Source organism: Camarhynchus parvulus, chromosome 23, assembly GCF_901933205.1.
Source record: "Camarhynchus parvulus chromosome 23, STF_HiC, whole genome shotgun sequence".
NCBI lineage: Eukaryota > Metazoa > Chordata > Aves > Passeriformes > Thraupidae > Camarhynchus > Camarhynchus parvulus.
The window spans coordinates 3,715,432-3,784,511 of record NC_044593.1 but is presented as its reverse complement, the minus strand read 5'-3'; the positions used below and the strand labels follow the sequence as shown (position 1 = coordinate 3,784,511).

Sequence of the window (69,080 nt, the reverse complement as noted above, 5' to 3'; positions counted from 1 at the left end):
CATCTCAGTCAATACTCAATTACTTCCCTGCCCTCTGAAGGCTCAAGCTTCCCTGCAGTGACATCACCAGTGCTCTGACGTGCCCCTGGTCCAGCAGGGTGCTCCATCACCAGTGCTCTGACGTGCCCTGGTTCCAGTGCCAGGAACAGAGAACAGTCTCCTGTTGTGGCAGTACCAGCTGTGGGTTTCTCTGAGTCTGGATTGAAGGCACTTCAGTCAGTAGTTCATGTTCACACTCAGGTGTTTATTATTTCTGATCAGTAAAACAGTCTCACTGCTGTGAGTTCTGCAGCTTCTCATTAGAAGGCACAAAATGGCCAACAATCTCTGGTTACAAAGTCTTTTAAGACTAAACTGTCCAATTAAGAACTGACACCTGGATTATTTTCCCTTTTAACCCAATAACTGATCCCAAAGAGCCCCCAAAGGGGGGTTTTCTGCCCAATTACAAAATGCCACCCAAACCCATGGAGAAGAAGGAAGAAGAAGCTTGAAGAAGGAAGAAGAAGCATGAAGAAGAAACTCAGGATGACACCCTGTGCCCTCCATCTTGCTGCCATCCACAACACACTAAAAATCCCAAAACCTCAATTTCTCACCAAGTGACACACCTACACTGCTCTCTATAATCCATTTCACAATTTTGTGGATTCCAGTCTGTTCTGGAGTTTAGGGAACTTTCTCCATGAATGAGGGTCAAAGTCAGTGCTGCCCTGGGGGTCAGGGCACCCCAGAGCAGACAGAGAAATATTCCCAGTGCCCTGGGTTTCCACATCCTGAGGCTGCTGTGCCCTGGCAGCCAGTTCTTAGCTCGTGTCTCCCTGCCAGCTGTGCCCTGTGCCATGCCCTGGTGGCCCTGCCATGCCCAGCTCCTTGCTGTGGCCTCTGCACAGCCCTGGGCTCCAGCTCTGGAGCTTGCTGCCTCCCAGCCCAGCAGAGCTCCTGGGCTTTCTGTTCTGCAGGGAGGCAGAGGTGTTCCACGGTGTGAGCTGCTGGCAGAGCCTCTGCCCTGCTGAGACCCCTGCTCCTCCAGCACACCTTGGCTGAGCAGCATTCCTGGCACTGCACAGCCCTTCCAGGAACACAGAAGAGAAATTCATTTAGTGAGGCTTAAGGTCAGATTCTGAGAGTCAGCAGTTGTGAGGTCAGGAGCAGAGAGTTACAGGAGGAAACAAAGCACACAGCAGGCCCTGGAGTGAGTGCAGGGCACAGGCTGCCTCCCCAGCTCTGCCTGTGCTGCTGCAGGCTCCATGTGGCCCTCCTGGTCATGTTTGTGGCCAGCAGAAACACAGGCAATGCTCCTCATGGCTTCCCATCAGATGGGAATGGATGGGAAACCATCCCAGAGCAGCTGCCACGTTCCCTTCTGGGGATGTCTGGGGAAGCAAACCCTTCTGCAGGGTGGGGAGCTGTCAGCCCTGAGCACAGCCACGCTGGCCCTGCTGCAGTGGCCTGACAGCTGATCTGAGCTTCATAACTGCATGAGGCTGTCCTGACTGGCAGGGGAACTGGAACTTGACACCAAACCAGAGCTGTCTGGCTGCAAAACTCTGGTGTCATCATCATAGTTTCTGGAAAAATCCCCTTGCCCAGGATTTCTCTCCTGGGAAGCTGAGAAGCCTCAAAGAAAAAGGAAAGCAGTATTATCTCATTTGCTTTTCCTGTGTTTTGCTGCGTTGGAATGTGGTTGGAGATTGTTCATCCAACAGGTGATTGTTTGATTGGTTCCATGTGAATTGTTTTGACTTAATGACCAATCACTGTCCAGCTGTGTCAGACTCTGAGGAGAGAGTCATGAGTTTTATTTTATTATCTTTTAGCCTTCTGTCTGTATCCTTTCTCTATTCTTTAGTATAGTTTAGTATAGTATTCTTTAATATAATATAGTAACATAAAATACTAAATTAGCCCTCCAAGAACATGGAGTCAGATTCATTCCTTCCAACAACAGGGAACCCTGAAAACACCACACTGGCTTGTCTAGGAAAGGTCACTGTGATGCTGCAGCACTTAAATTTTTGGATTATGAACAGCTCCAAAAACCCAGCAGTAAATGGAAAGTGGGATAAGATGTCCCGGGGTTCCTCAGCAGGTGATCCAGGCAGGCCAGCACTGAGAGAGGGCGGGCAGGACCCAAACTGCACAGAGCAGGCAGAGGTGACACAGGCTGCTGGCCAAACCCAGTGAGCTGAGCTCAGAGTGAGGAAGGGCTGGGTGAGGATGGCAGCTCAAGGGCCTTGGGGCTTGGTCCTGTCCCTGGCATGGCCATGGCTGGGAGGGATTGTGGCAGCAGAGCCCCTCCAGCTGCTGAGGGCCAGGTCCTGCTGGTTCCCATCCTGCAGCAGGAGGCAGCACTGCCTCCTCCCCTTCAAAGGCAAGATGCTGATTTCGAGTTACAAATTGTACATCAGCCCCTTTGTGTGTGTGCTCCATGCAGCACCTCTGCAGAGGGTTTGAACAGGGATGGAAACCCCCTGGTAAGAAGAGAGGCTGCTGAAATACCTGAGGGTGGTGCTGGCTGGCAGCTGCTCCAGGCCTGTGGTGAGTATCTCAAAGCTGGGGCTGCCATTGAGGGTCCCCAGCCATCTGCAAGGGAAGAGCTTCTTTAGGATTACTAACAGTGGCATCCTGTGTCCTCTTTGGTCCAAGCTGATGTTTGCTGAAGGATATTGGAAGAATTAGTAGAGCTATTTCTCTTCAATCCTGTCCCAAGTGACAGCAAAATCAAACGAAAAGGCAGGAGATCGTGTGCTGTTGTTTTAGGCAAGAGCCCAGTGGTGTTAACAAAGGTTTTATCTTTATGTGGGCTGTTTGATTTAGAGAATAAAATAACCCAAGGTAACAAAGCTGGATGAATTAAAAGCTTTACAGCATGAAAAGGTATTCTAGCCCCATAGATTCTTCAGGGAACTTGTCTGGGCTGTTCCACTCCTCCTTGAGACCAGTGACACTGCCAGCCAGCACTGGGGCTGTCCATACTTGGTTGCTGGATTTACCCTTTCTAGGAAAGAGGTTTTAGGGCAGGCAGGTGGTGGCTTTTGGCAGGGATGCAGCATTGTGTGGCTGCTGGGGCGTTCAAAGAGCCAGGATACCAATTCTCACTGCCTGTGGTTTGACTTTTATTTGATGAGTCAAGGGATATGAATAAATGGGCTGTGTTTGCAAGGGTGATGCTTCTGCATCCCTGACTGCCATGAACAAGGGTTGGGGTGAGGGGGGGAATAGTGGGCAGGGATGTTTCTGAGAATCTTCTTCAGTCTTTGCTCTCCTTTCCTGGCAATATCAGCAAGCACTCCAGCACTGCTGCTCTCTAATCTAATCAGAGCCAGGAAAACAGGATTTGTCTGACCACTTAGATACCCACCAGCAGAGCAAATACCAGACATGTTCTGTGAGAATGGCCAAAAGCCATTCCAGCCCCTTCCAGTGCAGAGACAAGACCTCTGGAACCTGCACTTCTACCTGCTTTGGGCTGCTGCTCCAAATTCCACCACTGCTGGCCTTGAGCAAGACTCTGCAGGTGGGTTCATCAACAGAGAGCAGGATCTGCACATGGGGAACTCAGACCAGGGGGTGTGCAGCCCCTTCCTTCTCATGAGCATTTATGAGTGTCTTCCAAAGTGTTTTCCTTTATCATTCTTGATTCGTAGATAAAAGACCATTTCTTCTTTTAATGGAGTCTCTGATGTTAAATGGTCTCCCTCCAATCAGATTAAGGTGTTTTGGCCCATTTTACTCTAATGGAGGATGACTGAGAAATATCTGGTTCACAGCTGGCTCCTTGCACTCTCACTGTGCCGAGCTGCTGCCACTGAGACCCTGCTGGGAAATAAAAAACCAAAAAAGGCTGGAGGAGTTCAGCCCCTCCCTTCACAGGGGCTCCAGCACTCCCTCCTACCAACCCCTTCTGGGCTGTGGGCACATCCTGGGACCATCCCAAGAAGGGAGAGTAGGGGAAGGCTGTGCTGGGGCTGTGCTCACCCCACTGAGCTCCTGGGGCAGCTGATGCTGCAGCCACTGCCCTGTCCTCACGCAGTGGGAGCTGTGCTGCCCTCCCTGCCTGGTCCTGCCCTGCCTGGTCCTGCCCTGCCTGGTCCTGCCCTCCCTGGTCCTCCCTGCCTGGTCCTGCCCTCCCTGCCTGGTCCTGCCCTCCTTGCCTCGTCCTCCCTGCCTCCCTGGTCCTCCCTGCCAGCCTCTGCCCTGTGCCATGGACAAGGGCAAAGCAAAGCTCTGGAGGCTGCTGGATAATCAGAGCTATTAGGTGCACTCGTGTGTGCAAGAGGGTGTGAAATGCAGATGGCTGGAGGGCCCTGGGGAGCAGGAGAGAACAAGTGGGGACGTGCCCATGGCTCTGCTGAGGCCAGGATGGAGCTGTGGTTTCTGGCCTGGGGGTCCTGGGGTCCTGAGCCCATCTGAGTTGCACAGAGCAGCTCCCCAGGCTGTGGTTGGTCCCATTGTGTTAACAAGGCACCACTTCTGCATTTTAAGTGTGTGCTCCTTGATGTCGTCCTGCCTCTAAATGATCCTGGAAATGCATTGTCTCCTTAACTACTTTTTAATTAAAAGTCAGGGATATTAGAAAAGAGAAATCAATTCTTGTCACAATTAAGACTTGGTTTGAACAATTGCAGCGTGTTTCAGTGAAGGATCCTCTCTGGGCTTATTGATCTGTATTGTCATAATGTCTAGGTTATTGCCATGGCTCAGACAGACTTAAATGAATATTTCAGCTGAATTATGTATGTTATCTGGCAGGCAGAGGAGGCTGCCTGCTGCCACTCAGAGCCTGCAGGGCTCCCCTGGCCCCCACCCCTGCTGACTGAGGCCTGGGCTGGGATGAGCACCTTGTCTCCTCTGTGAGCCTGGTGATTGTGCCCAGGGCCTGGTGACTGGTTGGGCAAGTCAGGTAATGTCGGGTTTGCAGCCCCAGGAAATTCTCAAAGCTTGGAGGCAGCCACAGGGCAGCCAGTGGCACCAGCTGAGCAGGAGCTGCACCTGCAATGCTGCATCTCCCTGCCACCAGGAGCTGCAGGAGGGCAGCTGAGCACAGGGGCTGAGCCTTCCCCACAGCCGGCTGTGCCTCCCCCAGCCACGGAAGTCTCTGTCTTCCTTTGTCTTCCCCTCCTTCTCCCTTTCCCTCTCTTTCTCTCCCTCCCTCTCCCTCTGCAGAGAGGGGCTGGTGGGAGGTCTCCAGCACTCTCCACTGTGAAAGTGACAGGAGAGTAGGAGGCTGATTAATCAAAATCTAATATGATGAAGGACCTTTTTAAAGGTAAAAGATGTCCCAGTTATGGTTTGTCTGCCCTTTAAAAGTTCTTGAAAACTAGGGGGTCTTGGAGGAAAGAAAATTGATTTCTCATGGTTCCTCTTGTACCTTGGGGCAGAAAGCAAATTCAAAGGGGCCCTGCCATGAAAGGTTGGAGTCTGCTGCTGGGGCTGATAATGAGATCTCTTACAGATAAATCAAAACACCTGGACTCCACCACGGAGCAGCTACTGGTTTAACCCAAGACCTGGAATCGGGAAGAAGAGAGGGCACATGCTAAACCTGGCCTGCTGTGGAAGCAGAGGTGGCAGCAGCAATGCTGGAGCTCCAGTTATGTTGGTGCCAGAGCTGTTCCCTCCTGCCTGGTGGTGCCTGGCACATCCAGCACCTCCCCACAGTTTGTGCAAAGCCTCTGGCCCCCACCAATGTACTTTTCACAACATCACTGCTCCCTTCCATGCAGTGGCACATCAGCAGCTGTGCTCCCTTCTCCCTGTCCTGTGAGCTGCATCCTCCAGACTTGGGGGCTGGGGAAGGAAAACCCTGATGGCCTTGAGTTAACCCTGGTTAACTCCTTGTTAACCAATGGCCATGCCTTCCAGGGCTGCAGCCCTCTAGATCCCATTTGCTTTGTGATAAGTAGGATTCACATAATAACTTCTGGCTCGTATTAATGCTTTTAATCTGCAGACCTCAGAAAGAGATGAGCCAGAGAAAACTGGGAGAGAGATGCTCAGGAAAAAAAAAAAAAAAGAAAAGAAGCAGAGAAAAGTGAGTAGGATGAACTCTTTACCTCTCTATCCCATTAGCATGTTCACCATGGATTGCAAATCCTGTTAGGCACAGGCAGCCTGCAGATCTCGAGGCAGAGCAGAGCCTGCAGTGTTAGTGGTGGCTTTGGCTCTGCAGCAGTGCCAGGGCTCTCCTCACTGCTGGCTGCCCTCGGGGTGCTGGGAGGGCTCCAGCACAGCCTGCCCCTGCACTGGGACTCCCCAGCTCTGAGATTTGTTACTCTTTGTTTTGGGTTCAGTGACCCTCAGGCTCTGTGTTCGTGCCTTTGCTGTTTGACTAACTGGAGAAGTGTCTAATCCTCTTCTCCACCGATGTCACTGTCATGCAGCCTGTGATTAAACATGCTGTCAGCTGCTGCTGTTTACAGATAACAATGCTGCTTTCTCTCATTCCTACACTATCAGGCTCATTAGGAAGGTTTATGGATAAATTAGTCAGTCTGGGATTGAATAATGTCTGAAATGTCCTCAGTTCCACTGAGGAACTGCATCTTCCTGCTCTGGATAGCCAAATGTGACAGTGTGACAGTGACCTGAACCATTGCACAGGGCACAGGCCCAGCCCCACACCAGGGTGAGCCCCAGATCTGGAGCCTGATTGCTGTCCCATGTGAGCTCTCCTCTAGGAGACTCTTCCAGGGGTGAGCCCCCATTTCTGGTACCAGGCTGGAGACAGCAGTCAGTGTCTGGTTGAGAAAATCCTCTTTGATGCTTCATTACAGCAGATTCTGCAATACACATAAAAAGAGGCTCTTTCCCCACTCTTACTGCATGAAACACACATTTCCAGAGAGGGTTCCTGGTAGGCTTGGTGTCTGGCTGTTCAATACAGCAGGAACAAACTGCAGCTGCAGATGGGAACAGGTTGTTTCTGCCATTTGTTATTTTTTCCCTAATTATGATGCAGATTGGATGCTCTCTCCAGCATTCCCTCTCTTTCTGTTTATTCAAGCAGGATTTTTGTGAACCTATACACCAATTTCTCCCTGGGCCTGCAGTGCCCCATTAGAATGGAGCAGAATTTATTGCTCCCCTGAGCTGCAGCTCTTTCCCCACTCCCCTTCCACCACTGGCCAGCCTTGAGCTGGGATGGGAGCAGGCTGGGATGTGAGCATCCCCTCTCCATCCTCAGCACAGAGCTGGCAGGACCCCCATGCAGGTATCCTGGGGAATGGTGTGGCTGGCAGCTGGCAGTCTCTCTGTCTCTCTCCAGGGCTGCATCTCACCCTGGCAGGGTGGCAGCAGGAGCAGAGGCACCTGCAGGCATGGAAAGCTGTCCTGCTCTCTGCTGAGCACTGAGCAATCTGTAATTACTGGAGAGATTTCAGGGAGCTGGACACACCATGCTGGTGCCTTATTTAGAGTCTGCCCAAGTGCTGAGTCCTGGAGTGCAAAATGCAGCTATGAATTAGCCACAGCTGGATTAAATTGCTAATTATAATTTGCAAAGTGTGTTCCCTTCTTCTGTCACGGACAAATGAAAAAGACTCACTCTGCATGACCTCCCCATCGCCCTCACCCTGTGACTGGGGGGATAATTGGTGAATGTCTTGTGGTGATTGAGTTACCAAGCGAGTCCTGAAGTGTCTTTCCTCATCAGAGTGTCACACAAGGTGCATTTCTGATTTGCCTGGTGAGTAAGAGCAGAGCAGAATCACTCCAGGGAAATCCACAGCAGTTCAGTGCCCTCGGTGTTAAGGGGCATTTACTGCCACGTTATTGAGGGGCCAGGAAAGTTAGAAATCTTGGTAATGCATTTTAAATGGTGATCAGCACAGAGATAGGAGCATGAAAAAGCTCTTAATAAATAGAGGAAACACCATGAAACTGGAGAATCCAGGCCTAAGGTGCATTGGCACTTTGGGGACCCCCTTTGGGGTGCACAGGGGTGCTCTCCTCAGGAGCAGTGTGAAGCAGACTGGCACACTTTAGTCTTCAAATTAACCAAGGTTTGGGCTGTAGGTTCAGTGCAGTGTAGCTTGGAGCTGCTGAGGGAGGTCTGGGAAGCATCAGGCTGTGGAGGGAGCCTGGTACCAGGGCAGGCACTGGCCCTTGCTGTGGCCACTCTGGAGCTTCTTCCCTGGCACTCACCTCAGAACCACACAGCCAGCAGGACCAGCCTGTCTAAAACACCTCTGACAGTGAGTGATGGCCACATGCTACAGATCTCTCTGTGAAACATAACCAGCCTGCTGTAAGACCATTTCTGATGTGACTGAAAACAAAAATCCTGATGACAGCACTTCAAACAGAACTGCTGCAAATCTCTGTAAGTGGTTTTAATGAAACCAGCCAGGAAGAGAAGGAGAGCAAATCAAAGGTAGGACGACTTCTTTGTTCAAATTACTGTAATTGGTACCAGAATTATGTTGGTGGTTGTCTGCACCATTATACTTGAGGTACATCCTCATTTCTCCCTCAGTTCTCAGAGGTTCACCCACTCTGCACCTCTGCCTTTCAAGCAGAGCAAATGAAGCCACAGCAGAGGGGCAGGTTGAGGGCAAGAAGCCTGTGGGGTGCTGGCATCCTGCCCTGTGCCCAGGGCAAAGCATCTCTGAGGGGCAGCACCTCCCTGTTGGGAAGAATGAAAGTTTGACAAGAAAGTCTCACAGATATGTATGCTTGGCAGAAAGATTTTTAAATGTAGAATCTGAAGAAGGAATAGAAATGAAATCAAGTTTTGATATAGAAGAATAGAACTGCTGAGCCAGTCTTACTGGATAACCAAGGAGGCAAAGGGTGTGTTAGTTAGAAGGGGGGTTTTATGACAGAGCAAAGTATAAACCCATCCCAAACAAGAAGATGCTTTTACCAAGCAGAAAGAGAGCACAGGCAAACAAGCCTGCCAATGTTGCAAGTAGAAAAAAGGTCTCAGAATTTTCGATTGCAAGAAAACTGAAAACCAACTTCTAGCTTAAACTGTAATGTACTGACTTTGAGTGATTGGAGAACAGTAACATGAATATGGTAATTATAGTAGTTATGATAGGCTAGAGATAAAAGTTAAGGTATAGATTGGTTCTGCTATATTAAGATGCTCAGCAAAGTATAGAATGTATTGTAACCAAAAGAAAAGTATATAATGCAATGTAACCAAAACCAAAGGGTCTCCAGTCCTGCCTGCAGCTGGAGCTGACAGCTGTAGGCACAGCTCTGCCACCCATGACCCTGGACTGCTGCAACCTTTTGGATACAATAAACTGCATTTTGGAGAGCAGCCTGGAGTCCCACATCTCTCATTCAGGCTCTCACACCTGCCTCCTCCATGAGCCTTCCCAGTGCTCCCAGGGGAGCAGATCCCACACACAGCTCCTGAGCTCAGGGCCCCCGTGTGCCCTTCAGGCTCTGTCACCAGGCTGTGACACCTGGATCCCTCCTGTCTGGCTCTAATTAGCAGCATGTGGTAATTTGTCTCTGGTTGAGTTGGAATTTAACACCGGGTGCATCTGTGGCCCAGCCAAAGGCAGGGTTCAGACTGATGATGACAGAACAGGGTATGACTTACATAAGTGTAATTATGTTATGCTGCCTGGAGCTCTGGATTTTCTCAGTATATGATGAATGTGAAGCATTTAAAAAAATTAGACACTCTATTTTACATTATTTTCTAGAACGTGGATATCTGGGGGCTGTCTGGAAATCCATTAGCAAGAAATGTAAAGATCCTTAAAGGCATTTACCCAGATTAGCTGTGTTTATGCAGTCAAGGGTCTTTTATGTGATTACCTTAAAAGCTAAAGAACTGCTGCAAAACATTTCTGGTGCAGACATTGTGAGGCAAAGAGTACAGATCTGACAGCAAGACAGAGCTGTTGAAAAACAAGTGCACAGCTCCGGTAGCTTTGTATTTGCAGACAAACAACCCAGAAGGTAGAAGGGTTTTCCCTTTGCAGCCCAGAGGCTGGGCTGTGCAGCATGAGATTTATGGGGAAGTGTGGTGGTGTTCACAGGGGTCTCAGGACGAGGGAAGAGATGAGAATCTTGACTTTATGTTTCAGAAGGCTTGATTTATTATTTTATGATATATATTATATGAAAAGCAAATGATATATTAAAACTACACTAAAGAATAGAAGAAAATGATTTCCTCAGAAGGATAGGAAGGAATAGAAAGGAATGATAATAAAATCTTGTGACTGGCCAGAGAGTCTGAGACAGCTGGACTGTGATTGGCCATTAATTAAAAACAACCACATGAGACCAATCGAAGATGCACCTGTTGCATTCCACAGCAGCAGATAACCATTGTTTACATTTTGTTTCCGAGGCTTCTCAGCTTCTCAGGAGAAAAATCTTGTCAAAAGGATTTTTCATAAAATATGTCTGTGACAGGGAAGCTTTACATTCACTTCCATTTTCACTGTGATTTCTGCCCGTTAGCAGGAGGGGATGAGCAGGGCTGGGCCAGCACTGGCTGTGATGGAATGCTGTGCCCCAGGGAAGCAGTGTCTGAGCTCTGGGGGTGGCACAATGGTGAGGTGCCACTGGGACCTGATTGTCTGAGCCACTTTCCTTTGTGGGATATTCCAGGGAATGATGCCAGGCACACTTGTGCTGTATTGCTGCTGCTTCCTCTGCTCTGGCTCTGCCCTTGTCACAGCAGAAGTCCTGGAGTGTGTTTGTGTGACATGCCAAAACCACTACAAAAGTGCAGAAATCCTTTGTTTTTATTGTATAATAATACTTGCAAGTGTGGAAGAGAAAGGAGAAGTGCAAAAGCTTCCATGCAAAGCTTTTCTGTCTGCCCCATCTTTTGTCAAGGATTGCTCCTTCAGTGGTACATTGGGGCTGCATCCTCATGGCTCCTTTGTCCTTTAGCATAAAAAGTAATTTGTCAGCAAAAGAAGTAAAGTTTTGTTTTTCAGTACAGATCTGGCTGTCCTCCCACTGAGACTTTCAACTCTCTTTATCTCAGGAATTGATGGTCTTGGTTTCTGATTCTCTTTCCTTGGTGTTTGTATTGATTTTCTTTTTTTCCAGGAGGGTTATTTTCACCGTGGTGTCAAAACTATCTTTCTGTCTCCACTTACAGCAGGTAATAGCTCAGCTTGGCCAATTACATATTTTCTGGGCTAGCCCTGCTCTTTGCACAAGTTCCCCTGAAAATCTGGAGCCTGGCTGACCCGATGCCTTTGCTTTCCCTTTGCTCTTGTCTCTGCAGGCTCCAGGCAGGAGTGGGGAAGGGCAGCAGCCCCAGAGCTGGATGTGAGCAGCAGAGATTGTGGTGTTTGTCAGGGTCCCCAGGACGAGGTGAGAGATGAGAATCTGACTCCATGTTCTCAGAAGGCTGATTATTATATTAATCATATCATATCATATCATATCATATCATATCATATCATATCATGCTATACTAAAACTATACTAAAGAAAGATAAAGGATACATCAGAAGGTTTAGCAAGAATGAATAATAAAAACTCATGACTGACTCAGAGAGTCTGACACAGCTGGCTGTGATTGGCCATTAAGTTAAAACAATTCACATGCTGGATAAACAATCTTCAAATCGCATTCCAAAGCAGCAAAACAGGGAGAAGCTGAAGTTTCCCAGCTTCCCAGGAGAAGAAATCCTGGCAAAGGGATTTTTCAGAAAATATCATGGTGACAGAGATGACCAGACAACCTGGGGTTCCTCTTCCTTCACCTGTAGATACTGGCCCCTTGTTGTGCCCCTCAAGGAGCTGGTGGGCTGTGCCATCCCAGGGACAGCATCCCTCTGTCCTGTCCCTGGTGTGGCTTTGTGAAGAAATCCAGTAGAATCCATTAAAGGCTGCTCTGTTTCTCTGTTTTCTTCACACCAGCAATGGCTTTGTCATCTGCTGCTGCTGAAGCAAAATTCATGAGAGCATTTTCCCAAAGCATGATGCTTAAAATCTTAATTAAAATACCTCTGGCTGTTCCACTACCAAGATTTTATAAGTGTTTGGAATAATATTTCAGATAAATGGATAAGCTGTGTGCTTTTAACACGACAGACCCTTCTTCTAGTAAAACATATCTAACATAAAATCTTCCAAAATCCTCTTCCCTGCTTGGCTCCTCAGTGACAGGAAAGTGTGCATGCCTGTGGAGCTTGGTGGTGAATGGAGCTGTCCCAGGGGTCTGGATTGATTTGCTTCATGACATTGATACCTTCCACTGTCCCAGCAGCAAGACCCAGTGTGTGAATACTGAAAAGAAGCTGCTGTGCCTGGAGGCAGGCAAGCCAGATCCTGTATATTACACTGTGAGAGTTGTGTGTCATATTAGAGCAATCTGCCTTTAAAGGGCATCTTTCAAGCACAAACTAGCTTTTTCCCACACTTGAGTGATCACACAAATAACTGTGATTAAAGGTCAAGTGCCTGGGTTTTTCTATTTTACTCCTTAAAAATTTATATGCGAAAGAAAACCTAGAAGTTAACATAGCATGAAATTGTTATGCAGTTCTGAGCCTTTAACGACAACTAAATATCACTTTTCTTCCTGGGTGGCTTGAGAAATCTTCAGTAATAACGGGTCACTTCTTTTGGTTTCCACTTGAGGAAGATTATAAATAAACCCTGTCTTTTGCTTCCCTGCTCTGTAACATGAAGGAGGGAGGGTTTTGATGGTATGAACACGTGTCCCCAGCCTGCATGGCTGTTCCTGCTCTCACCAGGAGCTCCTGGGCTGCAGGTGCACGGCAGGAGGGGCTCCAGGGCTGGTGCAGCAGCACACCAAGCACTGATCCACGCTGAGCTGTCCTAGATGGGAAGAACATTGATAAATGGATTTCCTCACCAGTGAAGTTAACACAGAGAGGAAAGGTAATGACCACATTGAGAAATGGAGAGCTGGAAATATCCTCTGGCTCCAAATGTCCAGCTGGGCTTGGCCTGAGGTCCGAGCACCAGCTCCTGTGAGCAGGGCTTGGCATGGGCTACCAGAGCCTGGCCAGGCTGTGCTGGGTGGAGGCTCAATGTTTTTAATTTATACTGCAATATTTTACATCTGACACATAATCACAGCAAAAGGAACATCCCACAGGAATAAATGTTTGCTTTGGTATCACAGTATCCGCCATCAGGGGAAAACTGGCAGGCATTCAGCCTGACTCAACTCTGCAAGAACCTGCAAGACCTACAATTAGTAATAATCAAACCTCGTTGAGTTCCTTCCCCGATGCAGGAGGCTGCTGGAAAATACCTTGGCTTTTACACTACTAAAACAAAAAAGGGATTTTACACTACTAAAACAAGCCAATAAACACTGGATCGTTAAGGCTTTGGGCTGTACTTTTCACACCAGCACCAGCACCAAGGGTCAGTCAAGCCCTTAGAATCGCAGGGCTGGGGAGGTCACTGGGAGCTGTGCCATGTCATGTTTGCTTCATCAGCCCCTGGCTTTGCTGCTGGAGTTGGTCTAAAGCCACTTTCAGTGAGCTTGGAGTTGTGCTCCTGGCAGCCAAGAACTGAAGAATTGCCTCTCCAGCCCGGGCAGCCGCAGCATTGTGCTGGGTGTGGGTCAGGCAGGACTCGCCCTGCCCGGGCTGCCTTTCCTGGCGTTTCTCTCTGGGCATTTTTTGCTTTCACAGCAGCTGCTGGGCTTGGAGGACCTCGCCATGAAGCCGGTAATAAAATTTCAAGACAGAAAGGCAGGACAGAGGGCTCGACAAAACCGACATTCCCGGGCAGGGATGAGACTGCCCCGCTGCTCTCCCGGGCCCTGAGGGCATGAGGGGGCAAAGCGCTGCTGATTGCGGCCGCAGCATCTGCCATCAGTGAGGGGAGCAGCTCCAGCAGCACAAAGCTCTGCACGGCCGCGCGTTCCCTCAGGAGCCCGCCCGGTGACCGAGCCCAAGCCCGGCGACCGAGCCGAGCCCTCACGGCGACCGCCCTCCCTCAGCCGGCTCGGGAGTCACCGCCCGCCCGTTCTGGCCCCGCCCCTTTTCGCCCCTCCCCTGCCGCCCATTGGCTGCGCGGGCCGAGGCCCCGCCCCGGCGGCGGCGGTTGGCGCGCAGCGGCGGCGCGGGGCGCGGAGTCTCGCCGCCATGGAGACGGCGCTGCCGCTGCCGCTGCTGCCGGTGCTGCCGCTGCTGCTGCCGCTGCTGCTGCCGCCGGTGCTGCTGCCGCTCTGCCGGTGCTGCCCCGCGCCGCCGCCGAGCAGGGTGAGCCGGGTGTGGCGGCAGCGCCTCCCGGTGCTCCGGCGCCTCCCGGTTCTCCCGCGCCGTGTCCCCGCTGCTCCGTCACCGCCGTGTCCCCTCGGCGCATCGGCCCCGGCTTTGGTTGCCCGCGGAGGGTCGCGCTGCGTGTTGCGGTACCGGGAGCGGCCGGCTCGGCTCGGCGCTGGGGCCGCTCCGGGGATGGCCGGACGGGTTGTGGGGCGGGTGTGCCGCCGCTCTCCGGGGCGCGGGATCTGCCGGAGGAGCGGGAGAGGACGGACGGTCCTCGTGGAGTGACCGGGTCAGCCCGGGGTGTCCCGGTCCCCGCGATCACCGGAGGCACGAGGCAGCGCGCTGCCAGTGCCGTGACACGGTTCGAGCCCTGGGGTCCGTGTTCGCGGGGACTGCGCTGCCGCGGACGGAGCCCGCTGGTCCTGGAGGCGAGAAGAGCCTCCCGGAGCGTCCCGGAGCGGTGTCAGGGATGTGCCCGCCGGGGATGCGCCGCCGCGCCCCTCGTTCCCGGTGTCTGAGCCTGAGGCTCAACCCGCCGCTCCGGGGCTGTGGCTGTTTGCTGGCTGTGGAAGGATCGTGAAGCTGTGAACTGAGGGAGATAGCTCTTCCTGTCAAAGACAGAATTGGCTGTTTTGTGGGAGAAGGGCGTCGTTTGCCAGGGAAATCCCTCTTTCAAAGCAGCTGCTGGTGCCTTTCGGGTCCAGCATCCGCACACTGTGGGCATGGTACAGTGGCAGTGCTGTCTGAGGTGATGGTACAGTGGCAGTGCTGTCCCTCGTGTCCCTGGGGTTGCACAGTCCTTAGGGCATTGATCAGGCACCTGCGAGCTTGTTCTGGCTGTGCAGTGACAGCTTCGTGCTCACACGGTGATGCCATGGCTGCTGGAGACCTGGCATAGCATGGCACTGAGCTTCCCAATGCATGGACACGGTGGGTTTTACCAGCATTTTTTTAACCAGCATTTCCTGTGTCGGTGGTTTTCCTAACGCTCTGTCTTGCCTGCAGTTGTCCTGCTGGACTCCAAGGAATCGCAGGCGGAGCTGGGCTGGACCTCACACCCATCGAACGGGGTAAGCACGGGGGTGGGGCTGTCCCTCTGCACCCCTGGAGAGGGTGGAAGGCTCTGCCAGCTTCTTGGTGCTCAGCAGCACTTGAAGTCCTGCCTGTGGGAGCTTTGCTTGCATGGAGCTGGGGTGGGGCTGGCAGCCACGGGACCTCCTCAGTCAAGGTCGATGGGTAGCTGGGCATGATCACTGCCAGGAGCCCCTGGGAGCAGAGCAAGGAGTGAGGTCCCTCCTCAAAAGGGATTTTACACTACTAAAACAAGCCAAAAACCAGTAAACATCGGGGGGAAAACCTGCAGGCATTCAGCCTGACTCAACTTTGCAAGAACCTGCAAGACCTACAATTAGTAATAATCAAACCTCGTTGAGTTCCTTCCCCGATGCAGGAGGCTGCTGGAAAATACCTTGGCTTTTACACTACTAAAACAAAAAAGGGATTTTACACTACTAAAACAAGCCAATAAACACAGGCTTTGTGCGAGCACCAAGGGTCAGTCCAGCCCTTAGAATCGCAGGGCTGTGGCTGTGGAGGTCACTTGGAGCTGTTTCATCAGCCCCTGGCTTTGCTGCTGGAGTTGGTCTAAAGCCACTTTTAGTGAGCTTGGAGTTGTGCTCCTTGCAGATTTGGGTTCATTTTCCTAAATGGAAGTAAAACGTTCAGAGGGAAGAGCGGTAGGTCTGGAGTCACCTGTGTGGCACAGCTGTTTGTTTGTAGAAGAAACTCTGTTCTGGATATGTTTTGACTGTTTTGCATAAATTTACTCCCAGAAAGAATTGCTTTGGGAAATTGCCAGGTTGTCATTCAGGCTGTGAGGGTTGAATCATCATTTCACTGATCAGAATCTCTGCTGATAGCTTTGGGGAAGCCCTGTTTCACTTGCAGGATTGGAGGATTTGTCCTGTTGCAGCTAAAACTTCTCCTGGCAGAGAAGCTGCTGCTGTTTGTGAAGGTGTTTAACATCCTTATGTGCTGGTGTGACTGGTGTCCTTAGAGACAGATTAGAGATGGATTTCTTGGAAATCTTGGATATCTCTGGGTGGCCCAACCCCATCCAGCATTACACTGTGTGGATGCACCTTCCCAGGGGTGGAAAATCTGAGGAGTGTGTGGGAGATGAAGGCTCTGGCTCCTGAGCAGATGATGTGTCCAGAATCAAGCTTTGTTTTCCAAGATCTGCTGCCTTTCTGGTTGCATTTTCACATTTGCACCTCTGTGGAGAGCTCAGGTGTTGGGTGGTCCAAGAGCAGCTGATGGGTTTGGTGGGCTAAGGACTTCCAGTGCCTACAGCGCCTTCCCAGGGATAGAAAATCTGAGGAGTGTGTGGGAGATGAAGGCTCTGGCTCCTCAGCAGAGGATGTGTCCAGAATCAAGCTTTGTTTTCCAAGATCTGCTGCCAGTGCTGCCTTTCTGGTTCCATCTTCACATTTGCGCCTCTGTGGAGAGCTCAGGTGTTGGGTGGTCCAGGAGCAGGGTTACTGCAGCTGGTGGGTTTGGTGCCTACGGCATAATGGTGGGGAGGGTTGGCAGTGACATTTATGCTGGTTGGTGTGTCTCTGCTGGGCCAGCTGCCAAGCTTTGTGTTCTGTCCCCAGTGGGAAGAGATCAGCGGCGTGGATGAGACCTACAAGCCCATCCGCACGTACCAGGTGTGCAACGTGATGGAGCCCAACCAGAACAACTGGCTGCAGACGGGCTGGATCGCCCGGCGTGACGGCCAGAGGATCTTCATCGAGCTCAAGTTCACCCTGAGGGACTGCAACAGCATCCCTGGCGTGACGAGCACCTGCAAGGAGACTTTCAACCTGTACTACGTGGAATCTGACTCCGACCTGGGCTGGAGTGTCCATGAGGGCAAGCACACCAAGATCGACACCATCGCTGCCGACGAGAGCTTCACGCAGGGAGACCTGGGCGAGCGCAAGATGAAGCTCAACACTGAGCTCAGGGAGATTGGGCACCTGAGCAAGAGAGGCTTCCACCTGGGCTTCCAGGACGTGGGGGCCTGCGTGGCGCTGGTCTCCGTGCGGGTCTACTACAAGAAGTGTCTGAGCACGGTGCAGAACTTGGCTCTGTTCCCCGACACGGTGGCAGAGACGGCCTTTGTGACGCTGGTGGAGGTGCAGGGCACGTGTGTGGCCCATGCTGAAGTGGATGTGGATAACCCCCCTCGGATGCACTGCAGCGCAGAGGGCGAGTGGCTGGTGCCCATAGGGAAATGCATGTGCAGCCCTGGCTTCGAGGAGAAGGACGGGACATGCAGAGGTAAAAGTGGCCATTGGTGTCCTGGCAGCTTTTGTCTGTGTCAGTCCATGCTGCTGCCGGAGCTCTCTGGTGCCTGAGCACAGTTTGGACAGGTGGAATTGTCTTTTGCAGCAATATGTTTGTTTGGGTGATGGCAACTCCCCAGTGTAGCACCAGCGGTTTGTTTGGAGGGCATGGGGCTGCTCTGCAGACGTGTCAGAGAGGGTTTGGTGGGCTGAGGACTGCTGCCAGAGCTCTCTGGTGCCTGAGCACAGTTTGGATAAGCGGATATTAGATATTTGGATAAGTGGAATTGTCTTTTTCAGCAATATGTTTGTTTGGGTGATGGCAGCTCCCCTGTGAACCACCAGAGCTTTGTTTGGAGGGTGGCAGTTGGAGGGCATGGGGCTGCTCTGCAGATGTGTCAGGGCAGGTTTGGTGGGCTGAGGACTGCTGCCAGAGCTCTCTGGTGCCTGAGCACAGTTTGGATAAATGGATATTGGATATTGGATATTTGGATAAGTGGAATTGTCTTTTGTCAGCATTATGTTTGTTTGGGTGATGGCAGCTCCCCAGTGAAGCACCAGAGGTTTGTTTGGAGGGCATGGGGCTGCTCTGCAGCATGGTGCTGCTTGGGCAGACGTGTCAGTGCTCTGGATGCTGTCGGGCATTTCCCACAGCTTTGTCTGTAATGTTAAAATTACTCTAGAACATTAATATCCCTATTGATACGCTTTGGACACGGTTTCATGATTTGGTGACTTTACAGCTCGCAAGGTTGTGTTTAAGGGCAGCTGCAAAAATGGATGCACCCTCTGCCTTAACAAGGCATCCCACTAATGAACCTGGGGCTGTGACCACTTCCACCTCTCTTTCAAAGGCAAGTGAGAGCCAGGTGTGGGATGCTGGCTGCCATACTCTTCCTCAGGGTGTGCAGCCTCTGAGTGGAGAGAGTTGCTGGGCTAGTGCCACCCCTGGGCACCTTCTTGCCAGCTGGGACCTGGGAGAGGAGGTGAATTCTTCAGTAAAACACATCTGAAAAGACCCTTTGCTGTCCAGATGATACTTTGGATGTCTCCCTTTTCACCTCAAAAAGAGACTGAGAGGAAAACAGCTAAATAAGCCCCAGGCAGGTGGAGTTCCCCACACTGGAGGCAGGAGGTGCAGTAGGAGATTGAGCTTTGTGCCCTTCAGGAGCACCTCCAGGCTTCTCATTGTGCTGGAGCTTCTGCCTCCCTCCAGGTGGTGGGATGCCCTTCCCAGAGCTCTGGGCAGTGGCTTCTCCTTAAGAAGACCTTATTAAAGCTATCAAATTGAAATCTCAGTGCTGTTGATTGCTTCAGTGGCTGCATGGCAGCTTGCCATGCTTTCCACATCTGTTTGGAGTGGGGATTTACATAGTGAGTCCCAGAAGGCTTTTGCTAATGTTTCAGGTTTCTCTGTGTTGAGTTTAAATAATTCATATTCTCTGAGGAAAAATATTTGAAGTAATTTAATGGACATAATTAAGTTTCTCTCCCCTCTCACAGAAAGCAGGTCATTAGTCATTCTCTGTGGAGCAGCGTCTGATGTCTGGTCAAATATCAGAAAATAGTTGTTAAGGGTTGAAAGTTTTGGGTTTGTTTGCAGCCCTGCATTAGCATAGTGCTAAGTGAATAGCTTTAAAAGATTCCTGATGAAAGCTGCCAGGGCTGTGGAAATTCTTCAATGAGGACAAAAGCCCTTGAGCTGGAGGCAGGTGGATGCTTTGGGACTTTGGGGGTGCTAAACCAGCCAGGTGATGGCAAAACACACCTGGCTCCACCACTGTGATCCTGTGCAGGCTTTGGAGGGCTCAGAGGGTGTGAATCCTGCTGGCCTGTGAAACTTCTTGGCCACAGTCTCTGTTGCAGCTTTTGTGGGTCTGAGAGGTCTGGGTGGTGGAGTGGGGGTGGTGGGGGCTTTGCTGGTGCCTGTGGGGTGGCATGGGGGCCAAGGTGGTGGCAGCAGGACCGTGGTGGTGGCAGCAGGACCGTGGTGGTGGCAGCAGTGGAGGAAGCAGGAGATGAACTGGTGCAGGTGTTTAACCTTGGTGGCAGAGCTGGTGTCCCTGTAACCCTGATTGAATTACTGAAAGCATCCTGTACCAAGAGAAGGTTTGTGTCCTCACTCTGAAATTAGGAGAGATGACAAAAAGGACAATAGGATTTCTGACTGCTAATTCTGGCTGCAGGAAAGCTGAGTCTTTCCATGTCCATCCATCCTGTCCTGCAGCACTGCTCCAGCACTCCTGACAAGTTTGCATGTTTCTGATGAATTGTTTTTCTGTTTGGTGGAGTGCAGCCATCTCTGGGGTGGCACTGCACAACTTTAGTGTCTGTTTAACATCTACCCACGAAGAAGAGGAGAGTTTGTCACTGAAAATGCACTCAGACTTGTCTTGTCTGATGTATCTCTGTAGCCAGTGCTGCCCTGTGCTTCCTCTGAGCATAAAACCCATTCCCAGAAGATGCACAGCAGGCAACTGGGCAGCCCTGTGCTCTGTGGGTGATCCCTTGCCCACCCCTGTTTTGTTTTCACTTGCCTCCTCAGCTTTGATGTCTTTCTGCCATTAATTTTGTCAGGTGTGAGCTGTAGCCCCTTTGTGCTGGTTGTTTTGTGGTGTGTAGCAATAGTTTTTGTGTAAATGAAACCCTGATGTGGGGGATCTGCCTGACATTTTCATTCAAATTTGTCTCCTTCTGCTTCCTCTCTTCTATCCAATCCCTAGTAATATCTGCAAGGAGAATTTCAACAAAGCTCAAGGTTAATATTTACCAGCCAGCTTTGCTGCAAATAAGACAACTTAAAACCAGACATTGCATTAATATGATGGAGCCCAGTTACCAAAAATAGCTGCCAGCCACTCTTCTTTGACAGAAACAGTAAATTTGTGCTCTGGCAAAGTTTCCTCCTCAATTCATTTTCCTCCATTTCTGACAGCCCTGGCAGGAGCCAGCTCTGCCCTGCTGCTGTGTCCCATGCTCTGCTGCCCTCACCAGCACCTGGAGCCCTGCTTGGTCTGGTCAAAGATGGTCTAATTAGTGTCCCTGTCCCTTGGCTACATGGGAATGACATCACTGGAAACAGTTTTAGAGTTGGAATAGTTTCTAGTGCTTTGTCAGGATTTTTAAGTGACCTTTTTAAAGAGATGAGGGTTGCTCATCTCTTTAAAACCTCACACAGGAGGTGGCTTCAGGGACAGCCTTGTCCACAGGTGCTGTTTGAAATGGAGAATAACAGAAATTCCCCTTCCTTGTCTGCATCACTGGGTGGATTTTTGAGCAGCATGTTGAATTCAGCCTGCTATGGACAAGACACAAAGAAGATTTATTTGTATTTCTCTTAGGGAGAAAGGAGAGGTTTAGGGTAGGAGTGGGATGTGGGGTGAATCAGATGCTCTTCTGTCCATTGGATATGTCCCACCACAGCATTGTGTCACTGGAGTGTCCTTAAGTGGAAAAGAAATAATTCAATTGAAAGTTAGAGAAATTTAAAACAATAAATGACAATATTTTGTCATTTGCTGCAAAGATACCTCCTGAAGCCTGAGGTCTGCTTTTCTGTTTAAATAGAAAAAAGATGGATCCAAATGTACAGCACTTGGAGCTTTTGATTTGTTTCATCTTTTATACATTAGCTTACAAACCTGTAAGTGCTCCTGGAGTGTTCTTTATCTGCTGACTGATGCTGGAGGATTATGCATACATTTATTTTTCCTCCTGGGGCTCTGCAAGTTGCACAGAGCACCAGGTTTTGCTTTCATCACAGATGCAGCCACAGGCATCCCACAGTCAGGCCCTGTGCTTGCAGCTGTGTGGAACTGGAGGAAATTCCAGAGGAAATTCCAGAGGAATTCTGGAGCTGGGCACATTGAGGGGAGGTTATGAGGTGAGATCAGCTGGGTGTTGGGTGCTGCTGCCCACCAGCCACGCACATGGAGCAGCAAAATGAGTCTCGCTGCAGTAATGTCCAGCTTTGGAGGTGCTCATCATTTGGGATTGCACGTTCCCTTGCTGCTCACAGTGTGTCTGAAATAATTCTGCCTTTGGAAGTCGTGACAGATCCACACACAAATCGCTCCATGACATTTAATTTCGGAGCAAGCTGCTCTGACAATTACAAGCATCACAAGTTGTTTGCAGGATTCCTGTGAGGTTAAGGTCATGGATATCTGGCTGCTGGATGAACGTGTTGGATGGGCTGTTGAAATCCAGAGGGGACGTGTCTTGCCCACAGCTGAGGGGGTTTGTGTGAGCTGAAGGGCTCAGCAGGGTGCTGCAGAGGCTGTCCTTCTGTCTGTCTGACTGGTCAGCCAGTCCTTCACCAGGAGCTGCTTGGTGCCTGCATTAGGGAGCTGAGAACACAGCAGTGAATTGCACTTGGCTCAGCGGATGTGCCTGCTTCAGTGTGTCCTTGAGGAACATTCTGGCATAAATAGCAATGAGGTTCTGTCAGTCCTGGCTGGATTCATCAATTGCACTCTGGTAGATATTTCCAGACTGTCTTTCTTCTGGGCTAAATCACTAAATTTAATTTCTGCTGTTAAGAGTTCGTAGTTGGGGATGCACAAGGATCTTGCCCTTGGACTCGGGTTTTCGTTTTAGTACTCCACAAATTATTTAAGAAGGACAAAAATTACAGAGTAGCATTGTCTAGAGGTGTCAGAATTGCTGGCAATGTGTTGGACCATAGGCTGCTTGTTTAAAACCAGTTATTAAAAACCTCCAAACTGTGTGGAAGGCAAGGTGCTCTTGGATTCTCTGGGGTGGTACAGCCCAACATTCCCATCCTGGCAGACATGGAAGCAAGGTGAGAAGAGCCTGACTCAGTGCTTGCATTGATTGCTCCTCATGCTGACTTTGTCCCTCTCACAGAGGCACAGAGACTGGACATGAGTGCTGTCCTTCCTCTCTGCCTGCAGTATTGATCACAGCTGGTTCAGCAAGGCAGGATGAGACCTCAAACTCAGCGTGGAGGGGCAGGAGCCTCTCTGCCACCCAAGGATGTTTTCAGCAAGGCTCTTTGGCCACCTCAGTGCAGCACTGAAGCTCTGTTCTGTCAATGATTTGGTGCCCTGGCTGGTTTGGGCAGGGTGTCCTTGTCCATGGGCACTGCTGGCAGCATCTGTCCCTCCCTGGGGCTGCTGTCCCCTCCTTCCCACTCTGCTGGCCTGAGGCACTTTGCCTCTGAAGCACTGATGAAACGTTTGGAACATAATAAACAGTGACTTGGTAATGGGATTTAGATAGATGGAGTAGGGCTGTGCCAGCCTGGCCCGGTGAGGGGTCAGCAGGAGCTGCTGGGAGAGATGCATTGGGAATTTGGGTGACAGAGGTGGGATTGCAGGTTTGAGTGCTGCTCAGGAAGGGCTGGAGGGACCCAGTGCTCCCAGTCTGCCCCTTGCTGGGAGGGACTGGGGCTGTCAAGCTGCCTGTGGTGCTGTCCTGGTTTTTGCTGTGGCACCCCCAGTGCTGGCTGCCCGTTTCCCCAGCTGTGGCTTTCCTAAAGAGCATTTTTATGAATGTCTGCTTCAACAGAGAAAATGAACACACATTAAAGCAGATGAACTTTGTCAAATACAATCCCACGACCAAAACTGGAAAGGAATTGATTTTGGAAGACAACCGAGTTGTAGTGTTAATTATAAATGCCTGTATAGGCATTTTGAGTGAGGCTGCAGCTGTTATTAATTCATGCTGGCACACACAGCACTGCTGCTGGTAGGACTTCACTGGGAAGGGAAATGGAAAGCTGTCCTGTGCCACTGGAGTAGGAAACCTTGCATTTTCTAGGTCTGCATCCTCAGTTACCCCTGCTTTCCCCATGGCACAGGCTGGCAATGAGAGAGGATGCTGCTCTCTCCAAAAACACCCGCTCCTGCCTGAGGAGCTGTGTCAGATGAGGTGCTAAGAGAAGCCTTTCCTAAGGTTGCTTCATGCTGGGTAATTAGCCAAGCTGCCTCACAAATGAGTGCTGCTGGTTTGGCAGTGTGCAGGCAGTGTTACAGAGGGGAATGTGCTCTCCCTGGCAGTGACAGGATCATAAGTGTGATCCTCCCTGCTTGAGGAGCTCCTGTGGTCAGCAGTGGTGGAGCTGGAGAGAGGCAGCTGATCCATCTGACCCATCTGACTGCTTCTCTTTGGCTCTGGGACAATGAATTATTGAATTTTATTGTTTAATAATTTAGTTGTGGTAGCACCAGAGGACCAGGAATAGGATAGAAAGCAGTGTACAAAAAAAGAGAATTTCATTCTATAAATTGATGACCTGATCCCCTCAAGAGCTGTCACATACCCACTGCAGAAATAAGCACTGTGAAATGACAGGGACACCTAAACCAGCTGGAGACCAAGAAAAACACTCGTAGGATGAGGTGGAAGAGGGTGGGAGTTTGTCTGAAAAAAGAAACAGAGACACACACATGATGCATCACATGTGCTGGGCACTTTTGTTCTTTTCAAGGGCAAGTTTTGGACAGCCAAGGAAAAAAAATTAGCAAGTAAAGCCCATGGCTCCTCGTGGGACGCACTCACATGGGGTTGTGGTGCCTGCTCCTGGGACATGCAAATTGGGGCATTTTGTGGCATTATTAATGTCAGGCACTTCTGTAAACTTACTTCTGGCTGTTAGAAAACAGGGTGGACTATTCTGAAAGACACTTCTAATTGGAAATGTTCAGTTTCCTGCCATGAGATGTCAGATTTGTGTGACAGGCACATCTGAGGGATGGGGTCTGGGTTTAGTGCTTGGATCCCATCATGTTTGTAAACAGGATTGATTTTCCTGTCTGATGCAGTGATGTTTCTGCCCTCTGTGGTGGTCAGTGCTGCCTAACTAAAGGAAAAAGCACACTGTGTCTCCATTCTATGAATACACCACAAGTTTTGATTTGGTTTCTCAACTCTAAAGAGGGAACTGGAAATTTTGGGAGTAATTTTAACATTTGCTATTTTTTCCTGGTTTATCCAGCACCCTAGATAGGGAATGACATTTACTGTGAAAGTCAGTGCAGAGCTACACAACCCAAATGGGTAAAACCCAGGGACATCTTTCTTTCTTGGTGCCAGGATCACGCAGGTGCTCAGGGAGAGCAGCTTAGAGGGTGGTGTCTGCTGGCCAGGGGCAGCAAAGGAGGCTCCAGGAAACAGGGAAATGCAGTCAGCAGACATGTCCCAATTTGTGTGGCTGTCCCCTTAACAGCCTCTCTCTCTTTCAGCTTGCCTTCCAGGGTTTTACAAGCTCTCCCTCCGTCTCCCTCTGTGTTCTCCATGCCCTGAGCACAGCTTCACACATGAGGAAGCCTCCACCTTCTGTTTGTGCCAGACAAATTACTCCAGGTCTCCTTCAGACCCACCATCTGCCTCCTGCACACGTACGTCTCTGTCTGTCTGCCCAGGCACTCTGTCTGTCTGTCTGTCTGCCCAGGCACCCTGTCTGTCCTGCAGTGCCCAGGGCTGGGCCTGCCTGCTCTGTGTGCTCACCCCGGGGTCTGTGCTGGGGTGACGCAGCACTGGGGAGGGGATGCAGGGGATGGAGGGGATGGAGGGGCTGTCCCTACAACCCAGACTGGTGAGGCAGATGTGCAGTCAGGCTCACAGACTCCCTGATAAACTGGGGCACTGTCATTTAGTCACTTTAATTCACAGGTTTTAATTAAATGGCCTCCAGTTAATTGGCCTGGACTCCAGCTGCTCTGGTGATGGATGCTGTCCAGCTGGCAGCACAGGGATGAGGAACCCTCCATGTCTGCTGAGCATGGCTGGGCAGTGTCTGACCAGGAGTGGGCTCCCAGGGCTGGTGCTGCTCAGGGAGGTGCTGGGACCAGACAGGTGTCCCTCATTGTGAGCTGTGGCTGGTGGTGCACACACATCCCTGCAGCTGGCATCCTCTGTCCCACATGCCACCAATACCTCCTGTCCCCTCGTGCTACCCCTGACTGTGGCTGTCCAGGACATCTGTGTCCCCTTGTGCCACCCCTGCCTGTGGCTGTCCAGGACTGTGCCCCTGTGCTCTGCCCCCAGTGCCTGCTCTGCTGCTCCCAGAGAGAACCTACAGGTTTGTGATTGTTTGAGCCAGGTCTTATGAGCTCTCAGAGAAACCCATCCCACCTGAGACAGCTCAGCTACCCTGAATGGCATAAAATTAGGAGGATGGCTTCTGAGGCAGTGTTGGAAACAGAAAAAGGTTTAATAAAAAGCAAGATAATAAAGCTCTTACAGAGAAAAAATGAGCCAGGAGTCAGAGGTTCTTGCTCCTGCTAAAACACCCCACAAAAGCAATTATTTCCTTTGTTCTTTTCATTTTCTAGTGAATTAACTAAGTGGGAGCTCTTGGCCTCTGCCCAGTTGGACAGCCCCAGGTCTGAGGTGAAGTCCCAAAGGTCCAAACTGCGAGAGAAACTTCTGGACTTTTCCCTTTTTTAAGCAAAGAATAATTTAATCACTCCACCAGCAGGGAGCACATCCCTCCACGTTTACCCCAACACCTGTGCACTGACCCTCTTTTCCTTGCAGGCCCCCCCTCAGCCCCCAGGAACCTGGTGTACAGCCTGCGCCAGTCCTCCCTGGTGCTGCACTGGAGCGCCCCGGCCGACGCGGGCGGCCGCAGCGACCTCACCTACAGCCTGTGGTGTGCCCGCTGCCCCACGGGGCCGCCAGGGCACTGCCAGCAGTGTGGCACCAGCGTGGGCTTCGTGCCGCAGCAGACGGGGCTGGTGGAGCGCACGGCCACCCTGCTGAACCTGCTGCCCCACGTCACCTACACCATCCGAGTGCTGGCGCTAAACGGCGTCTCGGCCGTCAGCCCGCTGGGAGGCCAGCAGTATGCTGAGGTCAACGTGTCCACGGGGCACACAGGTAGGTGACACACGTGGGGACAGCTCCCTGCTTTGTCCCCCCTGGGGCTGCTTTGCTGTGGCGTGTCGTGTCTGACACTTCTCTGGGAGGCACGGTGTTGTTGGGGAAGATGAAACAGGAAAGCCTTATAAATGTGATTGCCTGGCAAAAGATTTTGAGAATATGGAAACTCTAAGTGAGATTGAAGTGAAAGCAAGCTTTGAGATCCCTCAGTTACTGAACAACTGGAAAACAATGGCATGGCCAGCTGAAGGTGATCCCCTTTTGATGGAACAACACCCTCTGCTTGCAGACAGGCCCAAGGCTCAGAGCAGACCCTGCTGGCTTGGCAGAAGGGGCCCAAAGAGGAGTTTTTAGGGTTTAAAATGTAACCCAGTGTGGGAATGTAATGATTCTTATAGGCTGTATGTAAATGCTGTAGGATTTGTATCTTGGACTAGATTGGTTAGTGAGAATCAGAATATTCAGCACAGAAGAAGATTTATGGTATTGTAATGGCAACCTCACTCTCTCATCCTCTCTCCCCCTCTCCTCTCTCAGCCTGCTCTGAGCTGTGGCTGGCAGCTCCCAGCAGGGCCCTGCACCCAGGCCCTTTGCAATGAACCACAAGTTCCCAGCCCTGGCTGCAGAGATGTCTGGTCTCTGTCCATCCCCACTGTCCTACCCCCCAAAGCTCCTACACAAGGAGTGAGCCTGGTGACAGCCTGAGCTGTGAAGGGACAAGTCTGCTCTGAGATCTGGCTGCAGTTTGAATTTATAAATCATAAAACCCCCTTTGATGAAGCAGCATTTCCAGCCCATTCATCAAAAACCCCTTCTTAAAACAGATAATTCAAATGTTGGCTATCCTTCAGAAACAAAAAAAATTGATTTCCTCTCTCTATCCTGCGCTGGTCTGTGACACAGTTCTTACTGTAACTGTCCCCTTCCATTTCCAGTTTGGCATTTCTGTTCCCTCAGGTAAGGGGAAGTGAGTGCCCGTGCCTGTGCACAGGCCCCTGACCAGAGGGGTTGGCTCAGGAGTCCCTCCTCAGCTGTTGGCTGTGCCAAAGGACAGTCAGGTCCCTCCTGTGCTGTTGGCTCTGCTGAAGGACAGTCAGCTCTGGCTTGTCGTGTCCTTGTCCATTCCTCTGCAGTTACATTATTAATTTGCATGAAAACCCTTTCCCAAGCCACACTTAATGGAGACAGATGATCCTCAGGTACCTCTTGGCAGGAAGCGGCCAACAATTTCATCTGAAGAGATTAAACTTTGATCTTGTTAGAAATAATTTTCCCACCACTTGATCAAATGCTTTTTTGTGCACATTGCTGCTTTCTCTTCCCTTGTGCCATAATCCCTGTGGCTCCATTGGGGGATGCTGTGCTGCAGACTGCTCCTCAGCTGAGGTGTCACTCCTCATTAGGATCTTTGCTGTTCAAGGATGGATTTAGCTCTGGGAAGGTCTTCTGCCTCCTGAGCTCAGGCCAGGGGCACAGAGTTTTGGTTACATTGCATTATATACTTTTATTTTGGTTACAATGCATTTTATACTTTTCTTTGCTGAGCATCTTAATACAGCAGAACCAATCTATACCTTAACTTTTATCTATAGCCTATCATAACTACTGTAATTACCATATTCATGTTGCTGTTCTCCAATCACTAAAAGTCAGTACATTACAGTTTAAGCTAGAAGTTGGTTTTCAGTTTTCTTGCAGTGGAAAATTCTGAGACCTTTTTTCTGCTTGCAACTTTGCTGACTTGTTTGCCTGTGCTCTCTTTCTGCTTGGTAAAAACATCTTCTTGTTTGGGATGGGTTTATCCTTTGCCTTAAGCCATAAACCCCCTTCTAACTAACACACCCTTTGCCTCCTTGGTTATCCAGTAAGACTGGCTCAGCAATTCTTTTCTTCAATATCAAAACTTGCTTTCATTTCTATTCCTTCTTCAAATTCTATATTCAAAAATCTTTCTGCTAAGCACACATATCTGTGAGACTCTCTTGCCAAACTTTCGTCCTTCCCAACACCTTGGCTGGTCAGAACAGCTTTTCCCCTGGGGAAGGGGGAAATCTCAGCCCCTTGCTCGATGCCGTGTACTCCTGAGGGAAATGAAATGCACATCAAGAATGTGGATAATTAATCCTGTAATCTATTAAAAATCAATGTTTCTTGTTTATCTGTCAAGTCTCCAGATGCAGGTGGTGGCTGGGAATTACCCAAGCAGCTGAGGCTCAGGAGTTTCTTGGAACACTGACAGTTTTTATTGCTGGGGCTGCCCTGCCCTGGTTCCTCTTGCCTTTGCACCACTGGCAAGGGGTGACAGTGATGGTTAACCCATTCCTACCAGCAAAGAAGGGGAGAATTGGGGAGAAGTTGTGTCCTGAGTTTTTCTGTCAGACCCCACTGCGAGGAGGGGACCCTGCGTGGGCAGGACACGGAGCCACAGCTGGCAGGGACAGCGTGGGGAGCTGCTCCTTGGAGCACAAGGTTCCTTGGAGTCCTGACTCTGCAGCCCCTTGTCACTGGAGCCCACCACAGAGGTGCTGGATGGGGCCAGAGGTCAGGAGGAGGGAGACTCCAGGGATGCCTGGGCAGTGCTGGCTGTCATGCTGTGCTCTCAGAGTCGTTCACAGCAGCAGGGGAGCTCTGTCTGCTGATAAGCAGGTTCTGAGGAAAAATTAAACAAGAAACAAGACCTTATTTAGCTGTCAGATCCTGCTCCTCTAATCCAGCTCCGTGCTGTCCTTCCCCTCCAGCAGTCACCAGAGGGAATTGTCCATCGCTCCTTGTAATTGCAGCCAAAAGAAGAGATGCAATTTAGTCTGCAGGTGGCAAAATTAATACTGTGTTTTTTCTAATCTGTCCCCAGCATGAGACTAAATAAAAGTGTTGGAGGAGTGAGGGGAACTGTTTGCCTGCAGGAGTGAAGCTGCATTAGCCATGTAAATGTGCACTCCAGGCCACTGTCATTTGTATTCCCGGCAGGAATACAAGGCTCCTGCCTTAAAGAGCTTTTAAATCTGCTGCTGATTAATAATGCAACCAGTGCCAGAATGCATCCTCCTTCCTGAGGCTGGAGAAGGGGGTTGAGCTGGATTTGGTCCTCCAAAGCAGATTTGCCTGTGTGTGCTCAGGGCTGACTCAGTCACTGTGGGGCAGTGGGGCTGCAGGATGAGCCAGCTCTGGGCAAAAGTCTGAGCTCCTGGGGTCTTTGTCCTGAAAGGGCTGCATGCTGATGGTGAGGCAGCTTCTCTGCTTTGGAATGGAGATATCTGAGGCATGTTCAGGGTTGGGATGTTAGTAACTGGTGAGGGAGAAGAGAGGTGGCTCTATCTGGCACAAGCAGGTGCCCAAGTGCAGCTGTTGGGTGCAGTGAGTTGTTCTGGGGAAGGACACGGTGCCACATGTAGTTTTATGCCTGTTCTGCTGTAGTTTTATGCCTGTTCTGCTGATACTCAGGTTAATCAACAGGAGAAAACCCACGTACAGGGGAATGGAGTTTATAAAATCAGGCAGAGTGGTGAATAATTTAATGTTTGCTTTTTCAAATAGAGGCAATGATAGGAGAGCTTAAAATATTGATGGGAAATACATTTTTTTACACAGTGTGAAATGCTTTATAGCCTGTGTGATTTTCTTTAATGTTTTTTAAACATGTTTGAGGCTGGCACCTGCTTTTCTGTCATGTACCATGAGCTCTGCTCTAAAACACATCTGTGAGCGAGCAGGATTTTTCCTGATGACTTTGTTAACAGTCAGGACCACGCAGTCAGGTCTCTCCAGTCCATTTTCAGGATTCAGAGACACAGGAGGGCAGCTGTGTGATATTTTATTGATGGGGATCATACAACACAGTAAGCAGCACTTGGCTTATCTCACAGGAGCAGGACCCAAGGCAAGTGTTGGGGGATAATGTTGGATTATGTCTCACACCCAGAGGGAGCTGTGTGTGGGCCATGGAGCTGCACAGGAGCCCCTTTGACTCCTCTCACAGGGAGCCAAAGTGACTTGGAATCAAGGAGCAAATCACCATGAATAAAACATCACGAGGGCTTTTTATTTCAGCAAAAATTAATGAGCTAAGTAATAAATACAAAATTTCATGGATATTTAAGTTTACTTTCTAGGGACTTGTTCCTCTCCACAGGAGTCTTGGTGGGACAGAAACAGGTCCAGTGAATGTCCTGATTTGATGGGAAGTAGGACAAGCTGGAAACAGTCAATGGCCCTGTGCAGCTTTTGCTGTGCCTGAGGGCTGTGAGCTGCTGCCTGCATAGGCTGGAGACTTGCTTGGAGCCAAACCTGGTTAAAAATGGGAATATTGGCAACTGCATCTTGTAGTGGATGAACTAAATGGATGCTTGCACGTTGGGGAGGCAGTTTGTGCTGACCAGAAATACACAGGCAGCTCCTGAGGCACAGCCTGCTCTCAGAGCAGGGGTCAAACCCCCAGCAGTCCAGGGTAGATCTGGTGTGAGGTGGTTCAGGAGGCCTTGGTGTGTCCCACCAGCCCTCCTGATCAAAGATTGTGTTTTGCCTTTCCCAGACATCCTCAGCAGGGGTTCAGAGCCCAGGATACGAACCCATCCTCAGACTCCAGCAGCACTAAGGGTGGAGGATGCTGTTGGGATTTTTGCCAGTTTTCCATTGGAGGGTTGCAGGCAGCCCATGGATTACAAAGCTGATGTGTTTTACCACTATCTTCTCCCACTGGATGGCCACCAGCTCATCCTGGAGCTATTCCAGTCCTGATTCAGAGAGAGGGACTGGTGTCTGCAGAAGCCCCACACTCTGTTTAAGTGAAATGTTTTACTGGAGCAGCCCCTCAGTCAGTGCCCTTTTCCTCTCTGCATTTTCAGTGCCAACTCCTGTCACTGACATCCGCACAGACAGAGTGGAGCAGAAGAGTGTCACCCTGTCCTGGCAGGAGCCAGGCTTGCTCACTGCCAATGGCACCGAGTACGAGGTCAAGTACTTTGAGAAGGTAGGCTCTGGGTGTGGGAATCCTTAAAATCACAGGGGTTTGGGAAAGCTGCAAAAGGCAGGCCTCAGAGACAGCAGAACTGGGATTGGAGCTGAGCAGTAGCCATGAGATTGGTCAGCAGAAAAATTCTGTAAGAAGTAGAAAAGAAAGGACAAACAGAACAATGGTCTGTGTATTAATGCTTAAGGAGTTATTATTAAGGAGTATTAAGTATTAAGGAGTCTAGAATAACTCCCTAAGCTACAGAAAAGTTTATCTAGTGAGATATTAGGAAGTTCTAACCTTAATAATGGAGCTCTGTGCATTGTGTTTTAAGGCTCACAAGCAGGTATTGTATTTGAAATAAGCAAGCATTGTTTAACCAAAGGTATGTGTGCTTATACTGGTTGGCTGGAACTCCTGTCAATGTGCTTTTGCTTTGTGTGATTGGTCAAAAAAGTTTTAAAGTGAGTTGTGACATTAAGTTCTTTGTCTGCTGCCTGGGATGTGAGCTGGTGGCATCTTCCCATTGTCATCACCATGTAATGAGGCTGATGCTGGAAAATAAAACAGCTCAAGAGGTGTTCCCCAGCAGTCCTGTCCTCTTTGTGATTTGTACAGAGCCCCTGGCTGGCAATACTGGGCACTGCCATGGGCTCTGCTTGTGCCCCTGGCTCTGTCCCCTTCCCTGGCCCCCCTCAGGAGCAGGGGTGCTGTGTGTGCCCATCCATCTGGGACTGCAGCTGGGCAGGGACTGAGAGCACAGTGGTTCCTACATCCCGGAGGAGATGCTCTCTGTATCCCCAGCCTGCTCTCCAGGAGAGTGTGGGACCTTGTGGTCTGCACTGGATTTGGACTGAGAGCCACAAACCTGTGACTGTGGGTGGCCCTTCTACATGGGAAATATTTTTATGACAGTTTCTTGATTTTAAAAATTGCTGCTGTTTGACAGGTGCAGTAGGTTGGGGATTTTAGGAGAAATACCAGTGGGCAGAGCAGGCACAAAGCTCTAAATGAGAATGAATGCAGTTTATGACACAGTTCTGCAAATTACCTTATCTGCGTGTGCTCAGGCTCGTTCTGGAGCTGATGGTGTGTCAGGCACACTGTTCAGGTGACATGTCAGCATTCTGTATTTAGAAACAAGCTACCCTGAAGCTGATTCATATTAATGTGATTTGCAGCATCTGATAGATTTGAGAGGAGGGATCTGTGGAGGAGGGCAAATGCTGGAGCCCAAGACATTAATTCTTGTGCAAATGGGCTGCAGCAACACGATACTTGGGGTATGAAATGAGGAACCTTCCTCCTTGAGTAAAGAATTTAAATTCAGTTTAGCAGTTATTCACTGAAATGAGGCTCTTGATGCTGACACGGATATCAACTTAGCTCCTAATCTTTGCTTTTAAAGCTTTTGTTTTTACTGTGAAGATTCAAAGGGGGAAACATATCAAATGGAAACACATTTGGCAGTGATGTGAGCAGTGCAGTGAGTGGCTGCTGCTCATGCCCATGCCAGACTGTGGGGTGGGGACACTGAACTGTGGGGCTGGGAGACTGCCTGTGCTGAATTGTGGGGCTGGGACACTGAACTGTGCTGAAATGTGGGGCTGGGACACTGAACTGTGCTGAAATGTGGCGCTGGGACACACTGCCTGTGCTGGACAATGGGGCTGGGACACTGCCTGTGCTGAACTGTGGGTCTGGGACACTGCCTGTGCTGAATTGTGGGGCTGGGACACTGCCTGTGCTGAAATGTGGGACTGAGACACTGCCTGTGCTGGACAATGGAGCTGGGACACTGCTTGTGCTGAAATGTGGGGTGGGGACACTGAACTCTGGGTCTGGGGTGCCCTTTGGGCTCCCCCTGCCGTTCACCAATCCCCACAGATTTGTTCCAGTCCTGAGCAGCTGCAGCAGGGAGCAGGGAAGGGCTGGCTGCTGCCACAGCTGAGCCTGGCATGGGGAAGTTGCCATGAGGGGTGGCACAGCTGCTCCCCACCACCCCATCCTCTGCCTTCATGTCCTCACAGCACCATCCAGGTCTGCCGTCTCCTGTGACCTTCCCATGTAATTTCTGTTGATCAGACATGTCGTGGATGTATTGTTTCTTTTGGAGGCTGTCCTGACGGGGCCCAGAGCTGAGGACAGGACTGTGCCCTGCTGGCTCTGTGTCACAGCTGTCAGTCCAGCTCCATCTCAGGTATCTCATTATTTCACAGGATCAGAGAGATCAAAGTTACTCAACTGTGAAAACCACATCAACGGCCGTGACAGTCAATAACCTGAAGCCTGGTACCCTCTACATTTTCCAAATCAGAACATCTTCCTCTCCAGACTACAACCCTGGCATTGAAGTGGAGACACTGGCAGAGTGTAAGTGCAGGAGGGCTCTAAGCTGAGCCCTGGGGATGCTGTGCTTGCAGCTTGTGCTTGTTGTTTCATGGAGCAGCACTTGTTCCTCTGGTTCTGCTGCTCCAGGTCTAAGGGTCACTGCTGCCCAGGAATTTGCTTTTCCTTGCATTTTCCCATTAGATGTTGATGAGGTTGGTCCTGCCTGTGCTGGGGCAGCCTGTCCTGTCTCTTCTCAGTGAAGAGTCAATGAGGGCAGCTGCTCTCTGGCTCCTTTCTCATGAGGAGGCTGGGACAGGCTCTGCTCTTTGGCTGAGCTTGCCCAAAACCACGCTTAGCTCATGACTGCTCCCTGCTGCTGTCCTGGCTCAGGAGGCACTTGGCTTGCCTGCTCCTTGGCTGGCTCAGGGCAGCCAGCAACAGTGTTATCTGCTGGGACTTCTCCTTTTAAATTCCCATTCATAACTGTGGTCCAAAAGCATCTTATTTCACTGAGAGAGGGCTGGAGGGATGTTGGGCTTCGGCACAATCCCCCACGCTGGCTGGAAGAGCAAGGCTGAGCTGGCTGGCTCAGAACAGCTCCCACAGATTGTGTTTAACAGGGCTTTAAATTGCCTTCATTTGCCATACAGAAGACATTTCAGAATTAATTGAAGCCAATAAAAATTTTATAGAGAATGTAGTCGCTATCTAATACCCCTGTTTGCAAAAGCAGGAGGAAAAGGGACTAATGTGATGAAAGAAAACTATTTGTAAGGCCATAAATTTTGATATGTTCCTCTGATAAACAGGATTCTTGCTCAGCTCTGATTACCAGCACCAGGAGCTGGTGCAGCAGTGCTGGGCTGCTCTGTCTGCAGTGCCCAACATGTTGGACTGATCCCACCAGCCTGGGCTCTTAAAGCTGAACCATGTCACAGACATGTTTTCTGAAAAATCCTTTCCTTAGGATTTTTTCTCCTGAGAAGCTGAGAGGCCTCAGGAACAAAATGTAAAGAATGGTTATCTGCTGCTGTGGAATGCAACAGGTGCATCTGTGATTGGTCTCATAGAGTTGTTTCTAATTAATGGCCAATCACAGTCAGCTGGCTCAGACAGAGAGTCCGAGCCACAAGCCTTTGCTATTCATTCTTTCTTTTTCTATTCTTAGCCAGCCTTCTGATGAAATCCTTTCTTCTATTCTTTTAGTATAGTTTTAATATAATATATATCATAAAATAATAAATCAAGCCTTCTGAAACATGGAGTCAGATCCTCGTCTCTTCACTCATCCTAAGACCCCTGTGAGCACTGTCACAGAACCAGAACATGAATTGTTGTGAGGATGGTGAAAAAAGCAGCCAAACTCCCACAGCTCTTCTGGATCACCCAGGCTGGCCATGGGAGCAGTGAGCAAGGCAGCTGCTCTCCTCAAACCTGGTTGATGAGTGGTTCTGCTTCCCTCCTGCAGTGACAGTGGCCTCCAGTGAGCAGAGCCCCGTCCTCATCATCGCCGTGGTGGCCATCGTGGGGCTGACAGTGCTGCTGTCCCTGGTGCTTGGTGTGATGGTCTGGAGGAGGTGAGCAGGGCCAGGCGTGGTCCAGGGGGGTTTGGGCTGGGGTGAGGAGCTACTGCCCAGGTGCTGCTGTGCTCTCAGAGTCTCTGTGGTCAGGATGACCCCGAGATGTGTTAGAGTCTCTTTTCCCAGCCTGGCAGCTGAAGAAGGAGTCAGGATTCTTCTGTTCGGCTTTTCAAGGTTGTTTATTTGCTGTTATCTATTACATTCCTTCTCTGACCTGCTGAGGTCTGTCCAGCAGGTTGGTTTGTGGCACACTGACTGCCTTGGGGTGGTGTTAGCTTTTTATACTAAAAACTATGTGTACATTATTTACAATAATTTCCAAATACCTATCACCTATGTTAGACAGTGTGTCTCTACTCTAAACCAATCCAGAAGTGTCACCATCACAGCAGAAGATGGAGGCTAAGAAGAAGCAGGAGGAATGACAGGACACACCCAAATCCCTCCATCTTGCCTCCTGAACCCCCATTCTAAAACCCCAAAATTATACTTTTTCACCCTGTGATAAATTCACTTACATCCTATTCAAACTCTTGTGGCTTGTAACTCCTCACACAAAGTTGGTAATTGTTTCCATGGGCTAAAATCAAAGGCACAGGTGTTTGTGACTCCGTGCCAAGGTCTCTGAGCCCCCTGCCAGGGTCTTGAGTCCTCTAGGGCAGCCAGAGGAATGTCCTGGGTCCTGACACTGTGCATCTTCATTCTCTTTGCAGGCAGTGTGGGTACAGCAAGGCCAGCCAGGATGGGGATGAGGAGCTGTACTTCCACTGTAAGTGGCACCCAGCTGTCACAGCTGATGTGACTGTGGGGATCCCTGATTTATCCCTGGTTTATCATTGTTAACATCCCACCAAAGCAGCCCTGAGCCCTCACTTTTGAAGTGCTGTCACCCTGTGTTATCCCAGAGCAGGGGCCAGCACAGCAAGGCTCTCTGAGGACCATGGGTTGACAGCTCCATGTGCTAATGTCTATCCTGGCTGTGTGGGGGTCACTGCCTGCCAGAGGAAATGGGGACACTTGCAGCTTCCATGGGGTGTGTAAATTATTGTCAGCTTCTCAAGCAAACAGCCTTGTTTGCTGGGGCTACTCTGGATTATTGAGCAGCAATAATTTTACAGTTGTCAGAGGGAATTCAGATCTAGGGACTGATGAGTTTATTTGATTCCCAGCCCATGGAGTGCACACATGCTTTTCTGTTCCCCAAAGCACCTTGGAAGTAGAAGAGCCTGCCTTGACCATTTCACTTGGCTTTGGAGGGTGGGAGCTTCACTGGAGCAAAGGGGCTGCTCTCCATTACCCAGGAGTTGTGGCAGTGGAGCAGAGCAGTTGGATTCACTCAATCCTAAAAAAATAATCTTAGAAACCTTAGAAATGAGTCTTTTGCTATGCTTATAGAAAGGTATAATGTTGATTCTGCCCACAGACCAGGAGATGGATGAGCTGGGATGGTGTTTCCCAGGATGGGTGGGTGGAAGTTCTGCTGAGCCCCTCTCACCTGCCCTTTCTGCCTTTCCTGCAGTTAAAATACCAACCAGGAGGACGTACATCGACCCCAGCACCTGCGAGGACCCCATGCAGGCTGTGCACCTCTTTGCCAAGGAGCTGGACAATGCCAGCATCAAAATTGAGAGGATTATCAGGACAGGCAAGTTCCACGGGGTGGTGGCTGTGCTGGTGTGCTCCCCTTCCACTGGGCCATGGCATTGCTGCAGTCCTGGGGGTACCCACCTGCAGCACAGGATGGGAATTTATCCAGCGAGGGTTTTATCCTGAAGCTTTGTTCCTCATTCCTGGTGTTTTCCGGAGGCACTGAGCACAGCCAAGCCACGCAGAGCAGAAAGCATCAGCAATTATCTGCATCTGGGCAGTTTGACAGCAGCATGAAAACTATTTATAAATACGTGAACCTAATGATTTATCGATTTTCATCAACTTCACTGCCTAAAACTTAAAAGCAAATTAAAATCCCCTGACTGGACCCTAGAGCCTTAATGGCTACTGTGTGCCAGAAAGTGGGAAACGTGATCATTCTTTGTCATTTGTTTTCCTAAAGATAAATTCAGCTGTAGCAGCAGCAGAGGTGGAGGAAGGGAGGAGGGAGGGCTTTGCCTGCAGCTGAAGGACAGTGTTGAAGGGGAGAGGACACTGAAGAGGGGATGAGGTTGCCTCTGAACTGCAGGGTGGAGCAGCTCAGAGGAGCCCCATGTACCTTTCATGAGCAAACTGGTGTTTGAAAAATCAAGAAAGAAATTAGTAAGGAAGACATTTAAATCTAAGGAATTAGGGAGTGTGTTTGTCTCACTGCTGACCTAACAATAACCTGATTTCCAAATCAATAAAGCTGCTCATAGCTACACACTTTTTGCTGTCAAGCCAATATTGGTTTTTTCATGTTGGGAATTGAATTTTTATGTTGGGAATTCCTTAGCTCCTGTTGTGGAGCGCATGGCTGTGCAGTGGGATGTTCTTCCTCAAGGATTGCAGGAACCCTCCCTCACAGCCTTGCTGTGTCCAGCTCTGTGGGAAACAGACCAGGAGACAGAACCAACCAGGCCCAGAGCATGACCTTGGTTATTACTCCTCCTCTCATGGGCTAAACACAATATGCACTGGAGCAGAGCATGGAGAGAGCACTGAGAGGCTCTGGAGGTGCCTAAGGGTCAGCAGCTTCCATGGGGTGTATAAATTATTGTCAGAGCAGACAGCCTTGTTTTCTGGGGCTACTCTGGATTGTTGAGCAGCAATAATTTTACAGACAACAGTTGTAAGACAATTGGGATTTACCAATATAGCTAGATGAGACGTGCCTGAGCTTGTCTGGCCCTTGGTGCTGAACCAAATAGCAACACTGTGGTGTTTCACCCCACAGACACTTTGGGCTGGCTGGTGTGTGGTGTTTCACCCCACAGACACTTTTGGCTGGCTGGGTGTGTGGTGTTTCACCCACAGACACTTTTGGCTGGCTGGGTGTGTGGTGTTTCACCCCACAGACACTTTGGGCTGGCTGGGTGTGTGGTGTTTCACCCCACAGACACTTTGGGCTGGCTGGTGTGTGGTGTTTCACCCCACAGACACTTTTGGCTGGCTGGGTGCTGCAGTTGGGCCCATAGGGACAAGTCCAGGCCTGCAGGAGCTCTGGTGGTGCTGGGATGGAGCTTCCCCCATACCAGGGGCTGCTCCTCAGGTTTTCCCTGTGGCAGAGAAGCTTTAAGGCGATGGTGAAGGAAAGGAGTCGGTTCTGATGGAGGGTTTGGATCCAGAGCTTTATTCTGGCCCACAGGCCCCTGAATGCAGCACCAGCTCCAACAGAACTCCCTGAGCCCGTGGCTGCTGCTCCTTTGAACCCCGGGGAGAGGGGCAGGGAAGGGGCAGGGAGCCACCAAGCAGGGACAGGAGGGGAGGGACAAAGGGACAAAGGACACCTGGATGGCCCAATGCCCCCCAGGGGTAGAGGGCATCCTTTGGATCTGCCAATCACTCAATGCCCTTCTGGAATTCCAGGATTGACAGACAGTGCTGGGAGGGGAAAGGAGAGGTGACTGACACACCTGGGAGGGAATTGTCAGGGGAGGGACCCGAGGTTCTGAGGTAAACCCTGAAACACACCATTAGATGGAATTCAGATGTCGGGACTGGTGAGTTTATTTGATTCCTAGGAGTAAACTAGTGATAAAAATTCGTTTTGTCTGTGGGTTCATTAGCAGGGGAAGGAGTTGAACTATCATTTTTGGTGTATGGGCCCGATAGTTTGTTTAGCTGACCCTGCTAGAAAGTAATATAAACGAAATATGGAGGGTTTTGATTCCTCTAGTGTAGGTTTGATTCCTGCTTTTCTAAGTACTAGGAAATGAGAGGGCTGGTATACCTCCATGTTCACTTTATCATAGTGACCCTTAGAGTTCAGGCACATTTCCAGTAAGGCCTTAGGTAAGGAGGCAGGCCCACATAGGTAGGCTCCCACACATGCAGAGGAGCAGCACAGTGCTCAGGATGGCCTGCTGTGAATCCTGCCAGGGATGTGTTTAACCCATTTCTCTGCCATGCAGGGGAGTTTGGGGAGGTGTGCCGGGGGTGTCTGAAGCTGCCCAGCAAGCGCGAGCTGCCCGTGGCCATCCGCACGCTGAGGGCCGGCTGCTCCGAGAAACAACAGCGCTCCTTCCTGGCTCAGGCCTGCACCATGGGCCAGTTCGACCACTCCAACATCATCCGCCTCGAGGGGGTCATCACCAGAGGTACATTTATTGGAATATTTACCAGTGTAGCCAGATGGGACCTGCCTGAGGCCTTGTCTGGTTCGTGGCCTTGTCTGGCCCTGAACCAAACAGTGGCACTGTGGTGTTTCACCCCACAGACACTTTTGGCTGGCTGGTGTGTGGTGTTTCACCCTACAGACACTTTTGGCTGGCTGGTGTGTGGTGTTTCACCCCACAGACACTTTGGGCTGGCTGGGTGTGTGGTGTTTCACCTCACAGACACTTTTGGCTCTATGGGTGTGTGGTGTTTCACCCCACAGACACTTTGGGCTGGCTGGTGTGTGGTGTTTCACCCCACAGACACTTTGGGCTCGCTGGGTGTGTGGTGTTTCACCCCACAGACACTTTGGGCTGGCTGGGTGTGTGGTGTTTCACCCCACAGACACTTTGGGCTGGCTGGGTGCTGCAGTTGGGCCCATGGGGACAAGTCCAGGCCTGCAGGAGCTCTGGTGGTGCTGGGATGGAGCTTCCCCCCATACCAGGGGCTGCTCCTCAGGTTTCCCTGTGGCAGAGAAGCTTTAAGGCGATGGTGAAGGAAAGGAGTCGGTTCTGATGGAGGGTTTGGATCCAGAGCTTTATTCTGGCCCACAGGCCCCTGAATGCAGCACCAGCTCCAACAGAACTCCCTGAGCCCGTGGCTGCTGCTCCTTTGAACCCCGGGGAGAGGGGCAGGGAAGGGGCAGGGAGCCACCAAGCAGGGACAGGAGGGGAGGGACAAAGGGACAAAGAACACCTGGATGGCCCAGTGCCCCCCAGGGGTAGAGGGCATCCTTTGAATCTGCCAATAACTTCTGGAATTCCAGGAGTGACAGACAGTGCTGGGAGGGGTCAGGGGTTGGCACCTGGATTTGTAATCCCTGCAGGGTCTGAATGGTGGCAGCACTGACACCGTGCTGTTTGTCTGTCTGAGCAGGGAGCACCATGATGATAGTGATGGAGTACATGGGGAATGGCCTGCTGGACTCCTTCCTCAGGGTGAGTACTGGGGTGTCTGCCCAGCTTGGACTCTCCTGGCCGTGTTCCCATGGCTGCCCTTTGGCTTATCCTCCTCTGCTTTCACAGAAACACGAGGGGCAGCTGACGGGCACGCAGCTCATCTGCATGCTGCAGGGCATTGCCTCTGGCATGGCATACCTGGCAGAGATGGGCTATGTGCACAAGAGCCTGGCTGCCCACAAGGTCCTCGTCAGCAGTAGCCTGGCATGCAAGATCACAGGGTTCAGACAGCCTCAGGAAGACAAGATGGAAACCATCTTCTCCACCATGGTGAGCTGCATTTCCGCATTCTGTTGTCAACACTTTTCCTAGGCTCCCATCTCCTTCTTCAAGTATGAACAGGGATTCTGCACCTTGGGCTTCTTTCTCAGGTGGAAATCCAATATGTTTGGTCAGGGACCTGCATAGCACCATGCCTGCTTTGCCCACAACCCCACTGCACAAATCAGGGCAGAAGGACTTGTGTTTGTACAGCTGTGAGGTGGTTTTCCTTAAATATCAGTGTGCAGAATGCCATCAGCTCTTCCTGGGGACATCCTCCTCTCCCATTAATATTTCAGGACTCACACTCCAGTTGCAGTGACATTTTAAACAAATGGAGGAAAAACTTTTCTCTTAGTATTAAATGTGCTCATGGCACATGGGTTTGCTTGATGTCTACCCTGTGATGCCAGGCAGGGCATGATGAACAGTGAATGGCTACCTGGGAATTGCCAGCATTGGCCACATCCTGCTGGGCTCTCGGAAGGTTGCAGGTAATTGCAGCCCTGAGATATGTGAAAAGTCTCTGTTTCAGCCTGCACATTCAAAGAATGAGTCGGAGTTCTTCAGTTCTCAGTCTCAGAGTTGTTTTTTTTATTGTATCTTATCTATAAAAATTTTTCTCCTGCCCTGCTGAGGTTCATCCAGCAGGACAGTTCCAGGCACTCTGCCTGCCCCAGGGCAGTGTTCTGTCTTTATACTACAAACTACGTGTAACATGTTTACAATTACTTCCCAATACCTATCACCTATGTTAGACAGTGAGCTTCTGCTCTAAACCAATCCCAAAGTGCCAACATCACAGCAGAAGATGGAGGTAGAGAAGAAGGAGAAAGGCTGGACATGCCCAAGTCCCTCCATCTTGTCCCCAAAACCCCTATTCTAAAAAATCCCAAAATCTACTTTTTCACCTAGTGGTAATTTTATTATTACACTACTTAAACTTCTGTGGCTTTCAGGTCTTCATACAAAGCTGGTAATTTGCTCCATGGATCATAATCAAACCCACAGGTGTTCTGGGCTGTGTTCAGGGTCTCTGAGCCCCCTGGCAGGGGTCCCGGCAACTCTGGACACCCAGAGGAATGTCCTGAGTTCTGACACTGGGCCAGTAAATCCTAAATCATTTCTGCCCTTCTGCCTGTGCAGCGTGGGAAGAGCCTGGTGCTGTGGTCAGCCCCTGAGGCCATCCAGTATCAGCACTTCAGTCCTGCCAGCGACGTGTGGAGCTTCGGGATCGTCATGTGGGAAGTGATGTCCTACGGGGAGAGACCCTACTGGGACATGTCCCACCAGGATGTGAGTGCCCTGCAGCTGCTCACTGCATGGTGCTGCAGCTGCAGGAGTGGCTGGGAGGCTTGGCTTGCCCCAGGGTTTGCCTCTGGTTTACATCACAGCACCTGACCTCAGCTCCTTGTGTCCTGCAGGTGATGAAGGCTGTGGAGGATGGGTTCCGCCTGCCAGCCCCTGCCAACTGCCAGCCTCCCCTGCACCAGCTGATGCTCAACTGCTGGCAGAAGGACCGCAGCCAGAGGCCCAAGTTCTCGCAGATCCACAATGCCTTGAGCAAGCTGGTGCAGAGCCTGGAGCCCCCAGAGTGTCCCAGCTCCACATGCCCCAGGTGACCACACCTGCCCGTCCCCCCTCTGCCCTGCCATGCCCCACTCCCTGTTCACCACCCTTTCTGCTGGCAGGTCCCATGGCACCTCCATCCCCCTCTCCAAGAGAACCTTCTCAGCCTTCCCCTCGTTCAGCTCCGTGGGGGAATGGCTGGAAGCTATAGAAATGGGCAGATACAAGGACAACTTCACTGCTGCAGGCTACTGCTACCTGGAGTCGGTGGCCAGGATGACAGCCCAGTAAGTGACCCCTTCTCCTGACTGTACCCTCGTGTGTGGGTGCAGTGAGAGCAGAGCCACATCCAGAGTGATTTACTGATAACCTGTGGTGCTGCAGCACAGGGTGGTGGGCTCAGAGGTGTCCCACACTGGTGTGCTGCAGGCTCCTGTTAGCCCAGAATGCCTGGTCAGGGTCAGTGCTGCTTTGGCTGGGGCTAAACCTTGGGAATTTCTTATTATTTTCTTATTTTCTTACTTGTGCATGTGTGGAATGGGTGCTGTCTGGTCTGGAAGCAGTCATTGTTGGGGCACACGGTGGTCACAGTGATGTGAAATGCACGTCAAGAATGTGGATAATTAATCCTGTAATCTGTTCAAAATCAATGTCTCTTGTTGAGCTGTCACGTCTCCAGATGCAGGTGGTGGCTGGGAATTACCCAAGCAGCTGAAGCTCAGGAGTTTCTTGGAACTCTGACAGTTTTTATTGCTGAGGGTGCCAGGCTGGGGCTGCCCTGCCCTGGTTCCTCTTGCCTTTGCACTGTTGGCAAGGGTGCACTAATTCCCAAATGGGAATCAAGTTAGTTCATATCCAGATGCTTTTATATTCATTAGCCACATCTTAAGTACTGTAAATACACACTTGAGAAGGGTGTATGGTTAACCCAGTGATGGTTAACCCAGTGATGGTTAACCCATGCCTAGCAGCAAGGAAGGGGAGAAGGTTGTGTCTTGGGGGAGTGCCTGCAAGCTGAGTTTGTCTGTAAGGGTTGTGTGTGCTGGCTGACATGGGGCTCATTTTGCAGAGACATCCTGAGCCTGGGCATCACTCTGGCAGAGCACCAGAAGACCATCCTGAGTGGGATCCAGAGCCTGCGGGCCCAGGTGATCCGGATGCACGGCCGGGGCGTGCAGGTGTGAGCCCGTGTGTGCAGAGGGGCAGAGCAGCCCCTGCTCCTGGGGAGGAGAGACCTGCTGGGCCAGCCAGCCCCACCTCTGAATCCTGGGCGTCTCAGGTGGGCTGTGGGAACCGCTGGTGCTGCCAAACATGTGGTGGGAGAGCAGGGCTTCTGTCCCCCGTGCCAGCCCAGCATCCCCAGGGTGGTGCCTGGGGGGACGTGGCTCTCCCCAGGGCTGTTTGTAAGATGAGTCAAACTGTAGTGATGCCATTTCATGTGGTAGTTGAGTTCACAGGGTGGGATGGACCTTTTTGCACTGTCTTAATCCAGAGCCAACACTTCTGTATCTAGTATCCTGCTGGTGAATCCATGGGGACTTTTATACAGCCTGACAGATCACAGCAACCCCACAAGGAGTTTTTATTGCTTTTATATTTAGAGAGCAGCTCTCACCCAATGCCCAACTCCTGGAAGGTGACTTTCCCCATCTGTGCTGAAGGAAACTCTTTCCCAGTTGCATCCTTTCTGCTCCATGAGCTACTTCACTGAGTTTTGACACCTCAGTTGGTGAACAAAACCAAATATTCTCCAGTAAAGCACAGAGGAAATGGTGCTGGCTGCATCCATGCAATCCACACTTTGTTTTGTGAGCACTGTGCTGCCTGCCTGGCATGCTGGCAGCTCCCATAGCTGCAGCCTGATCCCAGAGAAGACATAAATAGCATCTTAATAATACAGCTTTCCTTGAGGTTTGTTAATTAAATGGGTATTTGCAGCTCTGTATGGAGTTTTGTAAGGCTTTATTGTGATCTGTAAGTGTCTCAAGTGAATTATTAATGCTGAAAGGCAAAGATTTACATAGGGGATGAAGGCTGTAGGAGATGCTCAGAGTCTGGTTGGAAATGTGCTCCAGTCAGGTCAGACCCTGCTGTTAGCTGCTCTGAGAGGATGAGGATGTGAATGAGGATTGAGTTGGGGCTGGCAGGGTGACCTCTCTGACCAGGAGAGTGCTGCATATGCTCTGGGGAAAACAAGATCTCTCCTTCCTGCCCCCTCTGCAGTTCAAACTATGCCTCTTGTCTCCCTCCCCAGAGTTTCTTGGTCAGTGTTTTTAACAGAAATAATTTCTCCAAGTCTGGCCCATTCCAGTCAGGTTGGTCACTTGCCATCCCCCTGTGTCCCAGCCTGAAGAGCAATAGCAGTGACCCAAGCCCTGCATTTAGTGAAATGCCTGATCCCAAGGATCAAGTGCATTTGTGTGCTCTCTGTGTTTACGTTTTATCTCTAGAGAAAGCATATTACAGCTCTCTAGGCAGGGGGTTGAACTAGCTTGGTTCTGGGTCTTCTCTCCCCTCTCCCTGCTGGTGCTGCCTGTTGGGATGCAGGAGCCATGCTGGGAAGTTGCTGCTGGAGGAGCTGGCTCCAGGCTGGTTCAAGGAGATCTGGAGACATCTAGGGCTTGGTGGTGAGGTGACAGTGTGCCTCAGTGTCTTGGTTTGGAAAGACAGGAGTCTGTAAAGGAAGGCAGGAGCCTCCCCTGAAATGGAGAATGTGAACCCTGCCCACCCCTCCAAATTGCTATAAATTTTAAATTAAGGAGTTCTCAGGCAAAAAATATGGGAGCAGGAATAACGGTTCTTTAATAGGGAAGAAAAAAATAATAAAAGGATGAAATAAACACTGCAGTGAACTAAACCAACGCTGCCAGAGTCAGAACCCAAGCTGACACCCTGTGGGTCAGGGTGCTGGCAGCAGTCCCATTGGAATTGTGGCTCAGCCCTCCTGCAGTGTCAGGGGTGGTTCTGCTGGAGCAGGGATCCTGGAGAAAGGTGCAGTCTCTGCCTCTGGAGATCCAGGGGAAGAGGCAGCTGCTGTTCCTCTGGGCAATCCAGTGCAGGAGCCGTGCTGGTGTTCCAGAATCTCCAGATTCTATCCGGGTAGGAATGCTTGGCTCCTCCCTCTGGGCTCCCATCTCCCAATGGGATGCTGTAGTTCTTATCAGCCATGCAGGGACATTCAATGGCTGTTATCAGCAGATGTCCCCTCCTGAGGGAGGTGTGATTGTGATCACTCAGACAGAGATAAGGCAAACTGCCCACTTGACAAAGGTCATCTGCCATACAGATGGTAATAGAACACATCTTGCCTCGCAATCTGGAACAGTCAGTTTGGAAAACAAACTTGGCCATGAGCAGGCAGCGCCGTGTTCCCTCGAGTCCCCCAGAACAGACCCTGCCTCCAGAATAAGGGAAGTGACAAGGGCCAGCTCTGGGTGCCACTTGTGGCCACTAAAATCTGATTTTCTGTCCCTCTGGATGCTGCCCAGCTGGAAAGGGATGAACCTCAGCACAGTTATCTGTGGTCATGGCTGTTTCCCTGGGCTGCAGTGGCTGGGGGCTGGCCAGGGCTCAAATCTGAGCACCTATTGGTCTGAGCACCAAACTCCCAAAAAACTCACTTCCTTTTCAAACCAGGACACTCCTGTGGTAGCTGTGGCTGTGTGGAGGGGTCCCACAGGAGCTGAGCTCTGGGATGGGCTCTGACCCAGGAGAAACAGGAGTCATCAGCTCTCCTGCTCTCTCCTACAAGGAAGGAAAGGAAAGCCCCCCATGGAAGCCCAGTTTTTGCAAGAATAAACACTTTCAATTGAGCTCCTCTCCAACACGAGATAAAATTCATAGATTAAGCTATAGATTGTTGTTATGATATTAAAATGAACTTGCATCCTCTCAGCTTCTCTCCTTGGGGAAGTAGTATAATTAAATTAATCAGCAAGGCTGTTTTGCAGCTGCAAGGGAAATGCCTCAAAATGACCCTGATCTCTTCCCATGCAGCCTCGGGCATGTCATGGGGCTCTTGCCTTCTCCAAGGGCTGTAGCAGCATCTGCAACACTCCCCTCACTAGAAACCAAATGGGAATCAAGGTGGTTCATCCCCAGATGCTTTTATATTCATTAGCCACATCTTAAGTACTGTAAATACACATTTGAGAAGTCAATATATATTTTTATACGCTTGAAACAAATGTAATATAATATTATAAAGGACTCTGTGTGCATCTCATGTTTGAACTATAGTCAGACATCTCCAGGGAATCTCAGTTGGTTTGGAATATTTATTAATAATGATGATAATAATAATAATATTAGTTATTATAAATGCTAATAAAAATCTATTGACTTTTTTTAAAATTTTGTATTTATTGAACCACAGTTGAAGCTGGCAATAAAGAGATATCTAAATATCTGAGTAAAACCAAGCAGTAATCCTGTCCTGGTTTGTCTGTGTGGGTCATTTCAATGTTCTGGGGGGAATACCACTTTATCAAAGGTGCCATGTGGTGAGAAGGGACAGTTTTAGTAGCATCAAGGTGTGAAGTGATGCCTTGTTTTGTTAGATGACATCTGTGCTAAGGTGGGCTGACATCTGCAGAGGGGCTGGAGGGGTGGTTTCTTGCTGGTGACACTGTGGGGAGGAAAAAGCACCTGCTTTGCTTTGCTGGTGCATGCTGTGGTGTCAGAAAGGTGCATGGGCTGGCCTGTGGGGCAGGTGCTGTTCAGGCAGGTGGGAATCCCTCCCACCATCCCTCAACATCCATTGCATGGTGCTGGTGAAAGTGAAACCCAGCACTCAGCTGGCAGCACCAGCAGGTTTGGGTTTTGGGGAGAGCAAGGGAGGAACCAGGGCTGCTCCTCTTGCCCCTCACTGCCCCACAGCAGCCCCAGACATGAAATCCATCACCTTCCCCCTTCCTCAGACATGAAATCCATCACCTTCCCCTTCTCCCTGTGGGCTCTCAGTGCAGAGAGGCTGCCAGACCCAGGGTGCAGGGCTCAGGTGAGCCTGGCCTTGCTGCCAGCTGTCCTGGGCAGTGCCCTGGGAATGTTAAAAAGAACCTGGCTCTGGAGGAAGAGCAAGGTTTGAATGTGAATAATGGCTGATTATCAGGAAGAGCAGGTGCCATTTGTCATGGTAATCAGCGATCTGTCAGTTCAAGTGAGCTCCTTTCCTCCTGCCGTTCCCCTCCCACGTGTGCCTGCAGAGCCTTGCACAGGCTGGGACACAGCCAGACCCCTCAGCTCCTCCTGCCCCACCAAGGACGGGTTCCCAGTGCCACCCTGGGCTGCCCCAGTGCCACCCTGGGCTGTCCCCAGCGCCCTGCACCCCCACCTCAGCCAGGACTAGGCGGGTGCCCCTGTCCTGGCTGGCCAAGGGGTGCCCATGGTGTGACAGATGTGGGGATTTGTGGCCCAGTTAAGGCACAGCTGGATGACCCTGGAGCAGGGCAGGGTGACATTGGTACAGGGCAGGGTGACATTGACATGGGGCTGGGTGACTGGCACAGAGCAGGGTGACACTGTCACAGGGCTTGGTGACACTGGCACAGGGCAGGGTGACATTGGCAGAGTTGGGTGACATTGGACAGGATTGGGTGACATTGGCACAGAGCAGGGTGACACTGGCACAGGGCAGGGTGACACTGGCATAGGCAGGGTGACATTGTCAGAGGGCTGCGTGCCACTGGCACAGGGCAGAGTGACATTGAACAGGGTTGGGTGACACTGGCACAGGTTAGGGTGCCACTGACATAGGACAGGGTGACATTGGATAGGGTTATGTGCCACTGGCACAGGGCAGGGTGACTCTTGTGCCTTGCCCCTCAGAGCAGGGCCATCTGCACAGCAGCAAGAGCAGCCTGGGAGGCACAGGAGCCATTTAGTGACACAATTATAAACAACTTCAGCCTTTTTATCTTCCTGGGGCTGCCAGGCACCTTCAGCAGCAGACAAAGAGCAGCTGTTATCGCTCAGCACAGCAGCTCCTCCTGGCAGCTGCCCCCCCTGAAGGGGCACAGACAAAAGCAGAGGAGCTGTGCTGTGCCAGCAGGTCCAGGTGTGTCCCAGAGCCACTGTCACAGCTTGGGCATGGAAGCTCATGGAAGTTAGAGTTTCCTTTTTTCTGCCACCTCCAGAGCCTCAGCAGCAGGAGCAAAGGGGAAGGAGGACAGACACCGGGTTGTTCAGAGGTTTCTGGAGTTTCTCTAATAATGAAAAGCACTTACAAGGTGCTCTCCCCAGGCACCTGCTCCCTCACCCTGTTTGTTAAGGGTGATGTCTGGCTTAGAGGATGTCAGTAATTAAAAAGTCATTTTAATGAGCTCAGGTTTATTGGCAGACCAGACTTTCAGGAGTTGTTGTGCCAGGAGAAGCATTGCACCAATGCTCATAGAGCTCTCTGAAAAGCACTCACTGTTGGTGGTGCTGCACAGCTCTCAGGGTGGCAGTGCTGTGAGCCAGGGTCATCCCCCTGCCTGCTCTGCTGCTGGGCACCTCCCTGGGTGTTGTGGCAAATCCCTGCTGTCTCGGGGGTCTCTGCTGCTCAGAGTGACCCCAAGATATTTTTAAAAGTCTCTTTTCCCAGCCCGGCACTCGAAGAAGGAGTCAGAACTCTTCAGTTCTTGTTCTCAAGGTTGTTTATTGTTTCTTATCTATAAAATTCTTTCTCCTGTCCAGCTGAGGTCTGCTCAGCAGGACAGACAGAGGCACTCTGGTGTTGTCTTTTTATACTAAGAACTACGTGTACAATATTTACCATAACTTCCCAATACCTATCACCTATGTTAGACAGTGAGCTTCTACTCTAAACCAATCCAAAAGTGCCACCATCACAGCAGAACATAGAGGCCAAGAAGAAGAAGGAGAAAGGCTGGACATGCCCAGATTCCTCCATCTTGCTCCCTGAACCCCCATTCTAAAGACCCCAAAAATATATTTTTTCACCCTGTGATGAATTCACTATCATTCTACTTAAACTGTCGTGGCTTGTAATTCTTCATAAAAGGTTGGTAATTTGCTCCATCGTTCATAATCAAAGTCAAAGGGGTCTTGGGCTCTGTGCCAGGGTCTCTGAGCCCCCTGGCAGGGGTCCTGGCAACTCAGGGCACCCAGAGGGATGTCCTGAATTCCAACCCCCTGGCACCTGAAGCATGTGGGGAGCTGCCCTTGCTGTGCCCTGCGTGGTGGGAGCCCAGCTCACTGCTGGGTGTGAGCCCTGCACATTTCCATTGACTCCCACAGGACTGAAATTCCATAACGGGGCTGAAATAAAGCAGCAGCATCACATCCCTGTGGGAGCCCTCAATCATCTGCTCCAGAGGCACCCTGGGGAAGCATTTGGAAAAGAATTTAGAACTGGGCAATTCAGGTTTTTCTTGCAAATCCCTCCTGTGTAATGAAGCCTGTTCCTGGTGGCTTGTTCCCTGGGGAATATTGTGTCTGTTTGTTGGAAGCTTAATGCAGCCCAGGTGCGATGCCTCAGGTTTTAGCTTTTATATTTTTCAGATTCTGTGCTGCTTTAGTGTGTGGGTCTGAGCTTCACATTATGGGATGGTAAGATTTCTTCACAGAGTACGGAGACAAAACAATTCCTTCTCTAGCTGGGGACCAAGGCCAAATGATCGAAATCTCAGGCCCAAGAGCTTAAACAATGTCGGCTGAAGAGAGAAAAACAAGAAGGATGGATTCATAATTAGACAATTAACCCCAATATGCAAATGGAGCAGAACTGATCAAAGTGAGAGACCTTGTGACTGGTTGTGCATTTTGGGACCATTTTGGTTCATCTTGGGTGCAGCCCTGGCTGGGCTCTTGTGCTGCCCAAGGTGGGTCCATTGAGGCCTCCTAATAAATCCCTAATTATTCTTTAGTTCTGCCTTGTCTCTGTTCTAGGGCGGCCTTCTGAAGGCATCATCAGCAGTGGGGAGCAGCCAGTGCTGCCAGACCTGGCTCACAAACCCTGTGGCTGCAGGGCCAGGGACTCCTGGGGTCCTGAGCAGGAGGTGGTGGGGCTGTCCCCTCAGGCAGCCCTAGGGGTGGCACTCAGCCCCGGGGGCTTCATGCTGTTAAATATTTTTAAGTGAATTCTATTAAACAGTAGCAGGCAAAGAGATTAAGAGGGCAATGAAGAAGATTTTTGTGAGATTTAGGTGTTCCTGGGTGATGGCAATTTTGTGTTGGATAAATGTCTGTTTGTGAGTGTAAATACAGTCTCCCAGGGTAATGGGATGTACATCAGGAATGCTGTACACCCCTGGGGAAAAACAGGCACCTCAAAAATGATGAGAGTTTCCCTGAGCTGGTTAAAATAATTGTTTAGAAGTGCTGTCCCTCCTGAGGAGAGCTGGGTGGATCTGTGAGGCACACACTGTCTCACAGCAATGCTCAAATCCCTGCCTTGCCTCAGGGGGAAAAGGATGTGTTAGGTATCACATCACACTGCATCAAAATGAGAAGTGGCACAATGAATCCAACTCCCCAAAATAAAACTTTTTTCCAGAAATAAGCTTGTCACTGTCAATTTAAACTCTTGCCAAAGAAGCGTGATTTGAGACAGGTTCCTCTTGCCAGCAATTTACAGTGGTGGGTGTGTTTAATCACTATTTCTGATAGCAAGAGTCTAAAGGGAGGTGTTTCTATTCAAAGGTCCAAACCCAGATCCTAAATGCAGCTCTGATACAGCACAGCTGGGAGGAGAGAGCACAGAGGACAATGCACTGAAGGAAAAGGAGCTTTTCCTCCATTTCCACTTCCCCAACACCACGGTGGTGACACAGGGGGGATCTGGGCAGGACCACTGCCCACCCAGCCAGAGCACTGGCCCCTGCACCTCACCACCCTGAGGGGTTTTAAGGGGTTATTTGGAGGCAAAATCTTACAAAACTCAGCGCAGGGAGGGAGAGGATCCTGCCTGGCTAATGAACTGTGAGAAAGGCATCAGAGTGCCAGCCTGGGGAATGGCCTTTGTCTGGAGAAAGGCCTGATGTGCCAGGCATGGCACTTATGCCAGGGGCTCCATGTTGGGGAAGATGAAACAGGAAACCCTTATAAATGTGATTGCCTGGCAAAAGATTTTGAGCATATGGAAACTCTAAGTGAGATTGAAATGAAAGCAAGCTTGGAGATTCCTCAGTTACTGAACAACTGGAAAACAATGGCATGGCCAGCTGAAGGTGATCCCCTTTTGATCGAACAACACCCTCTGCTTGCAGACAGGCCCAAGGCTCAGAGCAGACCCTGCTGGCTTGGCAGAAGGGGCCCAAAGAGGAGTTTTTAGGGTTTAAAATGTAACCCAGTGTGGGAATGTAATGATTCTTATAGGCTGTGTGGAAATGCTGTAGGATTTGTATCTTGTACTAGATTGGTTAGTGAGAATTAGAATATTCACAGAAGATTTATTGTCTTGTAATAGGAACCTTGTTCTCTTCCTCTCTTATCCTCTCATCCTCTCTCCCCCTCTCCTCTCTCAGCCTGCTCTGAGCTGTGGCTGGCAGCTCCCAGCAGGGCCCTGCACCCAGGCCCTTTGCAATGAACCACAAGTTCCCAAGCCCTGGCTTCAGAGATCTCTGCTCTCTGTCTGTCCTGACCCTCCTACAGTTCCCTTGTACCATCTCTAGGGGATGGGATGGTGACATGCTCCTGGGCTGTTCTGCTGCCAAGACAAAACCTTGCCATGCCCCCAGAGCAGCACAGCCCTGCTCAGGGAACCCACTGAGGCACCAGCTTGTGGCTGGTGGGACCCTGTTAGACCATGTCTGGGATGGGCTGTTTGGACCCAATCTGCAGCAGGACCCTTCAAGGCTGAGCCCAGCAGAGGCTCTGTCACTGGCTTGAGCAATGTTTCAAACAGATCATTTATTTTCATTAGACTTGTAGCAATATCTCTGTCCCAGTGTTCCTGATACAGGTCGACAGCAGTCCTCAGGAATGCTTTAATTGTGTTTTCCTGGCTTTGCACAGCTCTTATCTAATGCCTTCTGGCTTCATTAGATTAGACACCTCTTGTCCCGAGGATGTTGTCATGTTTTCAAATGGCTTCAATCAGCACCTCCCAGGCTCTGGCTATTTCAGGATACAATAAAGCTGAACCTCATCCAGGCTGGTGAGTAATGGAGGTGCATCTCCCACCCCCGTGCAGCCTGGCTTTAAATTTGCCTGGCTGACATCCTGTAGCTGCAGGCAGAACACAATTAAACCTCTTGTCTTTCAGGCATCGTCCACGCTCACACACAGCTCGGGAGGAAGAGCTCAGCAACAGCAACTGGGTTTCTAATGATCTTGTCATCCAGAACAGCAGAGAGAGATAAATGAAAGAGTGAGGAAACAGCCAAGATCAAAGCCAGCTCTCCAGATGTCCAGGGCATGGCAGGTTGCAGGCTGGCTGTGCTCATCTCCTCAGACTCAGGCTGGCACAGGATGCAGGGACATGTCCTCAGTGCCAGGGAATGAAATGCAGAGGGAGCAGCCTAAGCCCACCCAGCACCAGTGCTGGGGGCTTCTCTCCTGAGCATCTGCTCATAAACCTCATCCTGCAAGAGCCTTCTTCCTCTTGGGATCCCAGGATCCCTCACCAGCCTGTGTCCCCACCACCCAGCTGCAAAGTGCCCACAGGCTCGGGAAGGAAACCGAGGTGGGAAGGGACAAACCAGACCCCAGGGTGGGGGCAGAGACCCCCAGCTGCACTCTGGGGGAGGGCTGATGGCTCCAGGACAGTCCCTGCACTGTGTGTCCCTCCTGGAGCTCAGCACACCAGTCCTTAGCACAGCAATCCCAGACACTCTCCCCTGGAAGGAGAATTTCCTCAGCCCTATCTTCTTATCATGAGCCACCACAATATCAGCATCGATCCCCTTCACCCCACAGGCAGTATTTTGACTTCTGGAATTCATCTTACCTAGCAAGGGACTCTAAATATATCCCAGACAATTTCCTCTCCTCATTTTTAATAATCTCTTTCAGCCTCAAATTCATTTTTGAAAATATGTATTGGGATGATAGGCTTTTTATCACAGCTGATGGACAATATTCATCACACCTGTGTCCTACTCCTCACAACACACACACACATATTCCTTGCAGCACTCCTGCATCAATTTGAACAGCACTTAATTCATTACAGCCCCATCACTGCCTGTGCCTGCTCCCCTCAACAATGTCACTGGTGATTTGTCACTTGGGTCCCTGTAGGCAGCTCTGTCCCACCTTGCAGAGCCACTGTCACTCCCTGAGCCATGGGACAGGGTGGAATGGCCCTGTTCAAGCACAGCAGGTGTAAAAGGTTCTTGTGGAAACTCGGGGCACATATTTCTCTCCAAAGTTCTATTTATTTTTCTCCCATTACTTATCATAGGTAAAATAACTAGTTTTTAGCTTCCATTCTGTATATCAATAAAAGGAATATACAAATTAAAACAAGAACTACAGAGGGATGTCTTGCTCACTGACTTCCATCTTGGGGTATTTTTGCCTCATTGCAAGCCTGTGTGAGACAAACCTGAAAGGAAAGAGAAATCCATCAGCACTCAGAGACTGGTACAGCCCACAACCACCTGCAGCTCCAGCCTAAAGCACAACTTTGTTTTTCAGAGTGACAACAGCTCTTTTCCCCACTCTGTACTGAGCCAGATGTGATGTAATGCTCCTGCTTCTCCCTTCCCTGCTCCATGCTGCTTCTTCACCTCTGACATCAGCCAAAATTCAAGAGAAGGGGCCAGGGGAAATAAGGAGTTTCTATTGCAGCTCAGCAATCCCCTGACTGGTGACAGAGGGACAGCATTGCCTTACAGCCATGGCTGACAAAAACACCCAGACTTACTGACAGCTTCTGCATGAGCCCTTGGGCCTTGGGGTTCAGCTGAAGAAAATTCTTCTTGGTCAAATCTTTTTCTGTCAAACGTATGCTCTGTGGAAACAAACCCAAAGCTCAGGTTTTCTGTCTGGCCAGCCGCAGCAGCTGGAGACAGCATAAGAGTTAAATAAATAAAAGAGATTAAGATCTAAGTATAGACAGGCAGAGAACTACATTCAGCTGGAACAGAAACTCATCTCACATTTTTCTTGCAGTGCATTAATGCATTACTGGCTGTGGTGGTTTTAAATAGCTTGATTTGTGGTGAGAGGGGACAAAGCCAGGGAGTGAATGAATTTTTTTTGTGGGTGCACTGGCATTGAGCCAGCATCAAACCCTCAAAAGCTGCAGTAGTGTCAGTGTAAGTGCTTTAAAGTGAATGCACAGTGAAACATCCTCCTGCTCTGTTTCAACAGCCTGAGCAGGCCCCACTTCTGGCTAAGAACCTCTTCAGGTTTGTTTGAAGCTCAATCGATCCATCAGATAAACTGCAGCAGCACAGTTAAAGAGACAAGAGTGGCTGAAGTGAAGCAGGTGAGGCTCCAAGAGGTGCCTGCACAGTGAAGGGTCAGGATTTACCTCTCCCCCACCGAGGGGCAGGGTGAGGATGACGTCCTCGGGCTCGGCCAGGGGGCTCCCCTTGGCAGAGAAGGTGTAAACGCGCTCGTTGATGGCCGGAGTGCGCAGCCCCGGCGTCTTGAACACCCTGAAACGAGATAAGAGTGAGTGATGTTTGCTCACAGCACCTCCAGTACAGTAAGAGCTGAATGAGAGATGTGAGACTCCAGGCCGCTCCTCAAAATGCAGTTTATTCCATCCAAGGTGTTACAGCAGTCCAGGGTTGTGGGTGACAGAGCTGTGCCTACAGCTGTCAGCTCCAGCTGCACCCTTAGTCTAGGTTACAAATGCATTCTATACTTTGCTGAGCATCTTAATACAGCAGAACCAATCTATACCTTAACTTTTATCTATAGCCTATCATAACTGCTATGATTGCCATATTCATGTTGCTGTTCTCCAATCACTCAAAGTTAGTACATTACAGTTTAAGCTAGAAGTTGTTTTCAGTTTTCTTGGAGTGGAAAATTCTGAGACCTTTTTTCTGCTTGCAACATTTGCTGACTTGTTTGCCTGTGCTATCTTTCTGCTTGGTAAAAACATCTTCTTTGAGGTGGGTTTATCCTTTGCTCCAAATCATAAAACCCCTTCTAACTAACACCCCCTTTTCCTCCTTGGTTATCCAGTAAGACTGGCTCAGCAATTCTTTTCTTCTATATGAAAACTTGCTATCATTTCTATTCCTTCTTCAAATTCTATATTCAAAAATCTTTCTGCTAAGCACACATATCTGTGAGACTTTCTTGTCAAACTTTCAGCCTTCCCAACATAGTCCAAGTCTTTCATTTCAGGTCCAAAGAGTCCCTAAAGGCTGTGTTGTGAACAGATGGTGTGAAGCAGATTGGATCAGAGATAGAAGGGAAATGTATTTGTTTTCTCTGTTAACAAACCTGGGATCAAATCTGGGTGTAACCATGGAGGTGCCTCCCCGAGCACACATATCAACCATTCTGCCAGAAGCTGGAGTGATGAAGTTGTTTTTGCTTGATCTGTTAAAGGGAAATAAACATCTGCACGTAACATGACCTCTAACAAGTGCACAGGCATTTGTCAAAGGCTTGGAGAAGGTGACCACCACTAACCCCAGGGGTTATCACTAACCAGTGACCCCCAAACCTGGGGACAGCTTGTTCTCACAGGACAGGCAGCTGTCCATCTTTCATTCCCATCAATTTTGCCCTGTAGTGTGGCACAACTCTCCCCCCAACCAAAGCCCATCCCACCAAAGAGAGATGTTGATATTTGCACTCCCACTCTCCATTTCTAGAGGTGAGACAGAGACATCCCCTTTACCTCTTGCTCATGCCCTTCACTCTCGCTGAGGGGGGTCTTCTGGCCACGGGTGGTTTTTTGACGGATGCCTTCACCTGCAGCACACATCACTCACCAGATCAGTCACTTCCCTCTCCTGGGACAGCTGAGTCCACACAAAGGGGCTTCCACACAAAATGCTCAGTCCCTTTCCATGGCACAAGGGCCCAGAGCAAACACCATTCAAGCCTTTGGGACCCTCCCCACTACTAGAACTCTCTGGGAAGCACCAGCTGGGTGCAGTCTCCCTCAGAGCATCCTGGGCAGCCCTAGTCATCAGCTCAGTCAGGAATTCCTGTCCTGAGGATAATGTCACCCCAGAGAACAGCTGTTCACTCACCTTGGCAGTCCTTGCATCCCCACTCTCAGCCTCTGAAGGACGCTGGCTGGCAAGTCGAGATCTTTTCTGCTGTGGAACTGATGGAGGCTCTGCTTCCTCATCAGCTTCAACACTCCTTTTGATTTTACTCACTGGAAAGAGAAAGTGTTATCCCACTGAATAATAACTTTAAATTATTATTTAGCAGGGAAGGCAAACAGCTACAAGCAGTTTTGGCAACAATTTGCTTCAGAAATCCAAATTCCAAAGCCTAATTGCTTTGAGCACTACTTTGGATTATTTTGAATCTTTTAATGAAATTAATTAGAGGTACTGTAGGTACTAGGGATAAAAGTAGGAGTATTTTCCCGATTTAAGCATTTTCCTGGTTTAAACATACTGAGAGATGTGAGCAAGAACTGAATTACTATTCACAGTAAGTAAGCACAACATGCTTCCACCTCACCAATGCTGCCACAATTCTTAAACTCACCCTTTTCAGCAACATCCAACAGGGGATTGATGATGTCTGTGCTCAGCCTGCAGATTTTTGTTATTTCCATGTCTGCCTAAAATTAAAAACACTTGTGGCACCATTGGGATTGTTGGCAGCCCAATGTAAGTCAAAGTTGTAGAACAAACCCCCAGCAATTTTACAGCCAGATGAGCTCCAAGTTTGCTGTTGTGCTCAAACTGGGCCCTTTCATGCATCTCTGCCTCCCTCAGGACTCAGTGCCTGGATGGCAGCTGCAGGTGTGCCTCTCCTACACCCTGCTGCTCAACCAGCTTGGAAATGCTGTGCTTTAGTACAAAGTCCCAGGGATTTGGGAGTGCTACCTAGCAGATAAGGAAAGATCAACAGGGGAGAACAGCACCACATAAATCACACCTCTGATACAACAAGCCTCTCTTATTGTTGAATTTTAAGGAAACATTTGTGAAAATATTGATGTAACTGTTTCTCTTGTAATGCTCCAGTGTGAGGAGCAGAGTGGGATGTCTCTAGAGAGCTTTATATTTGTTCTGAAAACCTACCTTAGCCACACCCTCCGGCGTGTTTTCACCTCTTGCTAGAGCTAGAAAGAAAACGAGTCAGATGCATCAGGACATGTCAGGGGAGACTCACACAGAACAGCAGGGCTGTCACCACGGGGGTGAAAAACCCGGCACAAACCAGACAACAGAAGCAGCACCCACGGGCAGGCTGTGGGATCATTCCCTGGGGATTGTAGGCAGGGTAGATCCCATCCCCTCCCTTACACCCGTTCATTATCATCTGCGGGGGAAGGGGTCCCTCAGCCCCGCACCGAAGAACTCCAGCCAGTTCATCTCGCGGATCTCGGGCGGCATCCGCAGGATGGCCAAGTCGTACATGTGCTCCACTTCTTGCACCATGCGCTCCCCGTCCGCCTCGATCTGCTTCAGCCGCCGCTCCACTGCGGGGAGACGAAGCGTTAGCCCTGCCCGCGGGCCCGGGGCCTCTCTTCTCCCCACGATCCCCTCCTCCTCCCCGCGATCCCCTCCTCCTCCCTATGCTACCTTCTCTGTCGAAGTCTTGGAGGAACGCCTCCATTTTGCGGCGGCGGGCAATGGAGCTGCCCTTTTTCTTAGCAGGAGCCATTTGTGGTTCTGTGGTTCTCTCCTCAGCAGTTCTCTTATGGCGGAATCTCTCCACTGCGAGTTATTTATTGCGGGTTCTCTCCCCAGCGGGTTGGTTCTTATTGCGGGTTATTTATTGGGGGTTATTTTTTGCGGGTTCTCTCCTCAGCGGTTCCTCCCGGGCGGGCTCCCTCAGCGCTCGCTCCTTTAAACGCAACCGCCGCCCGGGCTGGCCAACGGCGGCGCGGCGCGGGCTGATGACGCCCGGCAGCAGCGCCGGGCGGTAACGGCGGCGGTAATGGTGGCGGTGATGGCGGTGCCCGTGGCCGCGCTCCGGGCCTGGTCGGAGGCGGCAGTGCGGGCGGGAGCGGCGGCGCGGGCGGCTCTGGCAGCCGCGGCTCCGCTGCTGGGCTCGCTGGCCGCGCTGGCGGCGCAGATGCGGGCGGCGCGGCGGCTGCCGTGGGACGCGACGGCGCTGGGCGCCTTCCCGGAGCTGCGGGCGCGGCTGTGGCGGAAGCAGCGCGGCGCGGCCGAGGCGCTGCTGGAGCAGCTCGGCCAGCGGCGGTGAGGAGGCGGCCGGGGCCGGGCGGGCAGGGCGCCAGGGCCCGGCTGACCCCGCTGTGCCGGCAGGGAGGAGCTGCGGGCCGTGCGGGACGCCGTGGGGGCCGCGGGCAGCGCCGTGCTGCGGCTCGTGGAGGAGCGGGGCCCGGCCGAGCTGGGGCTGGCCGCGGTTCTGCGCCGGGGGCCGCGCTGCCCCTCGCTGGCCGATGTGCTGGAGGGGCTGCAGGACGTGGAACGCTACTACCGGCACCTGTATCCATCCTGCTGGGGGTGTCAGGGCGGCGCTGGGGGGTTTCTCTTGTCCTTGTTGTCCTTAGCAGGCACGAAGGTACTTGGAGAGCAAACTGCTCCTGCAGCGCCTCAGCTTGGACAGCTTGGCAGACGTGGAAGCCCTGCCGCAGTCCTGGGAGAGGATTTTGGAGCGTTACAAAGAAGATGAGGTCGTTCAAGGTAGTTCTGTGTGTCAAGAGCTGAGGGGTGTTGCCCAGGGCTCCGGGCCGATGTCCCCTGGGAACAGGCATGGCCGTGCTGGTCTCTGCAGCTGTGGATGACCCTGCCCTGAGATCTTTGTGACCTGCTCTGAGATCTGGGTCAGCTTCAGGTGAAAGTACTCACCATCACACCTGGGCACAGCTGGAAGCAACATCCTCACAGTGTGGCAAGGGCTCAGTGGTCTGTTTCACTGCTGAGTTTTACCCACACTTGTTTTTATTGCCTTTAGGACAAGTTTTTGGGCGTACAGAACACAGGTAAAGCACATTCAGCTGACGGGGTTGCTGTTTTCTCTCTGTCTCAGATACACTCCTGAAGGTGTCACTGTTTGTGGAGAACCATCACGAGGTGAGCTGCTCACCTGGCTCCTGACAGGCAGCAGGGACTGGCACTGCCCAGCTTCTGGCACGTTCTGCGGTGCTGCAGAGGGGATGAGGAACTGAGAGAGCTCTCCTGGTGCTTTTTGGAAGCTGAATGAGTTGAGTCTTGGCCTCAGCATGAAATGCTTGAACTGTATAATTTTCAAGTGGAAATGGTCTTGGCCTCTGAAGAGGCTGAGCCAAAAAAGCCATGAAGATAGAAGGAAGTCACCTCCAGCTGTGGAACTCATCCTTTCCCTCTTCTGCCATGCCTGTTTTGTGTCATGGTAAAAATGTTGATACTTACCTGAGGTGCTGCAGATGTGTGAGTGTAATAGAGTCCTTCAGGCTGGTGCCATGAAAGATATTTGTCCTTACAAATAAAGAAAACATGTCAGATTAGGGTTTAGAAACAGTGCTCGCCTCATGTCTTTGAGCAGTGTGATTGCATTCATCCCACCTGGGCATGGAGGAGGAAGGAAGCAAATCTGCCTTGAAAATGTCATTACAGAGGTGCCCAAATGCCTGAGTTCTGACACAGGCAGCTTTCAAGGGTGAGCAGTACACTGCTGTGTTTCCACTGAAATCAGTCTTAAAATATCACTGTCTGACAGTTCAGGGACACCTTTAGGTGGCCATGGCCAACAAAACTGATCCTCTGAGCATTCCCAGGAAGCTGTGGGGTGTTTGTCTCTCAGCTGTGTATTTGGTAAGGAGCTGCAGTGTGGCATTTCCTGTGGCAGGAAAGAATGAGTCTGATTCCATGTTCTTAGAAGGCTGATTTATTATTATATTATATTGTGCTATATTATATTATGCTATATTATATTGCGCTATATTATATTACACTATACTAAAACTGTACTAAGGAATAGAGAAAGGATATAGACAGAAGGCTTTAGATATTAGTGAAAAACCTGTGACTCTCTCTAGAGTCCTGACACAGCCAGACTGTGATTGGTCATTAAGTAAAAACAATTCACCTGTTGGATAAACAATCTCCAACCACATTCCAAAGCAGCAAAACACAAGAGAAGCAAATGAAATAATATTGTTTTCCTTTTTCTCTGAGGCTTTTCAGCTTCCCAGGAGAAAAAAATCCTGGTGAAGAGATTTTTCAGAAAATATAACAATAACACTGCAGCTTCTTGGAGAAAGCCAATAAAGAATTGCATGGGACAGGTTGTGGGTGTGGTGTTTGTGCTCAGGTTTCTGTGTCCCCGACCTGGGGTGTCCCCCTGGCCACCTGAGGCACTGTGTGTCCCATGAACACTGAGGGGAGCAGATCAGGGTGCCAAGAGTGGGAAAGGGCTGGCTCAGGGCTAGGGCTGCCAGTGCTCCCATCAGGGACAGGGGATCATGAGCTCTCACTGCAATTCTTCACACACAGTTGTAAATGCAAAGAAAACCTGCTCCTGGCGCTGGGTGCCCTGCCTGTGGCATTCACATTCTCTGAACATGATTCCTTCACCCAGGGTTTTCTCCTGGGAAGCTGAAAGGCAGAGAGAGGCTTCAGAGAAAAGGAAAACAATTCTTACCTCATTTGCTTCTCCTGTGTTGTGCTCCTTTGGAATGTGTTTGGAGATTGTTTACCCACAGATGATTGTTTCATTGGATTCTGCTGTGAGTTGCTTTCACTCCTTGGCCAGTTGAGGTCAAGGTGTGTGGGGACTCTGGAAAGAGTCACGAGTTTTCATTATTCTCTTTTCAGCATTCAGTAAAGTATCCTTTCTGTATTCTTTAGTATAGTATTCTTTAATATAATATAGTATAATAAAACAATAAATTAGCCTTCTGACAACATGGAATCAGATGCATCATTCCTCCCTGCCACAGGGCTCACTGTCCATTTACAATACCCTGCCCAGGGTGGAGGTGAGGTGGGTTCTGCTCCAGGTGGGGGCTCACGTGCCTGTGCAGCCTTGGTTCCTTACACAGGGTTTGGAGCATGGCTGATGGCTCAGGGTGAATCATTCTTGCCCAGGCCTTGGTATGTTATCCTCACAAACCAGGTCATGGTAAGCTTCGATGCAGAATTGTCTTTGCGTGTGTACAACCCTTCAACACCCCTCCTCTGTCAGCCTCTCTTCAGGACAGCTGCCTAGTGAACAAATGGATTTAAATTCTGGGAGATGTTCAGCACAGTTCAGTGGTGGCCCCTCTGCTTCTCCCAGATGTTTGGCCCCTGATGTCAGTCTTTGTGCTAACAAAGTGCTGAGGGAGCTTTCTGCATTGAAAGTGGCCATGCCCTGACTCTGACTGACTGAAATGGGGTGAGTGAGGTGCTCATTGAAGTTCTGGTGTGATTAATTGCTCTGTGCTGTTCCTGGTTCCTGGGCTGTGTCATCAGCTGCATTTGTCTGCAGCTCTCTGTGGGGTGTGAGTGAGTCTCTGCATCAGAGCACTCTAATTGGGATCAGCTGTGGGCTTGTTCCACTGCAGATCTGCATCTTCTGTCAGGATGGCTGCCAGAGACCCGCTAGCTAAGGAGGACATGGTTCCTGGTGTGTGCAGAGCTGCCTTCAGCCTGGGAGTCCCTGGGGTTTGAGGGTTCCCCCATGAGCAGAGCCAGGGTGGGCATTCAGCCTGTCAGTGTCACACGTGTCCTCAGGCAGGTGCAAAGGCCACTCCTTGCCTGACAGCTGCAGGGCTGAGCCAGACCCCTGCTCATAGCACAGGGATGTCTCTGGTGCCAGATTTCAGCACCTTCCTGGGTACTGGGACAGCAGGGAGGTGAATGAGAGCAGCAGCAGCTGCTGCAGCTGCCTGGGGAGCCAAATGCAGGGTCAGGGTGATGCCTTTTCCTTGGTCCTAAAATTAAGAGCAGTTAAGGGATAAAGGGTTTTTATCTTGGTATTTAATAAGAATCCTTATGGTGCAACACTTCATCAAGGTGGAGAATGCTGAAATATACACCTGAGAGATTGTATGTACAATTTTATAGATTTTACAAATTAGTATATCTAATAAAGATGCTTCAATGAGAGGCTTGAATCAACAGTGTGACATTTTCTCATCTCAAAGTATTCCCTTTTGGATGGGCTTAATCTTGGTTTATAAGATATATTTTAGATGAGACCTTGGATTTTCAAGATAGTGTAGGGCTTTCCAGCTTTCATCTACAAGGCCTTTAGCATGTTTGATCTTCTAGCCTAACAGAATACCAGGACTATATTAAGTTATCAGACTTAAGGAATTACAAGTATGTATTCTAAGAGCACTGAGAATACATAAAAGATATAGAAAAGATCTATAAAAGATATATAAAAGGCAAAAATTCATCATGGCATCAAGGGCCTCCAGCCTGTGCTGTGTCTTAGTGAGGCTGTGGGTAAGGCAGCACTAAGGGCTCTGAGACCAACTGGTAAAATAGATGTAACCATAAAAATAAATCCAAGTACCTTTATTTTTGGAGTAGAGCTCTTAAAAGTATTCTTGCACGGAGATCTGTCTTTGAGGAATGCAATAAAACGCAGTTAGCAGCTGGAGCTACCTTGTTAAAGGAAAATTGTCAGGAAACACAAAGCTCACACTTTGGTTTTCAGCTTTACCTCCTGCTAACTCCATTGGAAAACAGTTATTCTTCACTTACAGGAAAAGCACAGACTCAATTCAGCTATTAAATTCAAATGCCCACAAACGTTTATAAGAGCACCTGACTCGTGTATGGTTGGGATTTTTCCTCCCATGGGGGTGGGCACTGGCTGCTGGTGCAGTGAGGCCTGTGCAGTTCTGCTTAGAAATGGGGACCTGCTCTTGGTAACACCACATTTCCAAAACAAACCCAAAAGCTTTGCTTCAGCCTAAGCTCATGGATTTGAAACAGATTTCAAAACTGAGTGTAATACAAGAGCCCACAGTTACGGAGAAGACAAAGGATTTGGCACCTGAACTGAAGTGCAAAGTGGCTCAGAGGCAGAAATATGTAATAAAAAGCTTTGTGATTAATTTAATAAACCAAGTATGGGCTTCACAAGTCCCTGTGGTTTTTGAGCTTATTCTTTGAGACTTTCATCTTGGCCTGAAGCAAAACTCCTCTGTGACTTTGCTGAGGGGCTGCCTGATTACTTATTTGCTCTGAAACACAGTAAACATTCTTCACTACCTGTTAGCTGGCTTTTTTGCTGTTCCCCAGTCTTGGCTCAGTGTTTCTCTAGTGCCTGTGACTTTGTCACAGCTTTTGCCCTGTTGAGTTCCAGGGAGGGGCAGAATCTGCAGATCTGGTGGGTGTGCAGTGAGTGGGGAATGGTTCTGTGCTGTTGGCACCCCAGGTCCAGGAGTGGGGATGTGCTGGAAGGATGAACCTGCCTTGTTGCCCCATTCTTCCACCACCTCCCTGGGTACCAGTGCCTCCCCACACATCAGAACATACAGAAATATTAATTAATATTTAATTTCCCAACAAAGCACCCTGAGATTGGGTTCCCCTCTGTCCCCCAGCATGCCACAGCTGTCTCTTCACTGGGGCTGCCCTGGGATGGCTCCCTGTGTCGCCATGATATTTTATGAAAAATCCTTTTGCTAGGATTTTTTTTCCTGAGAAGCTGAGAGGCCTCAGAAACGAAATGCAAACAATAATTATCTGCTACTGTAGAATGCCACAGGTGCATCTGTGATTGGTCTCATGTGGTTGTTTTTAATTAATGGCCAATCACAGTCCAGCTGTCTTGGATTCTCTGGTCAGTCACAAGATTTTATTATCATTCCATTCCTTTCCTTTCAAGCCTTCTGATGAAATCCTTTCTTCTATTCTTTTAATATAGTTTTAGTATATAATTTTCTTTTAATATAATATAATATATATAATAAAATAATAAATCAGCCTTCTGAAAGATGGAGTTGAGGTTCTCATCTCTTCCCTTGTCCTGGGACCCCTGTGAACACCACCACACTGTTCTCCCTGGTCCTTCTCTCCACAGCCCAGACAGTCTCTAGGCTGCCTGGGGAAAGCAGAATGAAGAACATCAAGCCAGTAAGTCTCCTAACCATTCTGCTATGTGAGGAATGAATCCAAGAGCCTTTGCACACTATTAATCTTTTCCAGTTCCTAAGAAAGCAAATGATCTCCTCCTGCTTCCATAAATCCAACCTCTCTCTCCAGCTTCTCCCCTGGTGTTTGAACTGCTCGCCAAGACCTTTATTAAAACCTACAAGATGCAGTTTTGTTCCTCACTGAATCCTAAACAACCGTGCTAGATGGAGAAGAAACATTTGGTGCTGTCAGCTTTAGAGCATTTTTGTATGTAGTCCATGGCCACTTGTCAGCCTCAGCCCCACACTGAGCCCAACAGGACCTTTGCTCTGCTCCCCTGAGGTTGGGAGATAAATTCAAGCTGGCCAAACCTCATGTTGGTCTCATGTCCCAAAGCACCTGGCACTGATCCCTATGGGGGCAGCAGGAGGGATGTTCCCCTGGGTGCAGAGTGCTCCTGTGGCACCCGCCCTCCTGTGCCAGTATCTGCAGCTTGCCAGTGGCCCTGGGGACACTGCTGGGCAGCTGTCACACCCTGACAGCTTTCCTGCCACCTCCTCTCCTGCTCTGAGTGGAGAGGCTTCCTACAAACCCTGTGTCTGTCCCCTTGGCATCACCCAGCCAGTGCCACCGTGGGGCTGTGGGGCAGCAGGGGATGGTCTGTCAGGACCCAGGACATTCCTCTGGCTGCCCTGGGTGATTCCAGACCCTGGCAAGGGGCTCAGAGACCTTGGCACGGAGTCACAAACACCTGTGCCTTTGATTTAAGCCCATGGGAAACAATTACCAACTTTGTGTGAGGATTTACAAGAGTTTGAGTAGAATGACAGTGAATTTATCACAAGGTGAAAAAGTAGAATTTTGGGGTTTTTAGAATGGGGGTTCAAGAGGCAAGATGGAGGAATCTGGGTGTGTCCTGTCCTTCTTCTTCATGGCCTCCATCTTCTGCTGTGATGGTGGCACTTTTAGATTGGTTTAGAGTAGAAGCTCACTGTCTAACATAGGTGATAGGTATTGGAAAATTATTGTAAATAAAGTACAGGTGGTTTTTAGTATAAAAAGCTAACACCACCACAAACTGACCTGCTGGACAGACCTCAGCAGGACAGACAGACAATGTATTAGATAAGAGCAAATAAACAACCTTGAGAACAAGAGCCAAGGAATCCTGACTCCTTCTCTGGTCTCGGGGCTGGGAAAAAGAGACTTTCCAACACCTCGGGATCATCTCAACACCAGAGACCTCATCAATGGTGCCCAGGAGCTGGGGTGAGCAGAGAGGCTGCAGCTGGTGCTGGGCAGCTGTGGGTGTGCAGGGACAGCCAGGTGAGGCTGGCAGGTCCTGTGGGGGCAGCAAAGGTGAGGAGCACACCAGAGTCCTGCAGCTGCCATGCATCACAGCTGGTCCTTGGCACATCATGCAATGTGTCACAGCCTTCTCCCTTTGGTTTCCTAATGTTCCCTCAGTCTGAAACTCATCAACCAGCGCTGAGAGAAAACATTCCCAGACGAAGCCAAAGCAGAAGTGAGCAAAGCTGTTCCTTTGGCTGGGTTCCTCCAGCTCCTTGTGTGCCACTGCTTGGTTTGAGCAAGAGCCACCTTTGCCTGCCCTGTGCACCTGAGCCATGGGGAGGGACAGCAATCTCCAGCTGCTCTGGGGGAGAGCTCTTGTTGTGGCTTTGCCAAGAACTCCCTTTCATGGTACAGTTCTGGTACCTCTGCCCAAACCCCAGAGAAGGGGTGAGAGCAGGTTGTGTGAGAGGGAAGACAAGGCTATGGAGCATGGCTTGCACAGGGAGTGCTTTTAAACTTCATAAACCTACTTGTGAGGAGCAGGAAAGGGGGAAAAGGGTTGAGAAAGCCAGTATAGCTGTGCCCAGAGGAGAAGCAGCTCTGGAACCAAGAAGCTGCAGCTGCTCTGCTGGAAGCAGGGGCTGGGGGCACCTGGGGCACTGACAAAGTTCTGCTCACGAGGAACCTGAACAGGAGCCCCTGTGCAAGCCCCATTTGGGGGGCCCAGAGCTGGCACAGGGGGGTTTGGGCAGTGCTGCCCATCCTGGGCTGCTGGGGTGCCAGGGAGGACAGGGAACCAAGCATGTGGAAAAGCCCCAGAGGTGAATAATCCAGCCCAGCTTTGGCTGGACACGGCTCCCCCAGCTCTGAAAGGCTTTTTGGTCGGGTTTAATGAGATTAGTCTGTAAGCTCTGGAGATGTCAGCCTGCTGGCAGCTCCCTGTTCAGTAGTTCCTCGTGTGCCAGGGAATGATGTTCATTTCATTGGCCTTGACTCCGCTGGATCAGGCTGTTGCTGTGCTCCTCAATTAGCTGCATCTGCGTGGCAGTAATGAGCTGGAGGTCACACAGCCCAGAGAGGGGTGCTGAAAAGTTCACTTGTGTGCAAGGGAGCTCTCCATGCCCCCAGCCAGGGGATGCTGGGGCTCTGCACCCAACCTGGCCCCTGTTCTCCCCAGGAGCCCCTCTGGGGTCCAGCCCCTGCTTATCACTGCACAGCTGAGAGGCTGTGCTTGTGAAAGCTCCAGTCTGGGTCTGTGCTGACATTATTGAAGCTACTGGTAATAAAACATGTCACTACAGGGGCCAGGGCCACATCCGAGCCTGCGAAGGGAAAGCAAAAATCCAAACAAAAACCCAAAACCTCCGAAAAGCTCCAACCAAGCACATGCTGAGGGTAGGGCTGGATTTCCAGGCATGCAGACCCCACAGCTGCCACCCTGCCAGGATGACAGGCACCTCCTGGCCCTGCTGGGACACAGGAGTCCCAGCTCCCCAGTGCTGAACCCTCCCTGTAGTGCAGGGAACTACAAATAAATGCTGTTGATGCCTCTGCCCTCCCGTCAGGGATTAGGACATGCTGGAGCAATTTGCATGGGGATGAAACTTGGAAGAAATGGCAAAGCTGAGGGAATATGATATTATTTATTATTGCCAGTTGCAAGGGAACAGCAGCAGCCTCCAAACTTGTATAACTCTGGAACAAGACTATTATTAGAACGCAAAGTTAGCAAGCAATTAGCTAATTGCAATTCACATTGTCTGTTGGCAATTATAAGGAGAACAGTTATAAACCCCAACAGATGGAACTCAAATGGGTCAGTCTCTCTTTTTCTGTTTTATTTTTTCCATCCCCAAAAGGCATTTGCTATGAGCTAAACTCAGGTTCTCTCTAGGGCTCATGAAAGCAGCCAGCCTGTGAGTCAGTGTGCACCAGGGTCCCTGCAGGTCACTGTCCTGCACCCCAGCCCTGCACATGGAGCTTCTCCTGTCCAGACCTTCCCAAATGACCCAGTTTTGAGGCCAGAGAGTTCAGCTAAAAGCACTGTGGTTTCCATCATTTGCTGTCTGTGGTGGTGTTTTTTTAGTGGCTGTGGAAAAGCAGGAGCAGAGAAATCCAGCTGCAATTTGTCTCTGCTCCCATCCAGTTCTTCACAGCTGTACAGCTTCAGGTAATACCTTCCCTTCCCTCTCCAGCAGTGACACAAACTGATGGCGCCTCCCCCAGCAGGATTTCTAAATCTTTTGAGGTTATTTGAGGGATTTTCATTCCCTTGTGAGGCTGAGGCAGAACGGGGAAATCTCTGCGAAAATGAGCAGGCAGCAAAGCAGCTCTGCTTCCCCTCTCCTGCAACAAAAGATACCAGCAGAACAGCTCCCATAGGGCAGAGATTATCTCATTGCTTTTGTCAGAAATGCCTGGGTGATGCAGCACCAGGACATGACAGAAGGGTAGAACATGAGCCCTGGACTCGAGGGATCTCTCAGTGTGTGGTTTACATCTGTTTAACCAAGCACACGTGCTCCTACCTGTGACACTTTGCTCTCCTCTGGGTGGGTTTTGTGCTCTCAGTGTTCAAGGGGTGCTGTGACAGGTGTCTGCTGAGGGTCGTGCCTCAGGTTTTAGTTTTTATATTTTTCAGGTTCTGTGCTGCTTTAGTGTGTGGTTCTGAGCTTCATTTTAAGGGATGGTGAGCTCTCTGCACAGAGTAGGGAGAGAAAACAATTCCTTCTCTAGCTAGGGAACAAGGATAAATGGTCCAAATCTCAGCCCCAAGAGTAGAAACAATGTGGACTGAAGAGAGAAAAATAAGAAAGATGGGACTGCATGGGCTAAAGCTGGAATTGGACAATGAACTGCAAGATGCAAATGGAGCAGGACTTATAGAAGTGAGAGACCCCATGAGTGGTTGTGCATTTTGTGACCATTTTGGTTCATCTTGGGTGTAGCCCTGGCTGGGCTCTTGCACTGCCCAAGGTGGATCCATGGAGGCCTTTTAATAAATCCCTGCTTTATTCTTCAGCTCTGCCTAGTCTGTTCTAGGTCAGCCTTCTCAAGGCATCAGGAGGGTGAGGAATCATCCTCTACCTGTCAGGCATTTCTCTGCTGCAGCATGCCAGCGTCCAAGCTGTGCACACAGATCAGTGGGTTTGACACCAGAGCCACACCAGGGGCACACATGAGAGCCCCAGTACCCCAAGTGCTGCAGCCTGGCATGTGCCAGACTCTTCCTCAGGTTTACAGGTTTACAGTGAGGCAGCAAGGCTGCTCTGACACGTGGAAACTCAACCTGCACTTCAGACCATGGAAACTCAACCTGCATTTCTGGTTCCTGGAAACTCATCCTGCATTTCAGACTCATGGAAACTCATCCTGCATTTCAGACCATGGAAACTC

The 69,080-nt window shown here is 50.3% G+C and overlaps 3 protein-coding genes across 3 annotated transcripts; 2 read left to right on the top strand and 1 right to left on the bottom strand.

Annotated features, from left to right (window-relative positions):
- The first annotated feature begins 15,197 nt into the window (after positions 1 to 15,197).
- EPHA10 (EPH receptor A10) lies at positions 15,198 to 43,880 on the top strand. The gene is made up of 16 exons (XM_030964495.1): positions 15,198 to 15,262; positions 16,850 to 17,519; positions 24,736 to 24,891; positions 26,033 to 26,374; positions 31,219 to 31,343; positions 33,545 to 33,698; positions 35,125 to 35,233; positions 35,950 to 36,005; positions 36,756 to 36,881; positions 39,283 to 39,468; positions 40,403 to 40,464; positions 40,552 to 40,755; positions 41,893 to 42,042; positions 42,171 to 42,364; positions 42,438 to 42,602; positions 43,385 to 43,880. Exons 2-16 carry the CDS (start codon positions 16,916 to 16,918, stop codon positions 43,497 to 43,499), a joined length of 2,748 nt encoding a protein of 915 aa, XP_030820355.1. The 5' UTR covers positions 15,198 to 15,262; positions 16,850 to 16,915; the 3' UTR covers positions 43,500 to 43,880.
- Positions 43,881 to 53,402: 9,522 nt separating this feature from the next.
- Positions 53,403 to 58,230, bottom strand: CDCA8 (cell division cycle associated 8). The gene is made up of 10 exons (XM_030964645.1): positions 57,948 to 58,230; positions 57,716 to 57,844; positions 57,444 to 57,484; positions 56,902 to 56,977; positions 56,430 to 56,560; positions 56,072 to 56,145; positions 55,669 to 55,767; positions 54,740 to 54,866; positions 54,128 to 54,214; positions 53,403 to 53,806 (listed from the first exon to the last, which is right to left on the bottom strand). Exons 1-10 carry the CDS (start codon positions 58,027 to 58,029, stop codon positions 53,750 to 53,752), a joined length of 903 nt encoding a protein of 300 aa, XP_030820505.1. The 5' UTR covers positions 58,030 to 58,230; the 3' UTR covers positions 53,403 to 53,749.
- A 75-nt stretch (positions 58,231 to 58,305) lies between these two features.
- Positions 58,306 to 59,832, top strand: C23H1orf109 (chromosome 23 C1orf109 homolog). Its single transcript, XM_030964657.1, has 4 exons — positions 58,306 to 58,571; positions 58,638 to 58,820; positions 58,897 to 59,018; positions 59,365 to 59,832. The coding sequence occupies exons 1-4, from the start codon at positions 58,306 to 58,308 to the stop codon at positions 59,430 to 59,432; spliced, it is 639 nt and encodes a 212-aa protein (XP_030820517.1). The 3' UTR covers positions 59,433 to 59,832.
- Positions 59,833 to 69,080: the final 9,248 nt, after the last annotated feature.

Excerpts from the sequence above, each read along its gene's own strand:
- EPHA10 (XM_030964495.1), top strand. The coding sequence starts at position 16,916 with ATGGAGCCCAACCAGAACAACTGGCTGCAGACGGGCTGGATCGCCCGG. Across the intron at positions 26,375-31,218 it reads CGTGTCCACGGGGCACACAG|TGCCAACTCCTGTCACTGAC; the intron begins GTAGGTGACACA and ends CTGCATTTTCAG. Across the intron at positions 42,043-42,170 it reads GGGACATGTCCCACCAGGAT|GTGATGAAGGCTGTGGAGGA; the intron begins GTGAGTGCCCTG and ends TGTGTCCTGCAG.
- CDCA8 (XM_030964645.1), bottom strand. The coding sequence starts at position 58,029 with ATGGCTCCTGCTAAGAAAAAGGGCAGCTCCATTGCCCGCCGCCGCAAA. Across the intron at positions 54,867-55,668 it reads ACACCCAGATTTGATCCCAG|GGTGTTCAAGACGCCGGGGC; the intron begins GTTTGTTAACAG and ends ATCTCGTTTCAG. Across the intron at positions 53,807-54,127 it reads GGCTCATGCAGAAGCTGTCA|GTTTGTCTCACACAGGCTTG; the intron begins GTAAGTCTGGGT and ends CTTTCCTTTCAG.
- C23H1orf109 (XM_030964657.1), top strand. The coding sequence starts at position 58,306 with ATGGTGGCGGTGATGGCGGTGCCCGTGGCCGCGCTCCGGGCCTGGTCG. Across the intron at positions 58,572-58,637 it reads GAGCAGCTCGGCCAGCGGCG|GGAGGAGCTGCGGGCCGTGC; the intron begins GTGAGGAGGCGG and ends CTGTGCCGGCAG. Across the intron at positions 59,019-59,364 it reads AGAAGATGAGGTCGTTCAAG|ATACACTCCTGAAGGTGTCA; the intron begins GTAGTTCTGTGT and ends TCTCTGTCTCAG.